We start from the raw sequence: 72,089 nt of genomic DNA, 5'->3' as shown, positions 1-72,089 counted from the left end.
AATTTTATTTGGGTATTAATCATTGGGTGGCAGATGTCTCAGCAACACAACAAAAAAAAAGGATTCCAAGGAAGGAGAGTGAGGCAGAGGAAAGGGTGAATGAGAAATAGACTCTGTAAGTGAAAGAAAAGAGAAGAAGAAGAAAGGAGAGAGGAGCACTGTGTGGAAGACTAAGCCCTAACAATTGGATGTCATTGTGAAATAATATACAAAAATACTACAATTAAAGAAATATACATTAAATGGCTGTGACATGATTTTACATTGCAAGAGTCCTCAAATGGGAGGGCAAGGGAAGAAATTCAGAATTGAGGGGGGATGCTCCCTCGCATCCCTCACGACAGAGGCCATTATCAGATGAGTCTTGAACTGGGGACTTCAGCACTGGGGGTTCGATTAACGTATTTCGCTCAATACGATCATACCATCATTCGAATGGCCCAATCCGAACGCACGTGAATGCGCGGAGATGCCGAACTGAATGCACTGGATCCTCTTTTTGGGCGTGTTGGCCAGTGCGCTGATAAGGGGATTGGCGATATCCTGTTGGGGCTCTGTTCGATCTCAGTGCGAGGGTCTGTGTGTGACTACCCAGTCCTGAATTCCATCGCAAGACCCCCAGATTCCAATTTTTACTTCCGGTGGGTCTTTCCTCTTGCCAGTTCCAGGGGAGCGGGGGGGGGGCGGCCCAAACCGCGGCTTTTTTTTCTTTTGCCGCATGAGGGTGCGCACGCTGCGCAGCTACAGCGCTAAGCAGCGGCGGCTCCCTTCTGCCCAGGGCTTGGGAGCCAGCCTAGGCTGTCCTAGCTGCATCCCAGCAGGGAAGAGGCGCGGGCCGCTGGAATCGCGGTTCCAGCAGCCTCCTCCTCCTCCTCCCGGCTTGGGAGCCAGCCTAGGCTGCATCCCAAGCAGGGAGAGGGCGCGGGGGCCGCTGGAATCGCGGGTTCCAGCAGCCTCCTCCTCCTCCTCCCGGCTTGGGAGCCAGCCTAGGCTGCCTCTCAAGCCGGGGGAGGAAGAGGAGGGCCGTTGGAACGGCAGCGATCGCTGCGGATTCTAGCGGCCCCACACCTGTTCCCTGCCTGGGATGCAGCCCAGGCTGGCTCCCAAGCCCTGGGCAGAAGGGAGCCGCCGCTGCTTAGCGCTGTAGCTGCGCAGCTGCGCACCTCTCATGCGGCAAAAAAAAAAAAGCCGCGGTTTGGCGCCCCCGTGAGGAAGCTGCCCCTCTTTTTATCCCGCCATACTCACACACTCACACCCACACACACACACACACCACACACACACGTAGAACCGGGGCATTGCTAATTTGTTGCAAGGGAAGGTCATGGTAACATTAAAAACCAAGCAGGAATGTAGAGAGGGAAACAGTAATGGGCCGTTGTATCGCGATTGTTAATGTGCATGAGCTGGCTCTCCAGCTGTTTAACGGCTGTCATGACGGGACCTCCCTTTCACCCCGGAAGCGTTTAAGGTCGCAACCCATGCCGGGCACCACTGAGCATGTGCGAGGCGGCCGATACGAATCGGCCAATCCTCATGTTGAGCGCCGGTTGTTGTTGTGGACTATACATTCTGCACTGAATACACTTCGCGCGAATGCATATTGGCCAATTGATCCTGCCAATTCGTAGGGGCTCCCAGGTATGATCGTATTGAGCGAAATAACGTTAATTCGAACCGCCCCAGTGCTGAAGTCCCCCAGTTCAGATCATCTGATAATGGCCACAGTTACCCATCCTGGTATTAAAATGATGCATCTGGTTAAGAGGGTGTTGTCTGGGAAGGCTTACAGCAAAGAAACTTGTTAGTCTAGTATTTTTGTTAAAACAGTCATTACACGATATGTAAGATTACTATCTCACAAACTTATAATACACACATTTTGTTGATTGTCTTTTCTGGTAACTGATGAAGCTGGGTTTGAGCCGTTTTGTTGTTAACTGCCTTTTGAGTAACTTCCGACTCATAGTGACCCAGTGGATGAGACATCTCCAAGACTCCCTGTCTGCCACTTCTCTGCTTAGGTCCTGCAAATTCATACCTGTGACACTCCCTAACGGAAAATTTATTTATTTTTATGCCACCCCCTTTCTTCCAGAAAGAGACCCAAGGCAACTCTCAAATTAAAAAAAAGAAAGTTCTTTTGGGGGTGTCCACGAAATCCGCCAGCACTCTTCTCCAGCATCACATCTGAAATGAATTTATTTACTTCTTACCTGCTTTCTTCAGTGTTCAGCTCTCGCATCCCTCCGTACATGGTAATAGGGAACACCAGTAACTTGGATGAATCTGACTTTATTGCTGAGTTGTATACCGTGGTACCCCGAAGGGATACGAAAATACCCACGTTACTAAATTTCCGGGATACGAAAAAAACTCCCATAGGAAATAAAACTGTTCCGGGTTACGAAGGTTATTTGGGTTACGAAAGAAATTTGGTGTCTTTTTGGCGCTTTTTCGCACGAAACGCGGGCTTTTCCCCATTAGCACCTATGTGCATTTCGGCTCTTGCGAATGCTTTTCGGGTTACGAAAAGCGGCGGCGGAAACGAATTAATTTCGTAACCGAGGCACCACTGTATCTTTACTCTTTAGGATCTTTTGTAGTCTTTAAAACTGACCTTCCTATTCTTACTCTTCTTCTGGTTTCTTGACTGTTGTCTCTGTATGCAGGCCCCTTACAGTCATTATTTTTGTTTTCTTTATGTTCAGTTGGCCCTCCCGACTCTGCTTAAGGACCTCCAAGGAAGGAGACACTCCCCCCCCCCGAGAAACTCCAAGGAATGCATTATGACCCTCCTGGGCTCCATTTGCCAACTACAGCCTCCGGAGGCAGAAATAAATGCCATCAATAAAAATAATTAAAATACTTACATTTATATGTATAAGGATTTCCCCCATAATTTGACGTAAAAATATTTAAAATGTTTAAATAATTTTTTTCTCTTTATTAAGCAGCATTTTTGCAAAAAATGGGGCAGGCGGCTTGAACCAGTACCACCTGCACCGCTTGTAACAGGAATTTCAAGAAACTTAAAAATCTAGGACTGACAGAGCAAAAGATTGGCAGAGGACCTAGTAATTGAAAATCCATAAGTTTATTTCCATTGTCGCAAGGAAACAATGAACTCCGTTGAATTCAGTTCACAAGCTGAGGCCTCGAACAAGACAAATGGCGCTCTTTTTATATTATTGAAGACAAAGAAGCTTCTTCAATATTACCTGATTGGCTAATTACAATTTAAACATACCGAATTCTTACATCAGAACAGAATACATGCATACATTAAACTGCCTCATCACTCCTTACCCCCTCCTTTAGCCTCCTTCTAACCTTGTCTGAATGTCAACTATGTATCCTTATCTCAGTAGTTTATGTTATGTCTTTTTTACTGGTGCCACTTCCATTTAGGTCAGATGCACTCATTATCCTTTGCTCTAGTTTTTCTCAACTCCAAGCCTCTATTTTTAAAGCGATCTCTCTGGCTGACAAAAGGGTTACTCCATCTTTCTATAGCTTTTTTTTTATTTCACAAGGAATTCCACCACAGTATACCAGTGCGCCATCACGCCTGCCTATGAGTCCACCTTCTCCTGGTCTTCTTATCCTCTCTCCCTCTCTGAGGTCACTGAGAAAACCCACTCTTGGCCGCCCTCCTGTGGCTACCTTGGAGTTTCTCACAGCCTCCTGAGGCAGAAGAAATGCAAAAGAAAGAAAAGAAGGAAAGAAAACATAACATAAAAAAACCAAATACATTTAAGTTAACATTAACAATTAAATGAGAGGAAAATAAAAGAAAACAAACATTCTAAAAAATATAAATTAAAAAATAATCTTAAAAATAAAATTAAAAAAATAAAATTAAAATAATTTTTAAAATAATATTAGAATAAATTTAAAAACTTAAAAAAAAATAAATAACCCAAAAATTGAACCTGTAAAAAAAAAACTAAAAAAAAACACAAATTTTTGTTTCTTTATCCTCTTGCTATCCTCTTCTATGTTTAATATTTTCCTCCTTCTTTACTTCTTTTTCCTTCCTTTCATTCCTCCTTTTTCTCCGCTTGCTTTTTAATCTTCTATTTTTCTTTATGTATTTCCCTTTACCTCCACTTTGCCTATTTAAGTCTATATTTCTTACTTCCTCTCCTCCCTCCTTTTATTTCCTGTTTTCCTCTCTTTCTTTTATGTGGGCTTTCTCTTTGATTTATTTCTTCCTTCTTATCCACCTTTTCTTTCTTTTTGCTCTTATCTCTGTTTTTTCATTCCTTTTCCTATCAGTCTTTGGCCCTTCTGATTTCGTTTGTTTGTTACATTCATTCTTCTTTGACTTAGATGGTGTGTGTACACTTCAACATTATTTTATTATTACCATTTTTTGTTGATTCTATGTGTTATTAATTTAATATTTGTATTATTATTATACTTAATATTTTATTTTTCATTACAATTTTCATTTATAGTTTGTTTTCTATTTTATATTTTATTTTACTTTTATTGTCTATCTCATTTTATATTACTTTTTATATTTATTTTTGTACTTTATTTTTATTTTATTTAAACTATTTATTTAGTTTAGTTTATTTTCATATTTTTATTTCTATTTTTATTTAATTTAAATTAATGTTTTATTAAATCAATTTAATTTATATTATATTTTTATTTTATATTTTATATTTATTTTATTTTTTAATTATGTCATTTATACTTTTTATTTATTTATTTTCATTTTAATTTCTATATTTCCTTATTTTATAAAATAAGTTGCAGATATACAGTGATACGGATAGCACACATCCAAATGTGAACCATCGAATGATTTCATATGCAATTGTTATATTTAAGTGATATTTAAATAAATAAAATGAAATGAAATGAATAAATGATGGGGTCATATGGTCATTCGAAGAAGATGAATGAATGCAGGAAAGATGGGAACCCTGGATCCGTTTCACAGATATGATAACTCTCCTTACGCCAAGTGTCCACCATCCTGATCTATGCATTCCCGTTTTACTACCAAAGTACACGTGAAGTTCATTTGGTTAATTTGGCTCAGCTTTCTAATCTTCTTCAGGTCATTTTGAACGGGACTCTATGTATTGCTGCATGGTAGAAGAATGGGCTGGACTGGATGGCCCTTGGCGGTTCCTCCCATCTCTAGGACTCTATGTATTCCTGCCATGGCAGAAGAAGGGGCTGGACCTGGATTGGCCTTTGCTGGATCTTTTCTATCTCTAGAACTGCTATGTATTCCTGCATGGCTGAAGAAGGGGGTGGACTTGGATGGGCCCTTGGGTGGTCCCTCACATCTCTAGGACTCTAGGGTATTCCTGCATGGCAGAAGTGGATGGACTGGATGGCCTTTGGGGGTCCCTTACATCTCTAGGACTCTAGGTCATTCCTGCAGGCGAAGAAGGGGTGGTGACGGATGGCCCTTGGGGGTCCCTCACATCTCTAAGGACTCTAGGTTTCCTGCATGCGCAGAAGAAAAGGATGGACTGGATGGCCTTTGGGGGTCCCTTACATCTCTAGGACTCTAGGTTATCCTGCATGGCAGAAGAAGGGCTGGACTGGATGGCCCTTTGGGATTCTTTTCTATCTCTAGACTCTATGTTATTCCTGCATGGCTGAAGAAGGGGGACTGGATGGCCTTTGGGGGTCCCTTACATCTCTAGGACTCTAGGTATTCCTGCATGGCAGAAGAAGGGGCTGGACTGGATGGCCCTTGTGGATCCCTTCCCTCTCTATGTGTTCCTGCTTGGCAGAGGTAGGGACTGGACTGGATGGTCCTTGGGGATTCCTTCCCTCTCTATGTATTCCTGCATGGCAATAGAAAGGGATGCACTGGATGGCCTTTGGGGGTCCCTTACATCCCTATGTATTCCTGCATGGCAGAAGAAGGGGCTGGATTGGATGGCTCTTGGGGTTACCTTACCTCTCCAGGACCCTATGTATTCTTGCATGGCTGAAGAAGGGGCTGGACTGAATGGCCCTTCAGGGCCTCTTCCCTCTCTATGACTCTATGTATTCCTTCATGGCAGAAGAAGAGGCTGGACTGGATGGCCCTTGGGGGTCCCATGCATCTCTAGGACCCTATGTATTCCTGCATGGCAGAAGAAGGGGCTGGACTGGATATTCAGAAATCAAAACGAAGTCAAGAGACTGACGTCTGCAGAGAGAACTAGCGTTAACACGCCTTCCAAACTTCTAGAATGCAGTATGCAGGTTAATTCACCCTTCTATGACCCTACTGTGAACAGCATTACTGGCATGCCTTCATCGCACATAAGGTAGCAGTAGTTGTTCCCTGGGCCCTGTTTTTCTGGACATCTCTGAGGTGTGAAATGCCCACAATGGGATGATGCCAAGGAGTCAACGACCTTGGCATCTTTGCCTGCTAATCCATCTGACTTTGGAAATATACTACCATCACTCATATTCACACCCCAATGTTACTACCTCTGAAAACAGAGTTCATAGTGATTCACATTCATTTCAATGGAAGCACCCACATTTGGCTCTTTCTATACCCTGAATTTTGCCCCAGGGCTAAAAGTCCCTATATACACAGGTGCGTTTCTTTGTTTCAGTGGCTTAGTCCCGTATCAGGCATCCATACTGCCAGTTAGCTGGACTAACCCCCCTCTCTCTGCCAACCTACGTTTGCTACGGGAGCATGTAAGTTCCTTTGATCTCCAGACCTGTAACAAGTAAAGCAACTATTCCATTCAGATACAGTACTTCCATTATTTGGCCTTCTCTGTTCCAATGTAACACTTTTGAATTTCCTTGTGAATGTACGTAGTTGTATGTTTTGAATGATTGTTGATTTCCCTTTTTACAATAAACTACCTAGAAGCCTGCCTCTGGAATTCCTCATGTCTCTAGACTTAGTATACATATGGACTATATCCCATGGATCAGTAACCCAGCCACTACCATTGAGCTAATTCATAATCAAATATACATTGGTGTGTCCTTTTTGTACAGGTGTACAATTCAGGGTTACACTTCAGTCGGCGTGTCCCAAAATGGGGCCAGAACGAGTTCATGTAGGTAGGAAAAGGGTGGGAGGCACCAACACACAGTGATCAAGAAGGCTATAGAGTGATTTTAAGGGACCCTGAAATAGTGTTTTATGCAAGCCTTATCCCCACCATGGTCCTAAACACCACTGGTTCCCCATGTCTTTCCTACACACCAGTACTTTGCCACCTCCCTTTCCCCCTGGATCTTTCCAACATTCCTAGGGTGGCAGTACAGCCTGCTGGGAATCACTGAACTACATCTTGTGTGGATGCTGCCATGAAAGTGGAAGCTCCAACTAAGTGTTGCTAAGATAATCTTCTTCCCTTTTATTTCTTACAAATAGGATAGAGAAGAAAATTGTAGTATAGTGCAAGTAGGCAGCTATCATTTCCATTCAATGTACAACAAAAATAATGGTTTTGAAAAAGAATAACAGGTTATTACCTTTATTTTTGGGCTTGTATGGCTTTGGGAATATTTATTCTATCAAAGAGCATTTTCTCACACACCAGAAAACTCTAGTTGGAAGACATACAGTTATTAACCTACTGATTATTTGTTTTAATTATTATTTGTATTCATTCATTATTTAACTGCTGGCGAGTCAATGCTTATGTAAATCCTACTAATTAAATGATTCTGTATTAGCTGGGCAAGAGTGCATTTTATTACCCTATTTGTGTAACATGTAATCTGAACGTACCAAATGTAAAGATGCATTACACTTGAAGGAAGTGTGTGACATGAAAAGTGGAAGAAAGAACATCAACAATTTAACATAGCCAGATAATACCATACTTCTAGCAGAAAATAGCAAAGACTTGGAATGATTATTGAAGAAAGTAAAAGAAGAAAGCACAAAGGCAGGGTTACAGTTGAACATTAAGAAAACACAAATAATGACCATAGATGATTTACATAATTTTAAAGTAGACAATGAAGACATTGAAACATTTAAAAGATTTTCCAAACCTTGGCTCGGTCATTGATCAGACTGGAAACTGCAGTCAAGAAATCAGCAAAAGACTAGCAATTGGAAGGGCAGCTATGAAGGAACTGGACAAGATCCTGAAGTGCAAAGATATATCACTGAAAACCAAAGTCAGGATTCTCCATGAAATCATATTTCTGATTTCTACACATGGTTGTGAAAACTGGACCATGAATAAAGTAAACAATCTCATTTGAAATGTGGTGCTGCAGATATCATAGAATCATAGAGTTGGAAGAGACCACAAGGGCCATCCAGTCCAACCCATTCTGCCATGCAGGAACTCTCAATCAAAGCATCCCTGACAGAAGGCCACCCAGCCTCTGCTTAAAGACCTCCAAAGAAGGAGACCCCACCACTCTCTGAGGGAGTGTGTTCCACTGTCGAACAGCCCTTACTGTCAGGAAGTTCTTCCTAATGTTGAAGTGGAATCTCTTTTCCTGTCGCTTGCATCCATTGTTCCAGGTCCTGTTCTCTGGAGCAGCAGAAAACAAGCTTGCTCCCTCCTCAATATGACATCCCTTCAAATACTTAAACAGGGCTATCATATCACCTCTTAACCTTCTCTTCTCCAAGCTAAACATCTCCAACTCACTATGTCGTTCCTCATAGCGCATGGTCTCCAGACCCTTCACCATTTTAGTCCTCCTCCTTTTGACACACTGGAATCTCAACATCCTTTTTGAATTGTGGTGCACACAACTGGATACAGTATTCCAGGTGGGGCCTGACCAGAGCAGAACAGAGTGGGATTATTACTTCCCTTGATCTAGACACTTTACCTAAGACAAATAAATGGGTCTCAGAGCAAAGAAAACCTGAACTCTCCCTAAAAACCAAGACTGAGCCTGTTGTATTTTGGCCATATCATGAGAACACATGATTCATTAGAAAAACAATAATGCTTGGCAAGCAAGTAGGAAATCAGGAAGACCACACTGCAGGTGAAGATTCAAGAAAAGAAACCACAGCTCCAAGTCTGCAAGACCGGAGCAGGACTGTTTATGACAGGGTGACTTGGAGGTCTTTTATTCATCAGGTTGCCATAAATCAACACAGATTTGAACAACCATGATTCTAGCTGGAAGTAGCAACTGGATTTAAGTATATACTAGAAAAAGGAGAGAGATGTATAAGAACAGTAAAAAAATTGAGAAAAATCAGAGGAAACTGGCCAAATAATTGTTTGGTATAACAGAGGAGTTGAAATTAGTGGGCAAAGGAAAGAGATTTAAAAATGCTATACTTTTTATTTGAACATCTCTGAATCGCAATCCAGGAGAGATATGGATCACCACATTTTGTAGGCAAAGTGAACATCTTAAGTAAAACCCTATCAAATCATAATCCTATTACAGTGCTGTTAAAAAGAAAGATGGGAGATCTTAGTCAGAGATTAAACAAACTATAATTTCAAAAAAAGGTTTGGACTAGAGGTTTGAAATTCACTTGCTATAATGACTTGAAAGATAATTATTTCAAAAGAATGTCTCTCTTGTTGGGCAAATTGGCAAAATATATAAAAACATAAACAGCAATTGCTATAAATGTAATAAAGTTTTTGGATCTTTATGCCAGGGGTGTAATAAGGCTAAAAAGCACTGGCATAAAATTTGGAAAAGGATAAATAAGATTTTAAAATCTGAAATAGAGCTTTGACCAGAACTGTTTCTTTTAAATATGGTGGACTTTAGTAAGAAATCAGAAAGAGAACACTTTACATTCATTTGCTATACAGTTACCGCAGCATGTCTCTTCCAACTCTGATTCTATGATTCTATATGCTAAGTACTAGAAACAGAAAAACCGAGTGTTGAGAATTTAAAATACGGCAAGGATTTGGCTGTCTCAGACAAGGTGATTAATTTATTAAATGGACATTCAAAGCAAAATTAAGGGATCTGACTGTCTCAGACAAGTTGACAAATTAATTAAATGGACATTCAATATAAAACTATTTGTTAACTTGGCAACCTTTTATAAATTATGTAAAAAACAAACTATGATCCAGAGTCAGGAGATAATGTGATTATAGGTTTTGATGTTTAGATCAATACCTTTCTGTGTTTAAGAAATACTGTACTGAAGAAAATTATACAAATGATGGTTTTTCTTTTTCTTTCTTTCTTTCATATTTTTAATTATAGAAAATTGTAGGAAAGTTGGTTTATTATATGTTGAGTTAGTTATAGAGGTTTAATTCAATTCTATACTTAACAGTCACAGACAGAGCTGAGTGAGAAGTCTATCTAGAAAGGTTCGGGGATTGGGAGGGGTATGAGTTACTATCTGTTGATATGTTTGCTTTTGCATTGAGTCAACATTTTGCTTTGTTTTCTGTAGCTTTGTGTATTTGTTTTCTGTTGTGTATTTGTTGTTTTTCTTTTGTAAAATGGATTTGTTAATAAAGGGTTTTTTTACATTTTTTAAAATTAAAAATAAATTTATCAAACATTTAAAAATGACAATTTTGTAAATTTACAATCAAATCAATATACATCCATCACATCTGTCAAACATTAAGTTTCATACATCTAAACATTCCAGCCTCGGTATCTTGTCACAGCTTGAAACACTTCATCAATGAAAAGGAAAAGTGTTCCTTAAATATTGCTATGATAATAGTAGCTTTCTTTCTTTCTCACTCTAATCTCCATCTTTGTTCTTTCACCTCCTTCCTTAAGTCTCCTTCCTTAGTCTTTCTAAACCTTCTTCCTCCTATATTCTTCCTATGATCTTCTCATTAGTTTTGTGAGTTAAACCCTCAAGTTCTCTCCTTTGCATCTTCTCCCTTCTTTCTCTTCTCATTCAAAACAAACATATTACATACACACACACCCTCTTCAACTTCAATAAAGTTATTTTAAATATTTTAAAATAGACTCTTTATTTATGTCTTCACACTTTTCTCCTTAAGATGCAGTCAACTGAGAAGAAGGGATTAAGGAAATATTATTCCGGAATCTCCAATGTGATATGTGTACCATACAACTATAGAGTTTAGGTTGGATTCAGCATAAGCCTCTTATGGACAGAAGGCTTCCTTCTGTGCACTTGAGACTCCTCTGTTCAGTTGGAGAGTCCTGCTTAGTGGAAGGGAGAGTTCCCCTGTATTCCACCATCTGCACAGCCTGAAGTGGGGATAGGGGTAAGGGGATTGTAGAGATAGGGAGTCAGTGAGAACAGTTGGCACAGCTGCTTTCAGGGGAAGCTTCTTCTGCTGTTGTGGGGGGGGGGGGGAACCTAGACACAAATTCATTGGTATTGATTCAATGATATACTGAGATATTTCTATCACATACTAAATTACCAGTATCACTGTGATTTTCCCCATAAAATCATGCCTTTTCTTTTATTTTGGCCCATGCTGATCAGTAATTTTGTTCATGTAACATATAGTCTACAGAACATTCCTACATTAACTGAATAATGTCTGCCGGGGGTGGGTGGGTTACATTTTAAATTACAGCTGGCATATATTTGGGTGTGTATACGTAAAATAAGATAGCAAATCTATTTGGTAGCTTAAATAAATAACTTTATAAAATAAATTGAATAGAAACCGCATTGTTTAAAAAGCAATTTTTCAACATTCTAGTTCAAGAAAAGGTGTCTGTCTCTTTATGGAAGTAGGTGAATGGTAATCCATTCCACAGCCAAAAGGATGAGGCTACACTGTATGTTGATGGTACTTGTTTTATCTTGTATAAATGAATCTATCCAACTTTTGTAGTTGACTACACGGACATAGATTCCAGGATGTTTTGGAATGCCACAGGAAGAAGAGCTAGTGACTCCTAAAAGATAATATTGGGTGACATTTGGGAAAATACACATCAGCGGTCCACCGTCATCTCCCTGAAATACAAAAAAATATAGTTCAGCATTACTTATGGCACTCTGAAGTTTAGGAGTAAAATGTGAACAAACGAGTCACATGTATGCTTCTCATATTAAAAGAATAAGCCTTTCATAGAAATGTGGGCCTCAAACAGGTGGGCCCAATAAAGTGGACCACGGCAGCTCCAGCATCATTTGTGCCAGGGCCATGGTGACTGCACACATCCAGCCCCAATATGGGCCGCCACAATGGTTTTCAATCCGGCTGGCAAGAAGAGCATTTCCCCCCATTCCTTTTATGGCAGTGTTTGGGACACCTTAGGTGTCCACAGTGCAGCTTCCACGTGGTTTGGGGGCGTGTGTCATCTAAATGTGTCAGTTTTGGGCCCTGGATAACCCTAGAAAGTTTGAACAGGGTAATCTTGCTTTATTGTACTCTAGCCCCTATAAATCAGTTGCTTACTAAATTTTACTATGAATGTGGTGAGAATGCTAGCTACATGTTCCTGGAACGTAACCCCACCTCCACAATCAAATTAGATATTCAAGACTACATGATGATTTGGTAAACATTATAAATAATTACAAGGTGTTATTTACTTTGGTTGCTACATTCACATACTGCTTGGAAATAAGCTTTGACCAAACACGCTTATAATAGGAATACAGGGTTATTTCTGCTTTACCTCACAGCTATCTACATGTCCACTTTCAGAGCCAGCACAAATCATGTTTCTTGATATTATCCCTTTAAACCAGTCATGCTTATTACAAGTATACAGTGGAATAATGTCTACTTGAGCTTCCCGTAATGTAAGTTCAAATTTACCTGGGGGGAAAAGCACAAAATGTTGCTGAGAATGTACTTTGCAATAAGGTGAGCCATATATAGTCATCCAATTAAATTTTCAATTTCTACAAAAATGTTTCATTGAATTTGCTACTATTAATACCAACACAATGTTTGGCAAGCTTGGTAGTTTCAAAACTGCCATTAATATTTCTCAAATGAGTACTCTTAGGCAGTATATGTAAGAGCCAGCAGCAAGAGCCAGTGAGGTGTCGCAGTTTGAGTGCTAGACTAAGGGGCAGTCTGCACTGGTCAAATAAAGCGGCTTTTAAAGACTTTGAAGGTGGGGTGTTTAGATGATGCACAAGGCAAAACCGGGTACAAAGTGAAATGAAGCCACACTCCAGGGCTAAAAACTGGAGCAAAAAGAAACTGGGATGCTCCAACTCAAGGCAGAAAAAATGTGCATCACTGCACTGGCATATAAACAGCCTGGTTACAGTATCAGACTGCAGCAAAGCAAAAATGTGATCACCAATAATGCAAACAATGTAATTATAATATACATAAACCAGACAGTCCATCAGGGGGGCATGGTGTGCTGGGGGATGAAGGGCCCCCCATAATTGTGCTTTGCTAATGTATCAGTGGCCACACCGATGCACTGTACAAGCACTGAATTGCACCTGCAATTTGAACAGCTGATCATAAGGGAAGGGAATGGAATCCAATGGATTTGGGCAGGAATAAGGAGGTAAGTGGAGGTTGTTGACAGTGTGTTTGTGTGATGGTGGGGAGGCGACAAAAAATAACCTGAAGTTTGATGCCACATGGTGCAGACAACCCGGGTGTTTTGGAAGCTGGCCGTGTGGACAGCAGGGTTTTGATCCACTTTCAGAAATCCCAGGGTCGAGATGCTTTTTCCTGCACATCTGTTCTTGTCCCAGGACTCCAAGAGACCTGGGTTCAAATCCCCACTCAAACATTAGTCATGGCTACCTCTATGTCAGTGAGGTAGGGAATCTACTACAGGTTTAAGCTTGAACTTCAAAGGAGCTGTCCAAGGTATTCAACCTATTTTGGGAAAGCAATCAACACCTTGGCCCGTTACAAATGGTTCATAAGCCTATACTGTGAGCATCCCAAATATGAGTGAGAAACACAGACTATAAAACTTTTTATTGATGGAATGCAAGGCAGATAGAACACAGAAGCTTTTATCTAATTAGCCCCACCTACTGCTGGAACAAGGATGTGGCAAATCCTCCTTCCCACCTACTCCTGGGCAGGCAGGGAAGATTAAGTGTGAGGGAACAACCTTTATAATTAAAAAGAAACCTCAAAGTATTGGGAGTATGCATGCTCATCTCTGGCAGGCAATCCAATCTTTTGATGTACAGTGTTAATGTGTCATCCATTTCTCACTCTTTCAAATTCTGATTTAACCAATAGATGGATGCAAATGTGCCCTACTGGATCTTCTTCTAAAAAACACAAACCTAGAAATGCAAGTTCTAGCGGCCAGACTTGAAAAAGTACAGCTATAAATAAATAACAGTCCTTTACCACAGAAGTCTACTCCCGTTTAGTCTAATTTTTTGTCATGTTAGTATCTTCATTTAGGTCTCAAAAGAGATAGCAACAACAACATAACAAACCATTGAAAGTCAAAAATCCTTGCCAATCTACTGCAAATCACCAAACTACTTTTTGATAATCTCAGTGTATGGTATTTAACTATTCTATGAACCTGTAGCATGCTGCTCCTGGCTAACTGACTGTTCATTTGCTTGGGAGAAAGATTTTTTCAAAATTTTGTTTAATTATTGTTGGCAGTATACGCATAGTACTGGATAAAAACCAAATGTCTGGGTTTTACCTTTACATTTTTATGGCTAACAAGAGCCTAAATGCAATCACTAGTCCTAACCATGAGCAGACTACTAAATCAATTGACTCAACACTTAGGCAAATCCCAGTGAATTAATGGCTCTACTCTAGTTGGAACCAGCAAATGAATTTAAGCCAGGATAATTCTGCAAGCTTTCAAATGTACATTCTTTAAAAGATCTATTGACAGAACAAATTAAAACCGTAAATCCTGCAGAAATAGGAAATCCTCACAGATGGTTCATCCCTAATCTACTGTATATTAAATCCAGACACAAAGCTGAATTTTACACTGTTATTGCAAAACAAAAAAATGGACTTGTCTAACAGTAAAGTTGCTACTGTTGAGTGTTAGTAACAAGTGCCTGAAAAATAACAACTGTATTTTGAATTCAGTGACAATAAAATGTAATGAGTAAAAACCATTTCATAACTTACATGGTTTCTATGTTGTTCTAAAAATTTACTGAGTGTTAAACTAAAAATGTTGGCTGGAATCCTATATAGTCTTTACATATGTGTAATATGTAAAGACCATTACTTGTGTGATGGAGTGAGCTCCCATCGCTAATCCCAGCTTCTACCAACCTAGCAGTCCGAAAGCATATAAAATGCAAGTAAATAGGTACCACTTTGGTGGGAAGGCAGCTGTCTGAGAATGCTGGCTCTCGGCTTAGTGACAGAAATGAGCACCGCCTCCTACAGTTGGACACAACTAGAAAATCATGTCAAACGGGAAACCCTTACTTTTACCTTTAAGCATTGTAATTGTGGTGCTATGAACTCTGGTTTGACCTCAAACCCATTTCCACTCACTTGGCAGCAGCAATCAACAAGGTCTGTTCATTGTCAGTGGGCAATTTCCGATGGACCAGGAAGAAGAAAGACCCGCGTCACAATTCCCCCTTTTGCTGGAAATCACTCACACAAGGGGTGGGGGTGGGGAATGGCAGTCAACTGTCTCCTAAATGATATCCTAAGAAACAGGGGAACAGATTTCTGTTGATCATAGTGGCTGTTTCCCAATAATTGCAGATTGGGGAACTTTGGTAGTCCACATGTAGTCCCTAAACTATACAAAACAGGTGGGTGTAACTCCAGGTTACACATTCATAACTTCCATACATGATTCTGGCCATAAAGTGTGAATTTCTATATACAGTCGGCCCTCTGTTCATCTAGAGATTCAACTATCCATGGGTCAACCTATCCACGAGTCAATTTAACTATCGTATTTTGCGGCATATAAGACTGGGCATATAAGACGACCCCCAAATTTTTCAGTTAAAATATAGAGTTTGGGATATACTCACTGTATAAGACTACCCCTCTTCTAACGCACACCAAATAATTTTTTTTAAAAAAATCAGATTTGATTTCAATATGATAATTTTAGTTCAAATGCTAATGACATGAAGGTACTTAGCAGGAAAACTTGTTGTATGCAAAGTCTGCTTGAATTGTTCAGCTCTCCCTGCCTGCCCAGCCCTCCCTGTCTCCAAGATTTTCTTCTACCGTACTTGTACAGCGCCGCCCTTGCTGCTTTCATACGGTCGCTGATATGGTGGGGGTGCAGCCGTTTTTGAGCTCCCCCCACCATATGTGGCGACCGCAGATTCTCCAGTCCGGCTCGGAAGTTTCAGCACCGGCCCTATAAGATGACACCCGGCGTATAAGACGACCCCCAACTTTTGAGAAGATTTTCCTGGGTTAAAAAGTAGTCTTATACGCTAGAAAATACAGTATTGTATTTTAACTCTTAACAAAAAAAGGAAGCATTCTCTTCTCTAAGAGTGGCGAAAGGCGAGAGCTTAGCTGGTTCCAGTAGAACTCAAAAGAAGCACTGAAGGCCTCTACGCTTAGCCCTGGTGGCACACTAGCCAAAACATTGTGATTTTAATCCTGCAGGGCTCCAGGTTGACTCAGCCTTCCCTCCTTCCATATGTCAGTAAAATTACTACCCAGCTTGTTGGGGGCAATTGGCTAACACATTGTAAACCATTTAAAGGGTGCTTAGCAGTATAGAAATGTAAGTGCTATTGCTACTCTCCTCACCTTGGCATCACTTATGGCCTTTTTGAATGTCTGGGTGGGAAAATGATGGTAGTGGCAGTTCTTTGGTGCTTCCCCTCAAAGGACCAACTAGAAAGTAGAGGGAATCAGTACTTCGTTTAGGTTCTCCAGGGACAAAGCTCTTGCCTTTTGCCAGAGCCGGAGCAGATGGGCAGGAAAAAGCAGCTCAATTCTGGGGTTTTGTTAAGCCACGCTCTGCAAGTTATTTTTTTGTCACCCACCTACCACACATGTGCACCATTGCACAAACACACTATCTGTGACAGGGGTCGGCAACCCCGGCCCATGGGCCGGATCCGGCCCTGCGAGGCCTTGGGACCGGCCCGAGCCCAGTCCTGCCGCCGGTTGCCGCCAGCGCGGGGCCAAAGGCCACTCGCGCAAGAGGCCAAAGGTCCTGCGCCGGCAGCAATTGGTGGCAGGACCGGGCCTCTCGCGCGGGGCCTTTGGCGTCTCGCGTGAGTGGCCCTCAGCCGGCGGACAGGCAGGGCAGGAAGGGGGCGGGGGTCGTCCTTCTCCTTCCCATCCTTCCCTTCCCGCGGCTGCCAGGCAGCTGCGGGCAGGGAAGGGAGGGAGGGGTCGTCCTCCTCCTTCCCATCCTTCCCTTCCCGCGGCTGCCAGACAGCCGCGAGGAGGGAAGGAAGGGGGCGGGGGAAGAGGAGGAGGAGGAAGGAAAGAAGGAGGAGGGAGGAAGGAAGGAAGGAGGAGGAGGGAGGAGGAAGGAAGGAGCAGGAGGAGGAGGAAGAAGAAGAAGAGTAGCAGGAGGAGGAGGATTTCCATTCCATTTGTACAGGTCTGCTCTGTTTTAACAATGATAATGGTAATGATGATATATCAGCCAGTGTCTGAGACATGCACTCACTCTTTCTGAAGGTGAGACAGTGTGCCTTTCCAAAGTGCATTTCTGTGTATTTTTGGTGTTTTTAATGCTAAAAGGTCTCCTTTAACAATGATAGTGATGATGATGTTGATGATGATGGTGATATTGATATCAGCCAGCTTCTGAGGCCCAAATGTCCTCCATTTTGATCATGCCTAAGAAACATGCATTTATATTAACATTTTTTAAAAATAATCAATTTTTTCACATGTCCTCCATTTTTATAAAATGTGTCCTACATTTGAAAATATTGCCCTATATTATTTATTTATTTATTTATTTATTGGCTTCAGCCCCCCAGTTGTCTGAGGGACAGCAACCCGGCTCCCAGCTCAAAAAGGTTGCCTACCCCTGGTCTGTGACATCCGATTACCTCCCTCTTCCCATCCAGATGCTATTTAACCTGCCCATATGACCGGCCAACAGTTGCACATGAGATGCACAGCCTGTACAGTGCATCACTGGGCCCTGTGATACACTGGCAAAGCACAATCATGGAGGCCCCTATAAATGCCCCCTTCATCTCCCTTTACCCAATGCCCCCTGTTGAACTGCCTGGTTTATGTATGTTGCAGTTACATCCATTGCATTATTGGCAATCACGTTTTGTCTTTGCCACAGTCTCACTGGCACTGGACTATATATATGTTGGTGCGATGATGTGCATTTTCTGCCTTGAGTCAGAGCATCCCAGATTTTTGCCCCGGCCTTTGCCCTGGGGCGTGGCTTTGTTTAGTCTTCCACCAGTTTTCACCTCATAGAATCATAGAGTTGGGAGAGACCACAAGGGCCATCCAGTCCAACCCCCTGCCATGCAGGAACGCTCAATCAAAGCATAACTCGACAGATGGCCATTCAGTTTCTGTTTAAAGACCTCCAAAGAAGGAGATTCCACTACACTCCAAGGGAGTATATTCCACTGCAAAACTGCTTTTACTGTCAGGAAGTTTCCCCTAATGTTTAGGTGGAATCTCCTTTCCTGTAGCTTGCATCTATTGTTCCAGGCCCTGTTCTCTGGAGCAGCAGAAAACAAGTTTGCTTCCCTCCTCAATATGACATCCCTTCAAATATTTAAACAAGGCTATCATATCACTTCTTAACCATCTCTTCTCTAGGCTAAACATACCCAGTTCTCTAAGTCATTCCTTTTACAGGGCATGGTTTCCAGACCCTTCACTATTTTAGTCATCCACCTTTGGACATGCTCCATGTCCTCAACATCTTTTTTGAATTGTGGTGACTGGAACTGGACACAGTAGTCATCATTTTTTACATGTGTTTTCTTAGACCTGCCTCTACATGATTGTGTCACCCATACATTGAATAAATACCATTTACTTTAGTTCCCTTCTCATCCATCCAGCCTGTAGGGTGAGCACAAACAGTTATGCTTGCCAGAATTTTGTAAGTCCTTTGACAGTGGTTTCCTTTGCTTCATCCTTTACATCCCCTTACATCCCCCTAAATTTTACCTTCAACTTATCTATATCAGAATCTTTAATTGTGGTGCCAAAACCTGCACTCAACATATACATGAGGTTGATATATAGTTGAGTATATGGTATATTAAAAAAAAAATTCAAGTAGCAAACCTTGATTTTGCCATTTTATGCAACTGATGCCATTTTACTGTGTCTTTGTAAATAACAAGTCTTGAGCATTCACAGATTTTGCTATCCATGGGGTCCTGGAACCAAATCGCAGGGATACCAAGGGCCCAGTATATCACTATGGCTTGGCAAATACAGGTGTTTCTCTGTAATGTATGAAATAAACTAGAATACCAACAACACAACTAGCTTTATTGGATTATTTTAATGGGGAATTGAAACATTTACCTTTTTTTTCTTTCTTCCCCCATCCACTTATGTAACATAGGTTCTTATCAGGCACTAGATGGGAAACTTCAGGTAAGCAGACAGGCCGAATATATTCATTATACTTGACAGACTTCAGTAGTTTAAACAAGGCAATATCACTTTCATAGCTGCCCTTTCTGAAATCAGGATGGATTATGATATTGCTCACTCGTTGTTTTATAGCATGAGCCTGCTCTTTATAAAGATGATGCAAGCCAATAGCAGCTCTCCAATACTCTGGATTCCTATGACAATACAACATCTTGTAGAATAAGTTTTTACCACTTCAAAGTATTTTAGACTTTAAAGCTACATCAAAAGAAACTAAAAATGTGCAACTTTTAAAATTCTCTGCAGAATCAGAAATATATTGTAATATATACAGTATTGTAAACTGGAATACAAACATCAACACACAAGATACAACTCATCAATGAATCTTAGGCTCAAAGCAGATGGGCGGGCTGCAATTGGCCTCGGACCACAGCGACTGCACAGCCTGCTCTCAATTGATCCCAAAAAAGTTATGATCGTGAAACATTTTCAGTTTTTTATCTCTGATGTTAATATATCTAGAACAGTCACTTCCAAAGTGGGCAGTATCCCCCAACTGGAGCAGTGGAAAGTGAGAAAAAGGGGCTAGCCAGGTAGTGCTGAGGGAAAAGTAGTAAAAAGGACAGCCTGTGATCTGTCTAAACTTTAATTTCTTTTTAAAATACTACTGATTTCAACAAGAAAATTCAAAGTACTTGTTTGCATCTATTTTATTTTATTTTTATTTTGTATTTCAATTTTACTTTTTATTTTATTTTACTAGCTGCACCTGGCCACATGTTGCGGTGGCTCAGTCTCGTTAAATGGAAAAGGAGAAAGCACACATTTCTGAAATATTTAATTTCACAATGCTTGTGGGTATACAATATTTTTTGTTGTATCATTGTCTGTGTAGATATAGAGATTGTCTGGTTTGCCAACTCTACAACACGCAACATATAATTGTCCATGTGAGAAGCAATCCATGTCTAGATCTAAACCACACAATTCTAAAGATTGGCCCTGAGCTTTCTTGATGGTGATTTCCAATGCCAATTGAATATTTAATATAGCATGTGTTGCTGTTACATCCAATAGATAGTGCTGGTTTTTTTTAAAAAAACTTATTTTTACCTGTCACGGGTGTGACATTTATATAATAGAAGGTATAGTTGGCCCTTCCCTTACGTGGGGGATCTGTTCCGGATCCCGCCGCATTAGGGAAAAACCACATAAACTCAAGCCTCATTAGAAACAATGGGGCTAGTTCTCGCAGCACGCACCTGGCTTCTTTGTTTTTTATTGTATTCCATTTCCTTCCATTTTTAATTTTATTTTGATTTAAGTATATTTAATTACATTTATTTTTACTGTTGATATCATTTTTAATTATAATTTTTTATTTCCTAGAATCATAGAATAGATCTGGAAGAGACTTCAAGAGTCATCCAGTTCAACCCCCTTCCATGTTTTATTTTATTATTATTTATCTGTATCCAGCTCTTTTTCCAGAAATGGGACTCAGAGCAGCTTCACACAATTAAAAAAACAGTGCAATTAAAATAGAAAAAAGTACAGCCCCAATCTGGTAATCAAAGGGGCAATGTCAAGCTTTACTTTACCTTTTATTTTATTTTACTTATTAATTTATATATTATTTTATTTATAATGTTTTTTATACTGCTACACCTTAACAATTCTGTACATCACTGAATGTAAAAGCAATAGTTGTGACATAAACATTTCGTAATCAACTTCGTTCTCCTAATTCCCGAAGCTGTTTTACTCAGCTGAAGGCTGATTTACAATAACCTGAAATAGGTGCAGATAGGAGAAAGAGATTGCCCTACTTCATTCTAGGCAAAACCCCACACACAAACTGCTTACTTATATAGCTCATCTGTGATTTTTCCCATAGCCATTTGAATGGGCCAGCCATTCTGGGTTGCCAGTTTTCATTATATTGGGGGTGGACAGACAACAATTAAGAATTAAAAGATACATACACCCATTTTTTAATGCAGTGTGCTGCTGTCAGCACTGAGTTGCTATTAATTAAACAGCCACCACATTCATGGCGAAATCCACCTAATGCAACACGGTAAAGCTGAAGGCTAACTTGCCACGGCCATGCCCCGACCCGGGCATCACGTCCACCGACAATCCGAGCGTCTGGTGTCACTTCATTCACAGCAGGCCTTGTTCCGCATGCTAGAAAACAAGACACAGTTATACATACTGTACATAGAATCTTAGAATTGTAGAGTTGGAAGAGACCGCAAGGGCCATCCAGTCCAACCTCATTCTGCCATGCAGGAACTGTCCATCAAAGCATCCCCGACAGATGGCCATCCAGCCTCTGCTTAAAGACCTCCAAGGAGGGAGACTTCACTACACTCCTAGGAAGTGTGTTCCACTGTCAAACAGCTCTTACTGTCAGGAAGTTCCTCCTAATGTTGAGGTGGAATCTCTTTTCCTGTAGCTTGCATCCAATGTTGTAAATGTTGTAAAAAGCAAAAGCAGTGTTCAACACACATTTAAAGGAGATTGTGCCTCTGCTAGTGGCGTCATAGGCAGAGAGTTTGTAGAAGGGAGGTAACAATCCCACTGAGATGAGTGAACAGACTTTTACTGTACTTACAGTACTTAAAAGCACTGCTTGATGTAACAAAATCTCTAGGCATCTTAGACTAAAAGGTGCCACAAAGACAGCTAAAATACATATAGTGAAATTACAGAAATATAAAAAATAAAAGTCAGCAGTGTTTTATCATCTTTACAGACGATGGCAGTGGTTTTCTGCATCTCCTCTCAAATAGCAAGCGGGAGAGTGTTTCAGTTGTCAGGTGCCACTATTGAGAAGGGCAGCTTAATAGTTTTGCTTTTTGCAAGTCTTCCAATTGAACCTGTGTCCCCCAAAATGAACAAAAGCACTCCTCCCGTAATAATAATAATACAGGAAAAGGTTCAATGAAATAAGGCAGGCAACAAACTAAAAACACAAAGCAACTGCCCAGAGAACTTAGGTTATGGGGTGGTCTGAAAGTGTAACCAATTACAGCAGTAAATGAATATGTGACAGATGCCCACAGCATGATCATGTTCACACAGTAATACTGCTCCTATGAGACATTCTGCTTGAAAGGTAACATAAGACTAGATGTTTTAAAACCCACCACCCTCAATATCAGAATTTGCTCTCATGAACTTAGCAGTTTGTTTGATTCAAACATGGCATAATGATACATGCTTTACAAATGCTGGGCAAAATCACACTAGGGCTGCATCCACACCACAGAAGTCACCTGGCGGCAACCAAGTACGACTCCCAGAATCCTACAGCATTGAGCCACAGCAGTTAAAAGTGGTGCCGTAATGGATTATTTCTACGGCGAGGATGCAGCCTAGATCAACTTGCATAAAGCTATGGTCCACAACACACTGCAGAAATAATCCAGTTTGAGACTGCTTTAACTGCCCTGGCTCAATGCTAGGGAATTCTGGGAACTGTAGTTTTGTGAGACATTTAACCTTCTCTGTCAGAAAGAACTCTGGGGCCACAGCGAACTACAGTTCCCAGGATTCCCTAGCACTGAGACTGGGTTATTTCTCCAGTGTGTTTTATGAGAGAGAGAGAGAGAATGACCTTTCCTGAGCCCCTTCAGGAAGATCCCATTTATTCCTTCCTGGAGGATTAAATCTCACAATAAGAGGCCATTATGAGGGAGGAGAAAAGAAAAGACCCAGTAATAAGTCTGCTGGCTTAGTGAAGATTCAAATGCTAAGCTAAGCACTTACTGTTCGCACTATTTGGAGCCAGTGTAATATAATCATATGTACTGTGTAATATCCAGCCACCATTTCAACACAGAAGTGCTTGAAGGGGTAAATAAACACGTAACAGGTGCCAAGAGTGCGATCAATTGCATACCATAATGCACTGTTGTGGTGAGATATAATCCCATCCGAGGGAGGGAGGGAGAGAGAAAGTCGCCCCTGGCCTTGGACCCTCTCTCAGCCCGCCCCTTGGAGGCTCCTCTTCTTGGCTTCCTCTCCCGCGCATGCGCACTCCCTCCTCCCCTTGTCCTGGAAAAGGAGGAGGCGCCCTTGTGGCCTCAAGGCCCTCCTTAGAAATGCAAACCCCTGCTACCCCCGCGCATGCGCGCTCTCTTCCTCGGCGGCCTTTGAGGCGCGCTGGCGCTCTTAAGGGGCGAGGCCGGGCTCCTTCGCCTCCCACTGGGCTCACCGTCAGAGGGGCTCGCGGCGGCGGCGGCGGCGGCAAGGGCCTGGCTCAGCAACACCAGGAGCGCCACAAGGGAAGCCAGGACGGAGGAGGAGGAGGAGGGAGAGGCGCCCTGCATCGTCTGCCTGCGAAACAAAATGGCGGGCGAGTGCCCTGCCCTGCCCTCGGCGCCGGGCAGGGGGCGCGTGCATACCACCACGTGACCGCGCCAGGCCAGCACCAGCTCCTCTGCGCAGAGGTCAGGCAGTGGGAGGAGGGCCTGGGGTCTGGGCTGCCTCAACACAGGGTCCCACGCTGGGATGCAGGTACAGTGAAAGAAAGGCAGCGCCGCAACCCAGCTGCCTCCACACTGCAGAAATCATCCCTGTTTAAGCATTTGAAAGGGCATCAAATAAACATTTGAAAGACAGCTTGCTTTCTGCTGCTCCAGAGACTAGGACCCAGAGCAATGGATGCAAGCTCCAGGAACAGGGATTCCACCCCAACATTAGGAGGAACTTCCTGACAGTAAGGGCTGTCTGACAGTGGAACACACTCCTTCCTCGGAGTGTAGCGGTGGCCTCCCTCCTTGGAGGCCTTTAAGCAGAGGCTGGATGGCCACCTGTCATTGGGGATGCTTTGACTGAGAGTTCCTGCATGGCAGAAGAAGGGGGTTGGACTGGATGCCCTTGTGGTCTCTTCCAACTCTATGATTCTATCACTTTAATCCACTCTGACACTATGTCACTTGGCATGGCTCAATGCTATGGACTTCAGCTCCCAGAATTCTTGACACTTGGTCAAGCTGGCTGGGGCTTCTGGGAGTTGAAGGCACAAAAAAGATCTGGAAGACCAAAGTTTGGGCACCATTGTGCTAAATGGTAGAGAAATCCAAGAGAGAGCAAAGCCAGTATCTTGTCAGTGGCTCCCAATGTTTGATCTTTCTGGACTTCAACTCCCAGAATCCCCTGACAGCTTGGCCAGTAGTGGTCAGGAATTCTGGGAGTTGAGGTCCAAAACATCTGAAGAACCAAAGTTTGGGAATCACTGATCTTAGTGGCCAGACTGCAGCAAAATGGAAAGAGGATCAGTGAAGAGCAGTTGCTCATGATGTTGCAGCAGGAAGCCCCTTGTGAGAGTCGCTGCAGGTGGGCAGGGCTACCGCCAAAACACTGCTAGGTTCTAGAAGGCCCAAAGAGCGCTCTGCCTAGGGGCAGTGTCACCCATTTGTGTGAGTGCAGAGACCGCGGAGAAGAACCTAGGCTTTTTAAACTGATTTTGAGGAACTGGGGATTTATTAGAAAGTTTCCTCTGAGATTTCCATATGTAAATACATATTTTGATGCCTTAGAAATGAACTTGGGGGGGGGGGATACAGACAGGACTTTAGGCTGGATTGGGGCCAAGGCAAGCAGATGCCTGGCCCCAATCCAGCCAGCTTCTACCCCAAAGATCCACTCCTTTTTGGGGTGGAAAGAAGCCACCCTTTCTCCCAAAGGAGGAGGCTCCAAGGGAAAAGCCGGCTCTGGGGAAAGTGGCGTCTAAGCACCATACCTTGGGCTGTCTGCTTTGGCCCTTAGAGATGTTTCTTTGCCGTCAGTTGAATGTGACTTAAAGCCCTGATTCTTCAAACATTCTTCTATCTTAAAATTACCAGGCAAAATGCGGTCAGTTCAAATCCATGCATGTGCAGTTGGAAATAAGCTTATGTTTGGAAGATTTATTCCTAGGACGTTTGCTTATAATTTTATGATGTGTCCAAATTTTAAAAAATATATGTTAATAAATCTGTATCAAGGCACAGAAGGAAATACCACAAAAAAATTAACTCTTATTCAAAGATCTTCATATTTTTTTTCTTCTAAGGCTATGGCCTGTTACAGACTGCCCAAATAAAGCTGCTTCGGGTCTCTTTGGAGGTATGCTGTTTAAATGATGCATGTGTCCTAAGAATCCGGAAGCTGCACCAAAGCTGCACTCCAGTGCTTAGGAATGGAGTGTGGTTTTGGCGCGACCTCCGGACTCTTAGGACCCATGCGTCATTTAAATAGCATACCTCCAAAGAGACCCGAAGCAGCTTTATTTGGGCAGTCTGTAACAGGCCTATATCTCCATTGCAGAATTAATGCAGTTTGACACCACTGTTAAATTAAGGGTTTGAAACATAGTATATGTATAAAATTGCAATCATTTTATTTGAAAAATGCTATGTTAAATACAATGTCATTTGTATCATTTATATTGTTTATTATATCCTGCAATATCAAAATATGTATTTCAAATTGTATGGTTTGAATTGTATAAATCAACAGTAATATACTGGGTGAACAGCCATTTCCACTATATGCTACTTATTATTTTCAGTGTTGCTTTTTAAAAATCATATTCATTTACATGTTTTAGTCAATTTAGAAAAATATTATTCATTTTAATTACAGTCCTTAAGGTTTACACATGTAAACCCATAAGTCTTTATTGGGCTTAGTCTTTAAAACTACACTGGAAATATATTTCTGAATGTAACTCAGACATTGGAGAGAAAATAGTATGTTGATTGTTAAACAATGAATGTTTTGAATGACACTTTACCAAGAGGAAGCAATAAGTGTAAAGAGAAATCCAATATCATTCTACTGCAACAGATGAGAAGTTTGTATCCTCATAAACCAGCATAGAAGAGTACCCACCCCATAGTCACAAAACACTGGAAGCTCACAGTAGTGGCTTTACTACGTAGACGAGTATCTATCCAACGTCTGAAACTGAGTAAACGAACATAGACTCCTGGATGTTTGGGTCGACCACAACCGTATCCAAAGCTGGTGATTCCTACCAGATAAAACTTGGCAGCATGTGGGACATAGCACATCAGAGGCCCACCACTGTCTCCCTGGAAGATGCAAAACACAGTACAGCAATGTGAGTCTTAGTAATGAATTATGGTTTTAGGTATCAGGAGGACTGTAATCAATAAATCATGACTTCTCAAAAGAAAATACTGTTTTCAAGGAAATTTGGATAAATCTGGAAAGGCTGAATAGCGTGATCTTGTGCTAGTTGAATTATAATGCCTACTTTATAATATGGCTTAGAAAATTTGATCACAGGCATTCTGCAAATATCAGTCAAAAGCTTAAACCAAAAATGAAACAAGAGGCCCAAGAGTGCATGATAACCCATTCTATTCAGCTAATTTAGGCGCAGTACAGACTGTGCAAATGCACCGTGCTGGTGACGATTTTAGGGTTAGGGACTGTGCAGCAACTGCACGATCCCTAACCCTAGCATGGCGCAGTGGTGCTATAATGGCGGTGTCCCATCCATACGGGCACCACCATTATGACGTAAGTGACAATGCGGTGTCCACATGTCACCGGACATCGCTTATGTAATGAGTGCACCATTGGCGCACTCGTTATGTCTGCCGAGCAGCACAAAAATAACCAGGTTTTTCCAGGTTCTTTTTCCTCCGGATGGACGCTACACGGTCTGGCAGCTGCGGTGTCCCTCCAGAGGGAAAAAGGCTGCCCTTTTGGGACGGCCTGTCCCGCGCCTTAACAAGACATTATGTACAAGAACTGAAAAATGTTTTGGATGGAACAAAAGTGTGGTCCATACATTCTAAAAGAAAGGCAACTCTAAAATTCCTCTGCCTTTACTCATTACACCAGTCCCCAGATGCTATAAAAGTCTTAAAGAAGGCACAGACGGGAACTTTAAAATATGGTAACACATTTTCACACTCAAAATACCAACAGTGCGTTATTAGCCCACCATTTCACATCAGTATTCAAAATATAGCTCTCATCTCAACTGCTAGTCCTAGCTACAATATACACATTGAATCAATGGGAATTTGGTTAGCCAGCACTTATTTAAGTTACAATCCTGTTACAGACTACCAAAATAAAGCTGCTTCGGGTCTCTTTGGAGGTATGCTGTTTAAATGATCCATGCATCCTAAGAATCCGGAAGCTGCACCAAAGCTGCACTCCAGTGCTTAGGAATGGAGTGTGGCTTTGGCGCGACTTAGGACCCATGCATCATTTAAATAGCATACCTCCAAAGAGACCCGAAGCAGCTTTATTTTGGCAGTCTGTAACAGGCCTTAAGATTTCAGTGAGTTTATAATAGTTGTAGCTAACAATTGGATTTAGGCAATCCTGCCTTCCTCCTTGATCTTATTTTAATTGTGAGTCCCTAAGCAGGAACTTGAGCTTTCAACCTTTTTCATTGCCTAGAGTGTTTAAGATACAAAATAAAAAAACTGAATTGGGGCACTCCTTCCATTTTATTCTGGCATTTCTGATATTAACATTATCACACAAGTAACAGATAATTTGTATTTTCCCAATTTGCTAACTAATTTCGTGCTGCTATGACATACTACTAGGTAACATAGCATGAATTGTGTCATCAGCAGTTGCATGACAGATTTTAGCAACATGTTTTCAATTGGAATTTTTGCCATTTTACCTGGCAGCTATCAACACGCCCACTTTCAGAGCCAGCACAAATCATCTTTGATGTTAGTCTTCCTCCATACCCGTTATATCGATTACATTTATTCAGTGGAATAATATCTACTTGAGCTTCTTGTAATATAAGTTTCCCACGACCTGTTAAGAAAAAACAAAATGCTGTTTGAAGTATGCCTGTAATATTATAAAATAAAATGAATAAATAAATAAAATAATGTGGCTATTATGGAAAATTGCTGGCTATTGCCAGCTCATATAACTCTCCCTAATGCACCACACCAGCAATCCATTAATTAGAGATAATTTACATTATACAGTGGAGCCTCCGCATACGCGGTCTTTTTATAGGCGGCATTGAGCATAGGCGCTCAAAGCCGCCGGCGTGCGCAGGGCGGAAGGGGCGGTGCATCCCATTCAATTGAATGGGCGTGCGCACCTGTTGCGCCTTGCGCACCGCCGTGCACGAGCCCCATTGTTTACAATGGGGCTCGAGCATAGGCGGAAATCGCCATACGCGGCGGGATCCGGAACGGATCCCCCGCGTATGGCAAGGTTCCACTGTAGATGCCAGAAGAAGTCTCTGCAATTCTTGCAGTGTGTTCTGCAGCTGCTTGGTAAATTCACAGCGAAATCTGTTTGGCAGACAGCATAAATATCAGGGTTATGTATGGAGCTGTGGATACAATCCCATTTCTTGGAATATTCCATTTCCTAGAATATTTAGTGTTTAAAGGTTAATAATAATAATAATAATAATAATAATAATAATAATAATACTGTAATTACCTATTGTATTTTTAGGTGAGTTTTCTAGTATTGTTTGCTGCCCTATGAGAGCTAGTGGTCTAAAGTATGGAATACATATGTATTAAATAAACACATTAATATGTCTCCATGTACTGTATACCTGATAAGCTTTTCATTTTTAAAACTAGTGTAAAATTTAAATATGTAATCAGCATAGTTGGATATAAACAAAGTGTAATGAATTTAGACATCATCACAGTCTAGGTTACATTGTGCCAGCAATGCATTAAACTACTGGTACAAAAACCTTTGTGAAGCTTGCCAAACACATTTAAATGATGTCAGATCAATTATTTATTGTGTTTATCTGCTTTGAATATTTGCCATAATAAAATCTTTGTTATATATAATAGTCCAAATAATGTAAAAATTAAAATATAATTTGCTAAGATGTACAGTCTAAAACAAGTTGAACAAAATTCACACAACTTTTGCAAAAGCCAGAGAAACTACTCTGAATAAAGTCTATAATTCTTTTTTGGAACAAAGAAATGTGTTTTTTGTGGATCTGATGGATATGCAACATTTTTATTTAGAGCATCCTTTATAGACTGAGATAAAGAACAATGAAGTGAACTGTCATCAAATACAGGAACAATGGAAAACCCCATTTTTAACCACCCTGAGTCCCAGTTTTGAGAGAATTGGGTAGAACAGAGTTTATTAATATTACTATGAGTATAGCCTCAATTTGAACAGAGCTTAAACAAAATTTTACTAGAGATATGTAAATTAAATTGCAGATCAAATTTTCCTCTGCATTGTATCAGATAAAATTCTGACAGATGAGGCAAATACTACATCTGTAATGTTTTAAAGTGTTGTCATTTTCATTGTTTTCCATGAAAAATACAGAAGATAGGATAAATATTCTGGTATGAACATCTGATGCAAATGCTGGAAGGAAGCCCAAACTCTGTGTTCAGGGGCACTTGGTTCTGTTTGAATAGTCAGCCTTCCATGTCCATGGATTCTTTCTCCACAGATTTCAACTACAGTGGCCCCTTGTTATATGCTGGGGTTTGGTTCCAAGATCCCCCGTGGATAACAAAATATGTGGATGCTGAAGTCCCATTAAATATAATGACATAGCAAAATGGAGTCCCTTATAAAAAATGGAAAATCAAGGTTTGATATTTGAAATTTATACTTTTTTGAAAAACATTTTCAAACCATAGATGCTTGAATCCGTGTATAAAAAATCCATGTATAAGAAGGGCCGACTATTTAGAGCTTGAAAATATTAATATATATATATATATATTTCAAAAACTAAACCTTGATTTTGCCATTGTATATAAGGTATACCGTTTTACTGACACTGTATTTAATAGAACTTCAGTATCCACAGCTTTTGATTTCCACAGGGGTCCTGGAACCAAACACCACTAAATACCAAGGGGGCACTGTATGCTGAATTGACTGCTCCATCTATCTGCTTACTTCTCTGTCAAAACAAAAGTATTACATTTCAGGAGTAGGGCTATGTGTATTTTATGATTCCTGAACACTCAAACCTAGCCTGTATGTCTGAATATATCAAAGTATAAATGCCACTTACATTGGGAGCACCAAAGATGGCTGAATAAAATTTTCATTGATTGGGGGAACAAACCCCAACAAACTATTTTAAAAGTATGCAAAACAGGAAAGGCCTGAAGGATGAATGAGGCATACTAATCAGAATTACTACCGCAATCTCAATTATTAGAGTGCCACTCTTCATGTAATTAGAATCAGGTTAGCAACTTCTATGTTGTAAGTGACTTGTAACATGTTACTTTGGGAGTAATCTTATTAATATGTTTTATTTTGAAAAAGTAATGTAAGAACAGGGTTTTTTTACCTGTAACTGGTTCTTCAAGTGATCATAATGTGCCCTCACATAAATGGTTTTGTGCTTTCACAGAGAATCTTAATAGAACATTCTGCTCTTGTCCTGACCCGCCAAGCTACCATCTCAGTTTTAAAGTCTGCCAAATTTCACAGGGACCTGAAAGAGAGGAGGTAGGGCAGGTTTGTATGGGCACAGATGTCCACTTGAAGAACTAGTTACAGGTTACAGTTACAGGTAAGCAACCTGTTCTTCTTCTTTGTGGTCTCAGTGCCTCACACAAAAGGGTGACTGCAAAGCTTACCAGAAGTTGGAGAGACAGTCACTGAAGAAGAAAGGAAAGAACAGCACATCCAAAACTGGCATCTTTTCTAGACCTACTCCAAGTGGTAATGTTGAATAAATGTGGGTGGTTGTGACCACGTAGCAACCTTATACAGGTCAGCTAAGGAGATGCCATGGAGAAGAGCCGCCGAAGAAGCCATTGTCATAGAATGAGCTTACAGATGCTCTGGAACCAGTTGATCTGCCATTTCATAGCACCTGAGGGCCAATTGGTCCGACAAGTCTATAGGGTTGAAACCGAAAAGGATCAAGGTAGGGTAGAGAACAGGAAGCTGATGATCCACCCAAAGTAGATCATTTCACAACTACCTGAAAGCCTTAGATCGGCTGGGATCATACAGCAGAGCTGCTTATCTCGCCTCAGTAATATGATGGGCCTTTGCCAAGCAGAAACAGCAAGCCGAGTGGCCATTTAAGTCTGTTATTTCATCAGAAATCACAATGCTCCTTTTAAAATATGAACAAAGAATGGAGAAATCACCACCAAAACACAGATTGATCCTGTTATTGGGTGAATTTAAAGTCTGACAGGAAAATGACACTCTGAAGTGTCAGATGCTGCTACTGCGGCGGACAAAAAGGAACTAAGGATTCACACAGGAAGAGAGACAGTAAGGCAGTTGGAGAGTGGACAGGGCTACCGCCAAAACACTTCCAATAGCTCTAATAGTACCAAATACGCTCTGTGCAGGTGCAGGAAAACCCATTTGTGTGATTCACCATGACAACGAAGTCGTGTTTCGTTTCCCCCTTTAGATCCTTCGTTACATACCCCTAAGTTTGACCCTCAACTTATCCACAGGTCTTATCAAAATCCATGATTTTGGCCTCCATACCTGCCCTCAACTTATACATGAGACTGACTTATACATGAGTATATGCGGCAAACATTAGAAGAAGCCATGGGTTTGAAGGGCCATTGAGTCAGTCGCACAAGAATGAAAGACAAAGACCACGGTAGAGTGGGGTGTGTTAATGGCAGATGAAAGTGACCCTGGCCTTTGAGAAACTTCTTAACCACTGGATTGGTAGAATAAAGGTCCTCAGATCCTCAGGAGGGTTGGAGATAACGGTCATTTTATCCCAACAAGCCTGCATGTTGCCTACCTTAACTGTCAGGGAAGCCAATAAGCAGAACCGTTGTCCAAAGGCATCAAGACGTCAACCTTCTTTATCCACTAGAGTAGAATGAGTCTTCCCAGAAGATTTGCCCTGAGAGTCTTCCACCACAATAGAGTTAGAAATAGGATGGTTCAACAAGCAAGTGGCATCTTCTGGTTGTATCCTGTACAAGTTTGCCATTCTCTTTGAGGCTGGGGTCAGTGAGTAAGGTTTCAGCCAGGACTGCTTCATGTCTTCCTGCAGTTGGTAAGAGAGGAACCAAAGCAGGAGCTATGGTATGAGTCAACCATCTGAAAGACAGGATCATGCACTGGTGGAGAAGGGGCTTTCACCTTGATCCCAAGGGTTTTGGCCATCCTCAGGACCACATCTGAGAGGAGCTTCATATCCTCAGAGGGCAATGCCAGTCCAGCGGTTTCCACTCTGCCTGATGGTGAAGAATAAAGGGGAGAAGGAGATTTGGAGGGGTGTGTGTGTCAGTGTCTTAATCATCAGTGTCCCCCATGACAGCTGATTTCTGGGAGACAGCAGATGAAGGACAGGTTGCTTACCTGTGACTGGTTCTTCAAGTGGTCATCTGTGCCCTCCCACATTAGGGTTTTGTGCTTACGCAGACTCCCTTTGGAAGTTCAAAGCTGAGCAGATTGGTGGCTAGCCCTGCCATGCACTGAGCATGCCTAAGCCTGCTAATCTAGCTCCACCCTCAGTTCGAGTCCGTCATAAAGGAAAAAACGGACTTGAAAGAGGGGAGGTAGGGCAGGTATGCATGAGGACACAAACGACCACTCGAAGAACTACAATTACAGGTAAGCAACCTGTCCTCCTTCGTGGTCTCTCTGCCTTACACATTAGGGTGACTAAAAAGCTTACCTGTGGAAGGTGGGCACGTCACTGTAGAATCTAAGAAAGAACAGCACCGCTGAAATTGCCATCCCAATGTGATCTGGAATCAAGCCTGTAGTGCCGGATAAACATGGAAGGCTGTGACCACATAGCAGCCTTACAGAAATCAGGCAGGGAAACACCTCAGAGAAATGCAGCAGATGATGAGACAGCCCTAGTTGAGTGTGGGCATACACCAACAGAAGCAGGATGTTTAGCCAATTCATAGGCCAGGAGAAGAGTCTGAGAAATCAGATTTACAAACTGCAGTGAAGAAACAGGGTGGCCTTTTCCAGGCTCACCATAACAAACAAACAATGTATTGGTTGACCGCAACTCAGTAGTGCATTGACTATAAAAGGCCAAAGCACGCAGAACATCAAGAGAATGCATAGTCTTTTTCAACGGTGTGGATGGATCTAGATAGAATGTAGGCAAAATAACAACTTGAGAGAGGTGAAAAGAAGAAACCACTTTGGGCAAGAATGAAACATCTGGTCCGATGACGTTATGCTTATGGAAGGCTCATCTGAGCGAAAGGGCCGTATGCTCTGATGACAGTCTGGCTGAAATAATACCAACCAGGAATACCATCTTGAGGGAAAACAATCTGAAAAAAGCCGAACCCAGAAGTCTGAAAGGAGGCCGTATGAGCTGAATAAGTACCAGGGACACAGACCTGGGATGTGCTAACAGAGGCAATGGAGGACAATAAGTGATGAAGTTTTTTAAAGAATCTCTTCACTGTTTCTGAGAAGAGCTCAGCAGAGGGCAAGCCCGCAGATTGGTTTGCTACAATGGCAGAAAGGTACATCTTGAGAGATGAGAAGGCCAGACTTTGGTCACGGAGATGAAGAAGGAAGCGCAAGGCCATAGAAAGCTGCACTGGGAAGGAAGACACAGAGTGGGCGTTAGCAAAGGCCTGGAAACGTCTCCATTTGTAAAAGTAGGAGCATTTGGTAGAATCTTTACAAGAGTCTGACAAGACCTGTAGAACAGTGATGGTGAACCTTTTAGAGGCTGAGTGCCCAAACTGCAATCCAAGACCACTTATTTATTGCAAAGTGCCGTGTCCCTCTGGCTTTCTAGTAACAAACTCTGGCAAACTCTGTGCTGGGGCAATGGCACATGTGCCCACAGAGAGGGCTCTGAGTGTCACCTCTGGCACGTGTGCCATAGGTTCGCCATCACTGCTGTAGAAGTTCAGGGGAGGTCAGAGCTGAATCCACCATGCTGTCAGATGTAGGCTTTGGACATTCGGGTAGTGGACTCTTCTGTTGGAGTGGGAGAGTAGATCTGACTTGTGGGGAAGTTGGAGGTATCTTCTTTTCAATAGGTGTAGGAGCGGAGCAAACCAGGGCTGCCTCAGCCAGTACGGAGCTATGAGGATGGCATTTGAGTGGGGAGTAAGATCGATATGAGGAAGGTCTCTCTATCCAATAATTCTCCATCTGATAACATTGGATGTAAGAAGCAGAGGTGTAAGGAAAATGCTCCCCATAGTGATGTGCCCTCAAAGAGGAACCAGATCCAACTGCATGATCCCTGTATGGCAATGGTGACCTGTCCACTCAAAGAGGCAATGTGAGCCATGATACAGGATGAGGGGGGGGGGCTCTAGACAAATGATATGCCTTTGAGGGAGACGCAAATACCTGCGACAGTACCAAAGACAGTACTGGTGGGATCGGAGACATCACAGTGGAAGAGTAATCGGAGTTTCCCATGCAATTGTTGATGGAATCACAGACAGCATAGAATCTGTGGTGGGGGCCAAAGCGGGTGTCAGTACTGAAGGTGGTAAAGGAGCCAAGGCCATCGACATCAAGATCTGTATCAAAGCTGTATTGACGCCTATGTCGGTGGCTTAGGCTGCTTGTGCTTCTTCTCCTTATCCTTAGGTTTCTCAGAATCCCCTTGCGGGTTGGAGCTGTCCATAGAAGCAGAGGCATGCTCCTGTGCCTTAGAGGAATTAGGGGTCTTAGAAAATTGAGAAACCTACAGGATCTCTGAGCTGAAAAAGATGAAGTGGGTGGAATAGCCAAGGATGATATGGACTCCCTACTGGGCACTTGACCACTTTCCAATGTCGGGACAGAGAGCTCAGAGACAAATACAGTCAGTGTTGCTGCCATCAGTACTGATAGTGAGGATGGGGTCATGGTCAAAGTGGGCTTTGAGAAGTTTGGTATTCTCAGGAGCGAACAGGCCGAAATCGATGCCAAAGGATCCTTAGCGACCAGGCAGTCAGCAACTGACAGAGATTTCTCCCAGCAATGAACCTTAAGCCTCTGGGCCCAATTTTCAAGATGTGAAAGACTTGCAGACTGAGCAACGCTCAATGATGTGACCTTCCCCCAAGCAAAAAAGGCACTGGGAGTGACCATTCGATAAAGAAACGTTTCTATGGCAGGTAGAACAAAGATTAAAAAGGGATGTAGAGGCCATGGGGGTGGGGAGCGACAAACATATTTTTAAATGTTTTTATATAAAAGTAAATAAAATAAGCAAATAAAATATGTAATAAAACAAGTGGAGTGAAATAAACCTATGAGAATAAATTGAAGCGTACTCAGCCAAGAACCACCAAAGTGAAGTTTCTCTAACGGCGGACGAAATAGAACTGAAGGTGGTGCTAGACTGGAAGACTTAGGCATGCTCAATGCACGGGAGTGTGTGGGGCTACCCACCAATCTGCTCAGCTTTGAACCTCTGAATGGAGTCTCTGTGCAGGCACATATGGGAGGCACAGAGACCATGAAGAAGAAGTAGTAACTACTACCACTACTAGAGCTGTAGAAGGAGGGGGTTATGTAGCCTGTGAAATGGATGTACCAGAGAATACACTCGGTATGGGCAGTGTAACATTTGTCAACACTGATGGAGGAGGAGCCAGTATGGAACAGGCAATGGTCAATACCAATGGCAGATAAGATGATGAGGAGAAGCCTGAGGTCTCAATAAAGTGGCAGTAGTGCAGGGAGATGGTGATGGAGGTTGTTGAGATGGCAAAGCAGGTCGCAGAAAGTGTGAGGGTGATTGACCGGTCCTGAAACGGAGGCAAAGAGGATGAATGGTCTCTCAATTGTCTGTCATCCAGATATCTTGACTGACTTCGGTACCAATGTGAAGAGCAGTGGTATGGAAAAGTCCCTGCAATGGTACCAGCCATGACAGGATGGTGAGTATAAGCAGTATGACACAGACTGCTCCCTCCAAATGTCCTCATGGTGTTATCGATCAAGATAAGATACTGAGGTATACAGAGTCACCTCTGTATGAGTAGCATCGGATTGAGAAAGAGTAAGAACGTTTCCTCACAAATGGAGACCATTTCCATTGAGGCGAATGCAGTGGCCACCTAGGTCTTGGAGACCATCTACCAAGGGAAGTATTAGTAGGGACATGATGCTCTAAACTGGTGTCCAAAAGAAAGTCTGGTGGAGTAGACGGAACGTTCAGTCTATTGGGCATATCTGAAGAGGACAGCACTGCTATGTGAGAGTTAGAAGCTGGTGATGCCGAAAACACAGGGGTCCCTTGGGTCATTGAAACCTGTGAACCAGAAGAATTAGATTTCTTCCTTTTCTACTCCTTCACCACAGGTGCAGCTAAGCCATCTCAAGGCTCAGAATGTCTATCTGGACAAAGTGGTCTCTTGTGACCAGACCCAGAATGCTTCTTGCCTGAGTCATCAATCATTAACAGTGTTTGTACAGAGGTTGGCGAAGGTTCAGCCAGAGATATTCAGCACCAGTGTCAGTTCCATAGCTGGAGCTAGACTAGCTGGAGCTGAAGAGGACATCAATACTGTACTAAGTCAGACTTTTTCAGTTCTGAAGCAGGTATGATAACCAAGGAAATAGATTTGCTTGAAGCCATCTTTTTTGCAACTTGTAAGGACTGCTTCCAGCACTGAACTTAAAGATGTTGAACCCTGTTCTTAAGGGCTTGAGAGGTGAATCCTCTGCAAATGGAACAGCATTCCTCAATATTTCCTTCACTCAAACAAATTGAACACTCAGAACGTGCATCAGAAAAAGTAACTTTCCAACCACAAGAAGAACAGCATTCAAAGAGAATGGTAGAGGCCACAGAAACAAACAGATACATCACTGAGCCAACAAGAGAAGGGAGGGAAGGGGAAAGAAAGAATGAACCAAGAGGAAGGCTTCTTCTTCTTCTTTTTAAAGGGTAGATGGCAGGCTTGATGCCAAACATAAAGAAAAAAAATAATGACTATGGTGTACCTACATAAATTAAAACTAGACAATGAAGAAATTGAAATAGTTAAAGATTTCTCATACCTTGGAACAAACATTGAACATAACAGAGACTGAAGTCAAGAGATAAGGAAAAAAACTAGGAAGAAGAAAGGCAGCCACAACAGAGCTAGGAAAGATCCTAAAGAGTAAACATATACAACTAACCACTAAAGTTAGAATCGTCCATGCCATGGTGTTCCCCATAACTATGTATGGATGTGAGAGCTGGACAGTGAAAAGAGAAGATAAAAGAAAATCAACACATTTGGGATGTAGTGCTGAGGACACCATGGACAGCCAAAAAGACAAACAAAAGGGTCTTTCAACAGATTAAGCTTGAAATACCCCTAAAAGCCAAGATGATCAAATTCAAGATGTCATACTTTGGTCACATTATCAGAAGGCACAACTTATTGGAAAATACAATAATGCTGTGAAAAGGAGAGGGTAGCAGAAAGTAAGGAAGACCACATGCCATATGGCTAGACTCAATTAGGAAGGTCACAGGCATGAGTGTGCAAAACATAACCAGAGCAGTGGAAGACAGGGAATCTTGGAGACATCTCATCCACAGGATCACCATGCGTGATCCTTGATTGGAGGACAGTTAACAACAAAGACAGCAGCAAGATAAAATGTAAAAACAAAAAGATGAATGGAATAACTACGCAGCAATAGAAAGCTCAGTGAGGACTTGTTCTGTCAAGCAGACCAAAAAACAAATAAACAAACTGAAGAGATGGTAGCTTGTGACCTATGTGGTAGGCAGATAGGGGCAGGATGTTCTTGCCAAGCTCTGGAATGTTCTATGAGGATTCTCTGCACAGGGGCAAACCTATTTGTGTGAGGCACAGAGGCCACAAAAAAAGGGGAAAAAAGAAATGGTAATGCTACTTTACGAATGCAGTGTGTAACATTCACTAATTACTCATTAACATTGCTTTTTTTGGGAATCGTTTTAGTTTTTTAAAAAAATCATTTTTGTATTTAAGACTCTTTTAAAATACTTAAAAAATAACGTAAAAAGCAATGCATTACCAGCATATTACAACTAATACACTGTTGTTGTTGTTGTTGTTTTAAATAACATTATAGGCTCTAGCTAAAATGGCACTCTCCATGCAAAAGTGGAATGTGTTGATATGCCTGGAAGAACTCCAAGGTTAAAAAAAAAAACTTTGGGAGGAACTTTAAAGGAAGAAATCTCACAACAGCCCAATGAAGATAGAATGCTTAGTGGGCACAATGTACTTAAATGTTTTTTGGGGAGGAATGGATAAACACCAGGATGTGTGTGGTAATGGTAGGGTGAAGTATACCAGAGTGTCTGGGATCTAATATGAAAGCATCTTACAATTTTTTTTCAGACTCTTAAGAGAAACTGTTCACTGTGCATCTATACTGTAAATGAAATTGATTTACACTCATCCCTCCATATTTGTGGCTTCAAGATTTACAGATTTGATTATTCACGGATTTTATTAATATATTCTCTCCAGGAATATCTAGGTCCTCCAGTGCAACTCTATGGTCAACTTTAACTAAAAGTTGCACTGAAAGACCTAGAGATTCCTAGAGAGAATACTCTACTAGGCACTTGTAGCTCCTCCAGTGCAGTTCTATGGTCAATGTCTGTTGGACGTTGGCTACAGAGTTGCACTGGAGGAGCTAGAGATTTCTAGAGAGGCCTCCTCTTAGGTAAAAACATGGTGTTTTTGTTATTTGCGTTTTTTCCATATTCACAAGGGTCCTGTGCCCCTAACCCTAGCAAATATGGAGGGACAAGTGTATATTCAAATCCACATGCTTGATCAGAAGCAGCAAATTACTGTGTTATCTAAGAAACATCCACAGTACTGCAGTAAGCTTTTGGATCTGATCTGTCAGCTACTTTAGGCACTTCCAAATTATAATGTGAGAGGTATTTTCCCTCCAGATTTTACATTTATGAACTGATTTTCAACACTCTTGATATGTAGGCATACAGTAGGTTGACATCTCAAACATTTTTGTGCAGGATGAAGACAGATCAGTGAACTTCATTTTTTTCTAGAAATTTTCTGATTTTGGTACAGTTTGCATGGAACTTGATGTGAAACAAACTTGAAAGACTGTTAGTGCTACTAGCTACAGTTTTGTTTCATTTAAATCAAATTATCAGTATTCACTTTGAGAAAGACTGGATAAATTCCTTAATGATTTAAGAAAGGTCACAAAATGCAGTTTCTTCACTCAGATTGTTTGAGCGTAGGATTTTTGCATTTGAGCACATAATGCTTATTACAGTTCATTCACTTTTTTTCTTTCATAAATGTTCAGAAAGTTGTAAGGTTACAAATGTACAGGTCCCATCTATTTCTTTTTCTGTGGGAATGAAAGCACAAATGCTCTCACAATAGGAAATTTGCCGACATCATTTTTATCTAGCCAATAATGAGTAAAAGATTAACTGTATACATTTTTTTTCTGCCAACCTAGCAGTTTGAAAGCATACAAATTGAAGTAGATAAATAGGTACCACTTTGGTGGGAAGGTAACAGTGTTTGGTGCAGTCATGCTAGCCACATGACCACCAAACAGTCCTCGGACAATGCTTAGTAACAGAGATGAGCATTGCCCTCTACAGTGGGTTACGACTAGACATTCATGTCAAGGGACTATCTTTACCTTTACCTAATTTTTTCAAAGATCTGACAGTAAATTTGTTTGGCAATTAATTTGCTACAATTGATTACTTCGAAGATGTGGCTAGGAAGGGCTATCACTTCAGTGCCAAAAAAGGGAATGAATGAGAAATATTTCATACACTGAATGCATTATTAAAGGGTTTTTTAAGTATATGTCTAATTGTGAGTGTATATTCTCATTCTTAACAGTAGTTTAATTTAGAGAAAAAAAATAAAACTTACCTTTCTCTGTTGTGTGTCCCCATCCAGTAATGAAACATGGATACGAAGGTTCAATCGAATTTTGTTCAGGTAAGCAGATGGGTTGAACATATTCACTGAATTTGATAGGTTTTACAAACTTAAACAAGGCAACATCATTCTCATAGTTATCCGTATTATACTTAGAATGGATTGTGATAGTGTTCACTCGGCGGTTTACAGTATAAGAGCTGTATTTATGAAGATGATGCAAGCCAATCACAACCCTCCAAAAGTCTGGGTTCCTAGGACAGAATAAAATCCCCTATAGAATCAATTATTGTTTTTAGAACTGCTACATTACAACTTTGAAACTTGAGAGTTGTCCCCTGGACCACACACACTCTAGCGCCCCCCCAAATATTTAACACACACATAAAGCATGATCTGCAGATTCAATCCACTGCAAGTGGTGAGTTTCCTTTACAAGGCAGAAGCAGGCAGCTGGTGGGGCTTGTCACCCCCTCCACTGGTGTCCTATGCTACTTTTATTGACTTACAAACCTCATTCACAGGCACAGTCTCAGATGCCTTAGTCTCTATTAAAATGGCATAGGGCAGTGGCAGAGGCAGCAGCAAATAATATGTGAATAATGAAATCCACAAAAGTGAAATCCACAAATGTGGAGCAAATTAGTACGGCAAAACTGTACTAATAGGAGCACTGGGTTTATATATCATAAGCAGTAACCACTCCATGGTGTACGTCATACCTTCTCTGTCACTTAATGAAATTACTTAGGTAATTTATGACTTCAGCATTAGGGGCCTTCTGTTCAAATTAAAACAAAACAAACTTGGGGCATACCATAATTTGTTGTCCTATTCTGTACTTTTGACAAGAAAGTCAAAAGCCCAAACAGTGAATAGATAAGACAGTCCAAAGCACCTCCCCTTTCTTTCATGAGCTAGGCTGAAGGGAAGGAGCCTTGGCAATAGGAATAATAATAATAATAATAATAATAATAATAATTGTTTGTTTATATTTTCCCGCTTCTCCTAGATGGATTGAGGCGGAATTACAGTTCACTAAAATACACATAAAACACATTGATAAAATAGAATAATAATTAATATTAAAACTAACTCATAATCAAGTGACAATACAATAGAGTTATACAACAATCAGAGGATGGAGGATATGTCTTGTACAAGTTCAGGTGGGTAAGCTTACCAGAAGAGATCATCTTTAGTGCTCTCTTAAATGCCTTGAAGGAGGTAATAAGACGGATCTCTTCCGGAAGACCATTCCACAATTTCGGAGCAGCTGCTGTAAAGGCTCTCTGGGAGGTTGATATAAGCCTGGTTGATAGATGTTCTAACACATTCTTTCCAGTTATTCTGAGTGAGGGGCAGATTATGTAGGGAGAGGCGTTCCCGCAAGTAACTCGGGCCCAAGCCATGTAGGGCCTTAAAGGTAATAACCAACACCTTGTATTGCACCCCAAAGCTTATCGGCAGCCAATGAAGAGACTTTAAAATAGGTGTTATATGGTCAAACCTGGATGAACTGGTGACCAATCTGGTTGCTACATCTTGAACCAATTGAAGCTTCCGAACTTGGTACAAGGGTAGCCCCATGTAGAGCGCATTACAGAAATCAAGATGAGAGATTACCAGTGCGTCTACCACTGCTTCCACCTCCATTTGGTCCAGGTAGGGACGCAGTTGGCATATCAACCGAAGTTGGTACCAAGCACTCCTGGCTGCCACATCCACTTGAGATGTCAGCTGTAGCAACGAATCCAGCAGTACTCCCAAACTGCAAACTTTATCGTTTAGGGGAAGTGTGACCCCATCCAGGACTGGTTGACAAATCTCCTTCCCCAGACTTGGGGTACCTATCGCAAGTACCTCTATTTTCTCTGGATTCAGTTTGAGTTTGTTTTCCCTCATCCAGCCCATTTACTGACCCAAGGCAGGCATCCAGAGGAGAGATGCCATCCTTGGTCACTGCAACAGTCGGAGACATAGAGAAACATATTTGAGTGTCATCAGCATACTGATAACACCACACCCCATGTCTCCGGATGATCTCATCCAGTGGCTTCATGTAAATGTTGAACAGAATGGCGCTCTGAATGGTGCAATGAGAGGATTAGAATTTTCTATAACTGGATAGATCACATTATTGAGACGAAGATCAGCCAGTGGTAGCAATTTGTCAATAATTACTTGCAGGGAAATCACAGTAAAGAAAGTAGAGGGGAAATAATGTAGCCTCTGGCATGTTGTATGCCTAAAAAAATCAAGAATCCTTCACAAAATTAGAACTCATACAATGCCTTAACACACTGATCTATAGTGAAAATACTGATTGAAATTAGTTCAGATTCACAGCAGCTTGTTTTTATTATAATGCATCATACTCCCTAACCAGGTCCTGAACAGTAGATTCTTTAGAGCAGACTAGACATGGGAGGCCTGGGAAAAAAAACTTGGAAAAATTCAGGGGGGGATGGTTTTTTTGCGCCGCCCCCCCCCCAAAAAACCTTGGTTTTCTTTGTTTGTTGTTTGTTTGTTTTTTAATGGAAAAACTCAGAAAAGGAAGAAGATTGATTATGGAATATTTTATCCAAATAATTTCTAAAAACTGTGCACAGTATCAGATTATTCTAATTTCTGTGCACTGAATGAGGACAAGCAAGTCCTAGGTTACAAACTGAACTCTCCAATGCAAGAGCAAGGTGTATTTCTTTCTTTAGGGGGCACTGAAAGAATCTGGTCTATGTTTGGAAACACACTAAATCAAAAAATAAACTGACTTGTGAAAGGGTAGAGAAGCTTCTTTTAATCCAGCTACACTTTCAATTTTTAGAAGTCCATGATAACTGTGATGATGATGGACATAACAAAGCACAAGCAGAGACGGAAACTGATATAGATACCCAGGACTGCATGCACACTGCAGGTGGTGCAGTGGTTAAATGCCTGTAGTGCAGCAACTCCCTCACAAACCACATAGTTCTGAGTTCAATCCCAGCCAGCGGCCCGTGGTCAATTCAGGCTTGCATCCTTCCGTAGGTCGCTAAAATGAGTACCCAGCTTGTTGGAAGCAATTAGCTTACAGTTGTAAACCGCTTAGCGACTGCTTAGGTGGTATGAAGTGGTATATAAATGAAGCTGCTATTGCTATTACCACTTTAACTGCCATGGCTGTGTTATGGAATTCTGAGATTTGTAGTTTTATGAGACACTGTATTGTATGGATGCAAGAACTGGACAGTGAAGAAAGCTGATAGGAGGAAAATCAACTCATTTGACATGTGGTGCTGGAGAAAAGTACTGACAATACTGTGGACAGCCAACAAGACAAATGGGTTCTAGAACATGTCAAGCCTGAACTCTCCCTGGAAGCTAAGTTTAGTAATGTGAAGTCAAAGGCTTTCATGGCCGGCATCCATAGTTTTGTGAGCTATGTAGCCATGTTCTAGAAGAGTTTATGCCTGATGTTTCGCTAGGAATAAACTCTTCTAGAACATGGCCACATAGCCTGAAAAACCCACAAAAAACTAAGTTAAGTAAATTGAGGCTGTTGTACTTTGGCATGTCGTGAGAAGAAATTAATCATTAAAAACCAGTGATGCTAGGAAAGGTGGAAGAGAGGAAGACCATATGCCAGATGGTTAAGATCAACCAGGGAGGATACTGGCCTGGGCTTGCAGGACCTGAGTAGAGTAACTGGAGACAGGGTGTCTTGGAGATGTCTCATCCACAGAGTCGCCATCAGAAGAAGTCAACTCAAGGGCAGCAACAATTCACATAACAACAACAACAATTCTATATGACACAGATGCATGATTTCCCACATTCTTTTGTGGGAAGCTTGACAGGGCAGTGGTGTCATGGGGGGTGCAGACCTCACCAGGTGACATCATATGAGGGGGTGACATCACTGCTAAATGCTGAAATAAAAGCTGAATGTGTTTGCTGATCACTATGTCCTTCCCCATCAGGCTGTCCGTATACCACAGACAAAGGTAACAGCAAGTAAGCCAACACTGCCTCCTAACCCCCTGCTGTGTTCCCAGCCAACTTCCCTATCCATCTATCCTGGAGTTGTGCTAAATTGGATCACTGTTTTTGTAACTGAAGTTAAAGCCACCGACTGTTCTGGAATCCCATTATTGGTTCCAGAAGATCATCAGGTCTTTGTTATATTGCAAGATATCACCTAGACCTTTCACATACACAAAGAGATTCTTCAACTCCCTGTGCCTCCCTTAGACTGTCTGAGCCACATCCTCCTTCCGTGGTCTCCTCTACAGGACAGGTAAATCAGGCCCATAGCTAGGCCTTTAGGGGCACTGAGGCAGAAAGTACACTTGGGGCCCCTATATTTTTAATGTCCCGAGTCCTACTGTGAGCCATGTTGGCGCACCATTTACAGGGTGCATGTCCTACCTTTTTTTCTACATTTTGTCCTGGTTTGATGGTAGAGAATGACAACCCTACCCCAAAGGAGCCACGAAACACAGCTCCTTTGTCCACTGCAACAGAGGCGCCATAAGCACCCTGGAGCAGCGCTGTGACGTCCCTGGTGCACTGCACCGTTTGGACACGCATCCTTCCTGTGGACATGCCTCTAAAGTTTGTCTACTTCCTGCCTGACCTAGAGCAAGCCACATGGTCTAACACACATTAAGGATGCTTTCTCTCCATCACTGGAAAAAGCTTATTTCCATAGTTGACATACTTGAAAATGAGAATTTTCATGACCATAGGCCAGAGGGCTCATGTGGGTACTGAAACATAAATGAATAAAAGCCCAGAAAATGATGAGGAACACACTGTCAAAAATGAAGATACAGTGAGTCCTTCGTTTCAGCAGGCTGACAATCTGCAGATTTGACCACCTGGGATTGCCATGGCCCATAATATTCAATGATGGTATGTGCATGTCGATGTTCTGATGGATCCATGCACATGTCCCCGTCATTAGATAATTTGAGCTGAGGCTGTTCATGTCTTCTGCCATTGGAGGTTGGAACCAAACCCTTGTGGATGGGAAGAGTCCACTGTAATTAAAACTATAAGGGGAAAAATGTCCACTCAACTAACTTCTTCTTTCCAAGTGAGAATCAACAGAAAATGTTTCATGCTGCTACTGGAGTGGCAGCTAAAATATAAATCACTGGAAAGGTACATATCTGTGCACAGTAGAGACGGGGGCAGGATTTCTACTAAAAAAACTCAGCTTACAATATTCCAAGAGACATTCTACACAGGTCCAAACAAATGTATGTAATGTATAGAGACCACAATGAAGAACTATGCATGTGCACACAGAGACCCTGACTTGCCAGTCATTTGCCACATGTGGATCTCAAAGCCAAAAAAAAAAAAAAAAAGTTTCTCTAGTCCTGGGCTAAAAGGACAGGTTGCTTACCTGTAACTGTAGTTCTTTGAGTGGTCATCTGCGAATCCACACAAATGGGTTATTCTGTGCCTGCGCAGCATTTCCGGAACCTACTGCAATCACTAGGGAAGACTTTTTCGCGGTAACTCCTCCCACCCTCTATATAGGCAGGAGGTCTTCCCGCCCTGTCAGTTCCAAAAATGGTCCGCTGTAAGAGCAGACAAGGAAAAAAGGGCAGAACAGAGGGGAGGATGGGCAGGATTTGTGTGGATTTGCAGATGACCACTTGAAGAACTAAAGTTACAGGTAAGCAACCTGTCCTTCTTCGTGGTCTCTGCAAAGCACACAAATGGGTTAGAATGGCAAGCTTTTCCCATTATGAAGGAGTGTCCTGGCAATAAACAATTATTAAACCAGAAACAGTGTGAGTGTCAAGTTTCTGACAAGTGCCAACTAACCTTTAGTGGAAAGGACGCATACGGAGACAAGCCCACAGCGTGACATACATGGTGGATGCCATATGGCTGAGGGCCACCTGAGCTGTTCGGGCAGTGATGCGCTGGGAGGCAAGGCAACGATGGATTGGAGACCTGAGATTGAGGAACCTGTCATGAGGGAGGTATGCTCTGTAGGTCTTGGAGTCCAAGGTGGTTTGGACGGGGCCACGAACAACCAGTCATCCAAGTAAGGAAAGAGGATGATGTTTTGTTGGCAGAGGTATGCAGCTACGACCGCCATGCACTTCATGAAAACCCTCGGTGGGGAGGAAAGTCCGAAGGGCAGCACTCTGTACCGAAAACAGTCAGGGCCAACAGAGAAGGCAAGAAAGTCCTGTTGGTCTTCTCAGATGCTGATGTGGAAATAGGCATCCCAAAGGTCCAAGGTGGCGAACCAGTCTGACTCCTGTAGAAGAGGCAAGATGGAAGCCAAGGTTACCATACAGAAATGCTTGTAGGCCATGAAAGAGTTTAAAAAACGCAAGTCCAAGATGGGATGGAGGCCACCTGTAGCTTTGGAGACAATGAAGTATCTGGAAAATAGACCGTGTCAGGTCCGGGATGGAGAGACAGGCTCAATGGCCCCTTTTTGCAACAAGGAGCGCATCTCATCGAGAAGGGTGTCTGAGGGGAGAGTGGTGAGGATGATACCCCTTGGGGGAGGGGATTGCAACTCCAGGCCATAACCCCTACAGACAATGGAGAGCAGTCAGAAGTCAGATGTTATAGAGGTGCAAGAATGGAGGAAGTGGGCCAGGCAATCCCTGAAGGGGGTTGACAGAATGGAGTGCACTGGGGAATTTCAGAAGCAGCGTTTGCCTTGTTCTGAATTTTCCTTTTTGTGGAAGGGCTGTTTGTATTTCTGTTTTTGCTGGCGCTTTCCTTGTAGTTGGGAGAGGAAGCGCTGTTGTTGGTAGTCCGAGGAATGGTTTGAGCTATCCTGGCTGGGAGGGGTAGGGGGGTCTTTGCCATCCTGAACAACGTTGAGAGAAAGGAGGGCGAGAAGTGGAGGAAGAAGACATATTGTATTTATGGGCCATATTCTTCATTTTGTTTTTGAAATCAAGTTTTTCATCAGTCTCCTTATGGAAGAGTCCCATAGCGTCGAAGTGAAGCTCTTCAATAGCCTGTTTGGTCTGAGGCGTGAGATCCAAAGATCTTAGCCAGGCATGGCGTCGGAGGGCTAAGGAGCCCAAAAGCTGTCAGGAGGCACAGTCAGCAGAGTGTCGGGCCACTGAAATTTGGTGTTAGGCCAATGCGTGGGCCTCTGCGTGGATGGCCATGGCCGTCCGTCTCTTGTCCTCAGGGAGGTCTTCATAGAGGGGAAGAGGTTTTTACCAAAGTTGCTGTTGGTAGACAGCCATGGAAGCTAAATAGTTTTGGATTTTAAGATTCAAGACTGCAGAGGCGTAGAACTTCCATGCCATGGTGTCAAGCTTATGACCCTTTTTGTCATTGGGGGACAGAGCCATCATTGGAGGCGAGGCTTCCATGACTGCCGAGTTAGGGTGAGGGTGTTCAAAAAGCCAGATCTCTTCTGAGGGTGAGATATGGTAGAGATTGCCCAATTTCCTGGTGGGAGGCTGGGCCATGGCCAGAATGGGCCAAAAACTCTTTGCAATTCTGGACATGGATGGCAGGAATGCAATAGAGGTCGGAGTTGGAAACTTGTCACGAACCCTTTCATCAATAGGGTTGAGAGCTTGAGAGTCTGCATGGAGGACCTCGATGTTCAAAGCTTTGCCCATCCGAATCATCTGCTCCAAGAAGGAGATGTCATCCGAGAAGGAGGGAGTCTCAAGGACAGCAAAAGAACGTGCCTGGAGAGGCCGGGCACAATCCAAGACGGAGCGGTCTACGGATTCAGTGGAGAGTGATCTGGTCCTGGTCCGAGCTGAGAGGGCCTGAGAGGCTATCGGTACCGGCAACGAAGGGCAGCCTTGCAAGGCAACAGCAGAGGTCAAGTGCATGGGATGGGCCGGTTCCACTCGGGAAGCGGAGAGATGAGACCGAGATAGAATGGATGGAACAGATGACCTTGGTGGAGGAAAGATGGGATCAAGAGGCAGGAAGTACGAGCCTGTGGCTTGATCAAAGATGACTGGGGGGGTTCAGCAATGACAGAGGATGTGTTGTAGTCTTGTTCATCCTGGAAGCCAACGACCTCCAAAGTCTGGGAGAGTTGGTCTGGGATCACCACATGGGTGAGAGGGGAAGCTTCCTCTTCGTCCTCCGAGAGTTGGTTGGGATCGGTGAGGGAATGCAAAAATGTGGACCTTTCGAGCTGAGCCCGAGAGTCGGGATCGGAAGATATCTGGGTTAGAGGTGCTGGTTGGGAACACAATACCCAAACCAGGTCAGTGTCAGCTGGCTGGGGTGGCACGTTGGTGTGGGACCGGCCATTAGTGTTGGAGTCTGCAGAAAGATGAGGCTTTTTTGCGGGGTGATGGGATGAGTCCTTGGACTTGTCCCGGGACTTGTGCTTCTTTTTCTCCGGCTTTGAGGAATCAGAAGACTTACTCCTCTTTGATGAGGATGGGTGGCCAGCCACATCCTGGTCTGTGGACCTCAGTTTGTCTGGGGTTTGAGACCCAGAAACATTGGTATGGGGTTTGCCCTCAGCTGCAGTAGCTTTGCCAGGGACTCTCAGAGGAGACAAGGGGGTAGTGCCCTCGGCAGCAGTAGCCTTGGCAGGGACCCCCTATAGCCAGAGATGAGGAGTGGCAGCCTTGGCAGAGGCTCTAGAGGAGGAGGGAGGCCTCAAAATTTGCATGTAGAGCATGTATCTCAAGCGCATCTCCCTGTTCTTCCTGGCTTGTGGAGTGAAGGCCATGCAATGAGGGCAAGAAGCAGGGACGTGGCCCTCGTCCAGGCAGAGGAGGCACAAAGAGTGTCCGTCGAGTGCCAGGATGTTGGTCCCACAATCAGAGCACTTCTTGAAAGAGTGCGTAGACATTTTCAACGAAGCCAAGGGACAAAGAGAGAGAATAGTCAAGGAGCCTGAATTGTTACCGTTAGTGAAAGTCCAAATCCAAGTTCAAATCACAATCCAAAGAGTCGTCAAGACAAAACTAAGTCAGAGCAAACACAGTAAACGAAAGCTAAAGCTAAGGAAGGAGTGATTCCTGAGCGAGGCTCGTAAGCTGCTCACGCGGTGGACAAAAGGAACTGAGAGGGCGGGAAGACCTCTTGCCTATATAGAGGGTGAGCGGAGCTACCGCCAAGTCTTCCCTAGCGATTCCAGTAAGATCCGGAAATGCTGCCCAGGCGCAGAATAACCTATTTGTGTGCTTCACAGAGACCATGAAGAAGAAGAGCAAAGTTAGGTAAACTTTGTGGCTCAAGGAATCAGGCTCATGGGTGAGAACAGCTGAAACTGAAATGATAGAATGCTGACAGAACCAGCCACAGAATTTGCAGGATTTAACCCTTATCACAACACAGTATGCTACAGGTAGGCACTAAAATAAGGGAGGGGCACATCACAAGGTTAGAGGACAGATGGGCAACTTTCATTACATCTGGGGCCAATAACCTGTGCCAGCATTCCCTGGGGACAAAAAAAAAAAAAAAAAAAAAAATGAAAACCAAAAACTTGGAAGTGGCCACAAGTCTTTTCTATGCCTTGAAAAATGGGTTCTTTAATCTTAAACAATGCAAACGTCCATGTGACCTATTTAAAGGTGACTTCCTGCCCCTAGTGTTTCTTCAGGAAGAGGCCACAGGGAGCCTGGGCTGTGGGGTCTAGGGATGTCTTGGGCAAAAAGTACATCCTTGGGCCTGTATATGTCTTGGGGATGCAGTCTGCACATCCCTGGGTTCAAAGAACTCTCTTCTTTGCCACAGAGGTATGCCTCAGTTAACAAAGTCAAAGTGTTCCTGGGCATGGCTTCTTTAACAGAAAATTTGTTACCATAAGTAGAAACAACACGAAAAATAGGGATAGTCTCCTATACCACAAAAAAGAAGCGCATTTCAACTTGTTTCATGCTGAACATGCTGAAGGTAGATGGAGTGGCAGGCCTATCTGCTTTCCCTTTTTTCTCTTTTTTGCTGTTCACACATGTTCAGTAATGGATTTTAGAGGCAGCTGCTGTTTACTAAGGCTATTGTAGGCAGGTGCACACTGTTACAATAGGATCAACCAGTGTAGAATCCCCATTCTTTCCCAACTCATGCTTTATTGTAATGCTTAGTCACGCTGCTGAAAACCCAGCACCGAAAATCTGTATTTCTCCAGCCTTTCTTCATCATCTTCTTCATGCCATTGCTGCTTTCAGCTAGACAGATGAGGAGGAAAGGGGGGTTGGACTTTTACAGAGAAGACTATAAAAAAGAGTTTTGTTAACAAAGCCTTTTTTATCTGGCATAAAACATTGCGGTTCTTAGATCCATTGTTCACAGCCAAACTCCTAACTCTATGGAGTTTGGCTGTGAGCTCTGGATCTAGGCACTGCAGTGTTTTATAGCCAGATGGAGTACACAGGCATATCTCAGTTAACAAAGCCCTTGTTACAGAGTCTTCTCTGTAAAAGCCCAGCCTCCCTTTTCTCCTCATTGAGGGCCCCACTCCTCTTTTTCCTACAGATAATGGAAGAAAGATTACAAAGAAGAAAACATACAGGTATCTACTGCAAACCTTCAAGAGACATTCTCCAATTCTTGCAAACTTATTTCTTTATCTAAGCTTTGGCTAGCATTACAGGTTTCTGCTTCATGCTGGTTCAAAGTTCTGAAAAATACTCCTGGGACATAATTAGAGATGCGCCCTCACAATTTGTTCCAAGCCCTCACTTTTACATATATATTAATATCAGCAGGTAAATTTTTGTTTTATTGGCCTAGATAATTTTATCTGCTACACTTATGCCTCTGTAACACTTTTTTAACCAAAGGCCTTTCTAATATTTAAAACTGAAGAGGATTTAGAACAACTACAACAACAAATACATACGTTGATGCTTTTGTGCAGTGTGCTGCTGTCACCACTGAGATGTTGGTAATTAATGATCCACCACATAGATGGATATATCCTAGGCCAATTTCATAAAACTGAAGACTAACTTGCCACGGCCATGCTCCAGGGTGAGCATCATGTCCACCTACAATCCGAGGCCCGGTTCCAGGACCCATAGCAGGTCTCAATCCACATTCTAGAAATAAAACATAATTATACTGGTAAGCGTAGTATAGTGGTTTAAGTGTTGGACTATGACTCTAGGGACTAGGGTTCGAATCTCCATGGAACTCACTGGGTGGCCTTGGGCAAGTCACATGCTTTCAGCCTCAGGGGAAGGCAATGGCATGCCTCTTTTGAAGGGATCTTGCCAAGAAAAACCCATGAGAGTTCGCCTTAGAGTAGCCATAAGTCAGAAATGGTTTGAAGGCACATACAAAGATATGATGTTTATTAAATTTCTTAAAAATACAGCATGCATTTAACAGCAACACAGATGAAGCAGTTGCTAAGCAGATATTCACTGTTTAAATTTGACTAGCCTGACATACAAGATGTAGTGGACCATCTTCTGTTGGAAAAAGGAAGCAAACCAGAATGCTTCAGTGAACAACTAAAGTACTAGCTTAATTTAGTTCAAAACTTATTAAGCAAATACTGTAGAGCTGATGATCTGTCAGTAACTTAAAATGTACCAAATAATCAGTGGGACTTTCATGTATTTCATTCCAGTAACATTATTTACACTATTTGGAATTTCAAAAGAATACCTGGTAACAGCAGAAATTATTTTTCCCCATATATCTGCTTTGGATAACATCCTGTTGCATAAAGAATGCAACATGCCTATCTTGACAACACATTTAAAAGATTACAGTAGGCCCTTGGTATTCATTGCAGTTGGTTCCAGGACTCCCCATGGATGCCAAAATCTGTGGATGCTCAGGTACCATTAAATACAATGGATAAAAATGGTGTCCCTTACCTAAAATGGAACAATCCAAGATTCGCATTTTGGAATTTATATACTGTATTTTGTAATATTTTAAATCTGTGGATGCTTGAATCTGTGGATTATTATTATTAACCTGTATTTATAAAGCGATGTAAATTTACACAGCGCTGTACATACAATCTTTTTAATTGGACAGTTCCCTGCCCTCAGGCTTACAATCTAAAAAGACATGACACAAAGGGCGTGGTGGTGGGGAAGGGGCCTCTCTAGTAGGATAATACATATAAAATACATAGCAATACAGGGAATGATTCAGTAAAACAGACAACAAAAGAACATCAAATAGCAAGTGACAATTATGCAATGCCTGGGAACGCTGCCCTGAACAGGATGGTCTTCAACTCCATTTTGAAGCTGGTTAAAGAAGTGATGTCTCTTGCTCGCAGGGGAAGAAGGTTCCAGGAGTGCGGGGCAGCGAGTGAAAAGGGGCGAATCCAAGCTGGGGCAGAGGAAATCCTGGGCTGGGACAGCAGACCTTGACTACCAGAACGGAGGGCCCTAGTGGGAATGTGAGGAGAGAGAAGGTCTGATAAGTAAGGAAGGGCCAGCCCATGGAGGGCTTTAAACGTTGACAGCAGGAGCTTATACTGAATGCAGAAAGGGAGGGGGAGCCAGTGAAGGGATGCCAAGACAGGAGAGATATGGTCAAAGCGGTGGGCGGATGTGATAATGCGTGCAGCTGAATGCTGGACAGAAATTAAAGGACGGAGGTAAGAAAGAGGAAGCCCAGCCAGGAGGATGTTATAGTAATCAAGTCGTGAGATCACTAGGGCATGGACCAGGATCTTGGCAGTAGAGGCGGAGAGATATGGTCGGATTTTGGCAATGACTCCGTGGATATGGAGGGCCAACTGTAATATATTTAAATGATAAAATGGAGCAATTAAATATTGGAACATTGGTACTTACTATGAGGGTTCCTTTTCCAAAGTAGTGAGGAGGGAATCCTTAAGGTGGGTATTGCTTCTCCCATGTGCTTCCAAGGTAGGGCTTCTTTGAAATGTCTATCAGCCTAACCACCCTAAGTGGGAGAGGTAGCCTCTTCCACCAGCAATGGAATAGCAAGCTCCAATGAGATATCAAAGTAGCAACAGTGGCTCCCAACAACAAACACCCCACCAAGCAGGGTGGGAAGGATTCCCTCCCAACTGTAAAAAAAACAACCTCCACAGTAAGTACCAATGTCCCATTTTCCTGTGGTGTGGGGAGATAATCCTCATGCTAGGACCTATACAAGTGCTCACCACAACCAATGGGCAGCCAGCTGACAAACCAGAACTACAGAGACACAACCTGCCTGCCAAAAGAGGCATCTGCTAAAGCAAATTAGTCAATCTTGCAATGCCTGAAGGAAGATAGGGAAGCCCAAGTGGTCACCCTACAAATCTCTACTAAAGTTGCTGCCACATCCAAAGTCACAGAAGTGGCCACAATATGAGTGGAATGTGCCTGAACGTCTTCTCAAATCTGTATAGAATTATGAAGCTAATTCAATGTAAAGCCTTAACCAATGAGACAAAATGGAAGTCACCTAATGACCTTTAGTCTTCTCTTGAAAGGAGACAAATAATCTGATTTATGAAAATCCTCTTTTCTAAATAAAATTTAAGAGCCCTACATACATCTAATTTTTGCCACTTTCTCCTGCAATGCTCTAGAACCTGAGCAAAAAGAAGGCAGAACACTCCTGAGATCTATGGTCTAAGTGAAGAATAACCCTTATGAAAAACATACAACTCCTTCTTACTGACAGAGGTCTCAACTCAGAAACTATGGGGTGAAACAGACTGTCCAAAAAGTATGGATTGGGGCCACACACACTGTTCGTGTTGGTGCTGTAACAATTGCATGCACGTAGCCCCGATCCGGCCTGCCCCCACATTTTTGAACAGCCTCTGAAGAGGAGTGTTTTTTGGGCCAGTTCTTTTCGCTTGGAGCGGCTTCTGGCTGCGTTCGGGCCATGCTTCACCTAAATGTCACAACCCCAGCACAGCCCAGCAGCATCCCTTCTGACCCACCTGTTTCTGGCCTATGTGAGCAGATGTAATAACAATCAAAAACAAAAACTTTCAACGTAAGGAATTCCAAACCCACCAATCTCAAAGGAGATTATCAGACAAGGGAAAAAAGATGGGAGTAAAAGACATACTCCTGGCATAATAACGCGATAGCACTGAAGATTTTCAGACACATCAAGGTCATCAAGGATTTATCCCATGAAGATCCAGGAATGTTTCTGCAACTAAACCAGACCTGCACAACTTGGTAGGTATGGGTCAAAATTAAAATAGGCTAAACTAATTTTGGGCGGCAGATAGGTTAATAAGTAAATATTAATTAATTTATAATGACATTATTTATTAATAATTAATATTATTAATATTAATTTTGTCCTCCTCCTCTGCCCAGCGCTCTGCCCAGGAAAAAGCCAAACGGCAGAGGAGCCTTACATGGTGAATGTTCACTCATCCTTGTCTCCTTTGCCTGGTCTTCTCCTTGGGAGAAGGCCAAGCGGCAGAGGAGCCCTGCAGGGCATGCATTTTACCCCTCTTCCTCCTCCTCCACCTCCAAGCCTTCTAGGCTGGGCACTGGAGGAGCCTTGAGGGGCAAGCATTTGCCACGCCTCCTCCTCCTCCTCTGCCTGGCCTCTCCTTGGGAGGAGGCCGAGTGGTGGAAGAACCTTGAAATCATTCCACATCCTTGTGGTCTGCCCAAAATCCTTTGGTAGGCCATATGCACCCCCTGGGCTATATGTTGTGCAGACCTGAACTCAACCATTCCCAGGACTTCTCCGGGAATGGTTTGTTGCTGGAGCATTCCTGGATCTTCATGGGATTAGTCCTGGATGAGTACAACATTGACTGAAAATCTTCAGTGCGATTGCACAATTATGCTGGAAGTATGCCTTTTACTCCCAGCATTTTCCTCATCTGATAATCTCCAAAGAGCCTTCAACAAAGCTTGCAAAACCACATGTAGATCCCATGAAGGAAAGCAATGGACCAGGGGTAGGCAACCTTTTTGAGCCGGGGGCCGGGTTGCTGTCCCTCAGACAACTGGGGGGCCGAAGCCAAAAAAATAAATAATTAAATTTTTTTTAAAAAAAAAATGAAATTAATAAATAAACCGGGACAAATGTAGGACAAAATTTTTAAATGGAGGGCACTTTTTTAAAAAATGGAGGACACGCAAAAATTTTTGCTGATTTTTAAAAAAATGTTAATATAAATACATATTTCTGAGGCTTCTATAGACAATTGCCCCCCTTGCCCGCCGCTTGCCCACCCTTGCCCGCCTCTTCTTGATAGGCCAAAGGCCCCACGCCCTCACACAAGAGGCCAAAGGCTCCGGCGGCAATCGGCGGCAGCACCAGGCAGAGGCCGGTCCCAAGGCCTTGCCGGGCCGCATCCGGCCCACGGGCCGCAGGTTGCCTACCCCTGCAATGGACATTTACTAGAAGAAACAAGGAAAGACCCTTTAAAAACCCTCTGTATATAAAGATGGGATGCAAGCAGTTTGGCCCATTTCCCTTTCAGGATTAGCGCAAAGCTGACATGTATGCTGAGGGTGTTGACACTGAGACCTTTATTAAAACTTCCAAAAGACTAAGGCTGAACCATAAAATCACAGAATCATCGAGTTGGAAGCAACTACAAGGGCTGTCTAGTCCAAAGCTCTGCTATTCAGGAAGACATCATGAAAGCACTCCCAACAGATGGCCATCCAGCCTCCAAAGGAGACTCCTCTGAGTGTATTCCACTGTTAAGCAGCTCATATCATCAGGAAGTTGTTCCTCACGTTTAGGTAGAATCTCTTTTCCTGTAGCTCCATTCCCTAGTTTCTGGAGCAGCAGAAAACAAGCTTGCTTCATCCTCAGTATGACATTCCTTTAAATATTTAAACATGGCTATCATGTCAGCCTTTAATCTTCTCCTCCCCAGGCTGAATATACCCACCGCCTAATTTGTTTCTCATAGGGCATGGTTTCCAGACTTTTCGCCATTTTAGTCACCCTCCTCTGGATATGCTCCAGCCTGTCCACATCCTTCTTGAATTATGGTGCCCAGAACTGGATGCAGTATTCTAGGTGAGGTCTGACTAAAGCAGAATAGACGTACTATCACTTTCCTCGACCTACACACTATACTCCTATTGATGCAGCCTAGAATTGTATTGGCTTTTTAAGCTACCACATCACATTGTTGACTCAAGTTCAGCCTGTGGTCCACTAAGACTTCTAGATCCTTCTTGAATGTACTGCTGTCAAGCTAGGTGTCACCTGTCCTATATTTGTGCGTTCCATTCTTACTGCCCAAGTGTAGTATTCTACATTTCTCCGTGTTGACATTCATTCTGTTAGTTTTCACTCAGCTATCTAATATGTTAAGGTCTGATAAGGTTATTTTGAATTCTGATACTGTCCTCTGGGGTGTTACCTACACCTCCTAATTTAGTGTCAACTGCAAATTGGAAAAGCATGCCCTCTATTCCATCATCCAAGTAACTGATGCTGAATAGCACTGGGCCTGGTATAGAATCGTGTGTTATCCCACTAGTCATTTTTCACTGGATGAGGAGGAGCCATTGCTGAGTACCATTTGGGTTTGGTTAGTCAACCAATTACAAATCCACCCATCACATTGTCCAGCCCTTTGTTACATGCACCTAAATTTACCCTCGACTTATCCATGTGTAATATCAAAATGCATAATTTTAGCCCCAAAACCTACCCTCGACTTATACATGAGGTCGACTTATATTCGACTATATATGGTATTCCAAATGAACTGCTACAATACACACAGACAGAAGCAATTCTAGTGCTAAGTAACATATGCCAACAAATATAGAAAACAAAACACAGCCAACAGATTGGAAGTGATCAATATATATCCTATACCACAGAAAATGAGACATTAAAGACTGTAGAAATTATAGTACCATGGCATTATCTCCCACACAAGCAAAATTATGCTCAAAATTCTGCAGCACAGAACCATACATGGAGAGAAAAATCTCAGAGGTTCAAGTGGGATTCAGGAAAGGAAGAAGCAGTAGGGACCACATTGTAAACATGCGATGGCTAATGGAGCGTACAAAGGAATTCCAGGGGGAAAAAAATCACCATGTGCTTTATAGATGACAGCAAATCATGTGACTGCACAGAATAAATCACGAAAAGCTACAGAATGCTGTTAAATGACCCAGGAGTCCCACTACATCTGAGAGACCTGATATGAAATCTGTACTTAGGACAAGAGGCTACCATCAGAACACAATTTGGAGAAACAAATTGGTTCTCAACTGGCAAAGGGATCAGGCGATTTGCACAACTGGCAAAAGGGTATATCACCATACTCGTTCACCTTGTATGCAGAAAACATCATAGGAACAGCAGGCTTAGGCTCAGAAGAAAGAGGAGTGAAAACAGGAGGACCTTCCCTATCCTCCTATCTTAGATATGCACATGATACCTGGAACAATTACTAAAGAAAGTCAAAGAAGAAAGTGCAAAGGCAGGCTTAATGCTGAACATAATCAAAGGTACTGCACTTAGGGCGGGAAAATGAAATGCAGATATAGGATGGGGGACACCTGGCTGAATGAGACTACATGTGAAAGGGATCTAGGAGTCCAAGTAGACTGCAAGTTGAACATGAGTCAACAGTGTAATGCGGCAGCTAAAAAGGCCAATGCAATTTTAAGCTGCATCAATAAAGGTATAGTGTCTAGATCAAGGGAAGTAATAGTGCCACTCTATTCTGCTTTGGTCAGGCCCCACCTGGAATATTGTGTCCAGTTCTGGGCACCACAATTCAAAAAGGATGTTGAGAAACTAGAGCGTGTCCAAAGGAGGGGGACTAAAATGGTGAAGGATCTGGAAACCATGCCCTTTGAGGATTGACTAAGGGAACTGGGGGTGTTTAGCCTACAGAAGAGAAGGTTAAGAGGAGATATGATAGCCCTTTTTAAATATTTGAAGAGATATACTGAGGAGGGAACAAGCTTGCTTTGTGCTGCTCCAGAAACTACAACATGCAACAATGAATGCAAGCTCCAGGAAAAGATTCCACCTCAACATTAGGAGGAATTTCCTGACAGTAAGGGCGGTTTGGCAGTGGAACACACTCTCTCGGAGGGTAGTGGAGTCTCCCTACTTGGAGGTCTTTAAACAGAGGCTGGATAGCCATCTGTTGGGGATGCTTTGATTGTGATTTCCTGCATGGCTCTTGTGGTCTCTTCCAACTCTACGATTCTATGATTCTATAATGAAAACAAAAATAATGACTACAATTTAAATACATAAATTCAACCTAGGCAATGAAGAAATTCAAATAGTTAAATAATTCTTATACCTAGGATCAAACATCGATCATAATAGTGACAACAGCCAAGAAATAAGAAGATGACTAGGGATGGGTAGGGCAGCTATGAAAGAACTAGATAAAATTCTAAAGAGTAAAGACATACAACTGAGTGCTAAAGTCAGAATCATCCAAGTCATAATATTCCCCATCACCATCTAAGGATCTGACAGCTGGACAGGGGAAAAAAACCAACAGGGAAAAAACCAACCCATTAAGATAAAGTGCTGAACAAGAGTACTGAGGATACTGTGGTCAGCAGAAAAGATAAACAAATTGGTCCTTGAAGAGTTCAAACCAGAACTCCTCTTGGAACCCAAAATGACAAAACTGAGTTTATTGGCTACATCATGAGAAAGTAAGACTCACCAAAAAGGCATTAATGCTTGTAAAGGTGCAGGGCAGTAGAACAGGAAGACCACACACCAGATGGCTAGACTCAATTAGGGAAGTCACAGGCCTGAATCTACAGGACTTAGAAAATCAGTGGAGGATATGTGGGCTTGGAGATGTCTCATCCACAGGGTCACCATGAATCAGAGCTGACTCAAGGGCAGTATATATATAGAGGGAGCCAGCATGGAATAGTGGTTTAAGTGTTGTGTATAACTTTGGAGACCAGGATTCAATACCCAGTTTGTCCATGAAATCCACTGGGTGATCTTGGGCAAGTCACATGCTCTCAGGTGAAGGCAATGGCAAACCTCCTCTTGCCAAGAAAACCCCACGATAGGTTAGCCTTAGGATCGCTGTAGGTCAGAAATGACTTGAAGAGACAGAACTCTCCTCTCTCTCTCTATATATATATATATATATTCACCATAAGTCAGAAGAAAATGTCTTACCCACTAATGAGTAGGATCACACTACAATCACACTACACAGTTAGAAGTTTATTTTCTTTGTTATAGAAAGATATTCCTGAAAACATAATACAGAGAAGACTGAGCTTTGCTTCCATCTTCTCCTAAAGGGAAAACATTGTTCTAGCTGGTGAAAAGAGAATAAGTCATGCAGTAAGAGGACAACATCCCAGGCTGGGTAAAAAGGTAGTACACCTAACTACTCTCAATGAGTGTAAGGGGTGAAATAGACTGCCCCAAAGAAGCTGTGTCACGCTACCCCTGAAAGCGCTGGGTTGGCAACCACATGCCACACCCCAGCTTGGTATTTTGCCACCGCAAAAAGAAGAACAGTAAGTCTGGGTTACTTAGATAGGAATGCTGCAATTACTAAGAGCCAGCATGGATTTCTCAAAAACAAACTGAGGCTGGATGGCCATCTGTCAAAGGTGCTTTGACTGTATATATTCCTGCATGGCAGGGGGTTGGCTTGATGTCCCTTGAAGTCTCTTCCTACACTATTATTTGAGGATTCTAATTTGTGTCAAATTAAACCCCCCTCTCTTTAAATAGAATTACAAGCTTGGTAGACAAAGGGAGTACTGTGGATGTAGTATAATTGATTTTGAAGAAATAGTTGTGTTAGTATCTTTCAGCATAAAAAGGAGGAAGAGGGGGGAGAAAAAGATAAAAATAAATGTGACAGCACCTTTAAAACTAATTGGATTTTCTTTTCAGATTAGCTTTCATGGATATAAATCCACTTCTTTGGATGCAGTACTGGGTTACATTATGGCTTCAAGTAAGGCATATACAGTTGAAGTTGGATAGAATGCAATAGAATCCATAAAGATGCAAACAATGATCCTTGCCTCACATTTTCAAAGGGCTGCATGAGGTGATACAGCTCTTTCAGCTCTTTACAGTAGTCAATATTGATATGTGAAAGCAATACATCTACTCACCAAAAGTCAGTTTCCCAGGGTTCAAAATTATCTGAGAAGACTTTTTATTATGAGCACTCTTGTATTAACATGTGTAGTGTGCCATAAAAACATTGTCTTTGTTCATAGCTCTGCTAATATATTAGTATTTGTGAATATAATTCAATTCAGCAGTTTCTTTTGTAGTCTTCCCTTATTATTTCCTTTTTCAAGGACCGTAACCTGTAAATCATTTACTGTGTGTCCAGCAAGGCTGAAATGTTTTGTGACTAGTTTTGGAGTACTGCCATTTATAGTATCAGAGTTGTGTCACTAATCCAGTGGTACTCAAACATTTTACCCTTTGGACTCTCCTTTACATCTACATGCATATGTCCCCCACCCCAACCCATTCAACATAGTGTATGATTTATCATTTAGTGTACATATTTTCATTCGCACATTCATGTATATTCATGTTTTAACATTTTATAAGATAACAACATTGTTCAAATTAGAACAGTTTTATTTTTAAGTAAATTCAATATTTAACTCAATGCATATGTAAATTTTACACATATAAAAGTTTGGGAGGAGGAAGAGGAATCAAGGACTCCAAGTCTCATGTCCCCTCCTCGAGCAACTCTTGCACACACCCCAGGGGTCCTGGCCCACCATTTGAGAACCACTGCATTAATCCTCCTGCATAGAGACTGTCTTGTTTGTCCAATGCAGAGTGTAGGGGTCACTGCTGGCATAGGATGGCATATATCACTTTAAAGGAAGAAAAAGTAAATGTACCTTTGAGGTTGTGAGTGATATTACTGGCCCCTATAATATTGCTCCCAGAACATATGTGGGGACAGACTTGGCAGGGTCCTGTCCCTGTATTGCCAACCATTTTATGTATTCTGTTGTGAGTAGTTGTTTAAGATACGAAGATTGTCTGTGGGCCAATAAAGGCCTGCTTTCCAGAGCATGTAATAGGGCTGTGTTATTTTGCAGAAATGGTTGTAGCCCATTTAAGTGGTCTCAGCTGGGGACTGTAGAGGTGTTCTGTTATATGAGTTTGGTCTCTGTAGTATTAAATGCTTCCGGTGTATTAATTACCAATTACATTACCAATTTATTTCTTCAGTTCCTTTGGTTGGCATTTTAGTTTGAGAAAGACCTGTTGCAAATCCAAGAGTTTTGAATCTCTGTCTTGTGGGTCTGAGCAGACATGATTGTATTGAAAGGATTGGCTGGAAGCAATAGACTTGGTAGCATGTTCTTGGTGCTTAGAGGTCCATTATGCATGGTGCTATAAAGAAAGTGAACTTGTGTGGAGTGTTCCAGGCTCAGGATGATGGTAGGATGGAAGTTACTGAAATCCTGGTGGAACTTCTCAAGTGATTGCTTTCCAAGTGGCTGTCCTATTTTACCCTTGGGAAGCAAACCAGACTTTCAACATGAAAGCGCAGTGTTTCACAGTTATAGGGAGTCAGAGCTCATTAAGATGTCAGCTAAGAAACAGAGGTAGTTCAGTCCAGTCCAAGTAATTCACGGTTCAGCAGTCTAGGCAGGCAGTCCAAAGGGTAGTCCAGAATAGTAGTCAGAAGTCCAGGCAGAATTCAAGGCAGTCAGAGAACATGGCACCAGTTTAGATTAGATTAATGGTTGGCTGACAGTCATACTTGTCCATGGGAGGTACTGGGTTATTTACATCCCAATGACTGCCTACCCTGCTCTAGCCTAACTCAGGATAGTATTCTTGATAGCTTGTAGTGCATCCTGCAGAGGGATTTTGGTGTACAGTACAGGGATTCCACTTCCATAGTGACTAGGCTGGAGTTTTCTGGGCAGCTTTGGATTAACTATATTTTCCTCAGGAAATCAGTTATATCTTGCACATAACTTGGAGTACTGATGGCATATGCCTGAGAACTGAGCCCATATACAGTTTGCCCTCCCCATGTGCAGGGGATCCATTCCGGACCCCCCCCCCCCCATGTATGGGGAAAAGAGTGTATGCTCAAGCCCCATAGAAAATAATGGGGCGCGCCTCATTACTTCTGCTGGAGCTTGCCTCCCACGTAAACTCAAAGCCGCGGAAGGCAAGTCCACCTATGGGGAAGGCTGACTGTATCTAAATATCCCAACAGTCAGGGTTCTAATACTTGAGACAATAGGTTTTCTTGGACTGCCTCATGTGTGTTCTTTTGGTTACTATTATAGAAGGTGCCCAGTTTGGGCTCCTGGGGTGTGTTCATTTGAGTTTGATTCTGTACAGTAGTGGGGTAATTTTTGTAATTCCTTCCGATATTCATTAATGGGATCTTTGGAGAAGATTCTGTAAAATGTAGTGTTGGATAGTTGTCTTTCAGCTTCCAGTATAGAGTCTGACTTGTTCATGATGACCATAGCTCCTGCTTTGTCAACCTGTTATATCAAAATGTTTGGATAGTTTCTAAGAATGTGGGTGGCGTCTCATTCCAAATGGCTGAGATTGTGTCATAATATAAATTGTATCTCTTATTATCTGTTAGGACACAAGAATGAAAGCATTTTATTTGGAGATCCAATTCCACGTTCTGGCCAGGCCCATGTAGAGCTCATCTTCTTGTAGCACTTGGAAAACATATTCTTGTGTGTTGGTGCAATGATCATTTTCATGTGGTGTAGACTGACATAAAATTTGTGATTTGTTGTCCTAGCCAGTGTTACTATTCTTGAGGTATTCCTTGAGTTGTGGATGACAGAAAAAAGCCACCAAGTCACCAGAGAACTGTGTTGTGTGAAGGTTTTGAGGGGCAGAAGGGTAGGCCTTGTGAGAGGACAAATTCCTCTGTCTAGCTTACTATGTGGTGGAAAGGTTTACAATATTACTGTCCACGTTGGTCACGTTTCTGTGGTTGTAGTAAGAGTTTCTTTTCTTTTTCTTTAGTAAAGCAAACTGCATCTCACAGCTGCTTTTTTTCCTTTTTTCTAGAGAAATTTTGTCAAGTATTCAAATGTGTAGACGGCTGGTGGTTCTGTATGTATAGTTCCAGATCTGAGATTTCCTTTTTGCTTTGCTCTTATTTTCTATATAGGACGCTAAGCAGTTTCCTGGAGAGGAAGTGGCATAACTTGTCACTGTAGTTTCTGTGATGTGTTTTCTGTAGTGGATTTTTCACCTTTAGTCCCTTTGATATGATCTCTTGCTATCTGCATTTATTCAGAACAATAACATCCACCTGTACCTGGACTCCTAGCCCATCTGGCTAAATCTGGTGCTTTCCACTGTAGTGTTTTTTCAAAGAAGTAGCCATGTTACACTCTTGCAGCATAAAAAGGAGGAAGGAAGGGGGAGAAACAACAACAACAACAAAAAACACATGTTGTAACACCTTGATTTCAGTAAGGCTTGATTTCAGACAGGCTTTTGACAAGGTCTCCCATGATATTCTTGCAGGCAGGTTGGCAAGGACAGGATCATAACTGAAAATGACTGTGACAGATTGAAGAGCTGCACCAAAACCAATTTCAACAGAAATAAATGCAAGGTACTACATTTAGGCAGCAACAATAAAATGCACAAATATACTACAGGTGACATTTGGCTGAAAGCAGTACATGTGAAAAGGATCTAGGAATGACAAGAAGCTGAACACGAGTCAACAATATGATGCAGCATCCAAAAAAGCCAAAGCAATTCAGGACAGCATCAACAGGAATATAGTATCTGCTGATCAAGAGATGTATTAATGCCACTCTCTTTTGCTTCGGCCAGACCTCACCTGGAATAGTCTGGGCTTCACAGTTCAAGGATATCAACAAGCTGGAAATGTGTCCAAAGAAGGGTGACCAAGACGATAAAAGGTCTGGAGACGAAGCCTTATGAGGAACAACTGAGGGAGCTAGTTATTTTTATCCTGCAGAAGAGAAGACTATGGAGTGACATTTTTAAATATCTGAACAAGTATAATGTAGAAGCTGAACCAACAAATTCAAATTACAAGAGAACAGATTTATTGGACCATCAGAAAGAACTTTGCCGTAAAAGCTGTTCGGCAATGGAATGGACTGCCCCAGAGGGTGATGGATTCTCTATCTTTGGAGGTGTTTAAACAGAGGTTGGGTGGGTATTTTTCAAGAGTGCCTGAGTTATGTATTCATGCATAGGAGCGAGTTGGACTATATGTTCTTTTGATTCCTTCCAATTTTAAGTTTCCAAAAATCTAAAAGCAGTACAACTGAAAGCACCACAACATGTGATAGTAATGTGTATGCATTGCTCTGATTAGCATCGTCACCTTTCAAAAACAGGTGAATGTGCCCAACTAATACATAATATGATCCCGCACAAGAACACCTCAGAGGTGATTGCCTCAGCATTTCTCTATGCAGTACAATGTGGTAGCACCATCCGCATCTGACTGAGCAAACTGCAGTCCACAGATGCTTACAATCTAATAAATTTGTTGTTTGCAAAGGTACCGTAGTACTTTCTTTCCATATCAATGTTTTAAATTTTAGAGTACACTAAGTACTAAGTCAATTTGACTGTGTATTCAGTTTAGCCATTCCAGATTTTCTGTTTTTGGGTAAACACTGTGCTGCCAAGTTATTTATTTATTACCGTTTCTAGCTTTATTAAAAATTATTTAGAACTCTGTTTTTCTTACAATGCTTGTGATTGACTCAAGAAAATCTCACACTTTTACATGTCCATACAAATCTGAACATGCAATATAAATACGGTATATGGATATTTATTTATATAAACAATCATGATCTATGGTGAAAATGTATTTTCCCTACAGTAGTGGCCTTGAGGTCTTTGGGTCCTAGATTCAGCACTGGACTCCCATGAGCTCCAGCTAGCATAGCTATTGCTTGCTAAGCCAGGGATAATGGTAGTTATGGCCCAACCTATCTGGAAGGCACACCATTTGAGGAAGCCTACAATAACATCTCTTACCCCATTCTCATGCATCCAAGGGTCTGAACTGTTCAGTAGTGCCCAAATGAAAAAATCTATTTCTGAGAAAGGTACTTCTATGGGGAGAAACACACAGGCAAAATAAAGTGGCTTCCAGCTGCTTTGAAGGCAGGGGGTTTAGACAACGCATGAGGCAAAAGCAGTTGGGAAGTGAAATTAAGCCGAGCTCTGGAGCTAAAAACTAGAGCAAAAAGAAAGTGAGATATTCTGACTCAAGGCAGAAAACACACATCATCACACTGGTATATAAATGTGTTACCCATGCTGCATATATAAAACAGATAGTCCAATGGGGCGGGGGTGGGTGGGGTGAAGGTATGGGGGAGCCTCCATGACTATACTTTGCTACTGGGCACACTAATGCGCTGTACAAAGGACGCCTCGCATGTGCAAATGTGTGGCCGATCATATGGGCTGGCATCCAATGGAATGGTATTTGGGCAAGAAGAGGACGATAATTGAAGATCACTGGTTGTGTGTTTGCTTTATGGCGCACATGCATAGTGGGGAGGTGGCAAAAAAATAATCACACAGCGCAGCTTGACACCACACAGTGCTGACAACCTGTGAGGTTTGGGCCGCCTTTGGTCTGGATGGTACTGACTGTGGGGTTTCAACCTGCTTTCATATAATGGAGAACGGAGCTGCTTTTTTCCTGCTCATCTGTTCAAAATTATGTCCTTAGCTGACCTCTTTGTACAAAGACCAATAGCCAGCTGAAGAGTCACTGAGAAAGCACCTTGTGTGGTAGTGGTTTCATGTGCCACTGCGAGCGGCTTCCCTACAGATACATCTCTGAAATGAAAAAGCAGCATAGGCACAAGGATATCCATGCGTCGTTTTCCTGTATCAAAAACATAGAATTAAAGGGTTGGTGGGAGGGCAGGAGAGTTGTAAAAAACCCTAAGGCTGCAGAGTCAGCCTTCTGGTCCCGAAGGTGAGGGTAGTAGGTCTAACCCTGCCTTGAGTTGCTGGGACCCAAATTGAGGAGGCTCACAGGAGGAGCCTCAGAGGGGGCAGTGGAGAGGGAGTTTCTGCCTGTCCAGTCCGACACCGCTTTAACTGCCATGGCTCAGTGCTGTGGAAGGAGGGGGTTGTAGTTCTGTCTGACGGGAACCTACTAAAATAAATGACAGTACAGTACTTACTTGCCCATAGGGAAGCCTTACCTGCCCAGAGAGAATCATTTCTGGGTCCCTTTTTTGGTGTTGCAGGCTCTATATTCTTTATCAGCAAGTCTTTTCCAATGATTCCCTATGGGCAAATATTCCCAATGATTCTCTATGGACAAGTGTCCTCCGCTGATTCCCCTTGGCCCAGGCTGCATCCACACTGGAGAAATAACCCGGTTTGGCAGCGCTTTAACTCTTTTCTGGCTCAAGGTTGCTATGGAATTCTGGGAGTTGAAGTTTGTTATGGGGCTCTGGGCCCACAACAAACTCCAGCTCCCAGAATTCCATAGCAAAGAGTTAAAGCGCTGCCAAACCGGGTTATTTCTCCAGTGTGGATGCAGCCTGGCCAGTTCCCCACATGGAGGGACCCCCGAGGAAATGGCAGCGCCAGAGACGTCCCCCAGAGCAGCCTCCTTCGACGCCTGGCTCCCCGGAGGAACCGGGCTCACCCTGTGTTACGTTCCTCTGGGCCCAGGCTTCTCTGAGCAGCAGCCACAGCAGCGCCGAGGAGAAGGCGAAGGAGAAGGCGAAGGCAGCGGGGAGGGAGCGCCCCCGCATGGTCCGTCGGAGGGACAAGATGGCGGCCGGCTGCGACTCAGTCCCGCCGCGTCCCGCCGCGCTGCCTCCCTTCATGGGACGTTGGGCGTCACGCGACCAGGGGCCTCTCCTGAGGGGCTTCTTGGTGTCGTTCTGGGCAGAACTTGCTTCTTTATCGCCTCCCTCTGAGGCTGGGAGAGAGGGAGTGGCTCGTGTAGGGAGGGCCCTAACGCCACACAAAAGCATCACACCGCTCTGGCTCTCGGGTTTCTTAGTGACAGAACCTGAAATGGAGTCCACTGCCACAGTGGTGGTCTCTAAACTGGGCTCTTTAAGGGACTTTGGACTCCAGCTCCCAGAATCCCACACTATTGGCCAACGTGGCTGAGGCTTCTGGGAAATGAAGGCCAAACAGGTTGGGGACCACCGTTCTAGGAGATAGGCAGAACTAGACTAAGCGCTGCCCCTTTGGGAGTCCTACTTGAGGGGCATAATTAACATCTCTAGAATTCAAAGATTTAGCTGTGGAATCAGGATATCAGAAAGATCTTGTTGTAGTACCTTTGGGACTCACTGAAAGAAAGAAATTGGCAGCAGGAGCTTTCCTAGACTCAGATGCATTTGGTCACTACAAAGTACTACAAGAAGACCTCTCTACATACTTGTTCAGAGGGCCTTTGCCTTTGCCTTCCCCTGAGGCTGAGATTTCAAAGATATAGCCTTGTTAGTCTGTACAGAGATCTTGTAGCCCCTTTGAGACTCACTGAAAGAAAGAAGTTGGCAGCATGAGCTTTCACAGACTTAAGTCTACTTTCTTTGATGCATGTTTAGATGTATGATGAACTCCAGTCTACAAAAGCTCCTGCGTCTTCTTATTCCTCAAATGCATCTGAGGAAGTAGACTTTAGTCTCCAAAAGCTCCCACTACCAACTTCTTATTCCTCAAATGTATCTGAAGCTGTAGACTGAAGTCTACGAAAGCTCATGCTGCCAACTTCTTTCTTTCAGTGAGTCTCAAAGGTGCTACAAGATCTCTACATGAAATCTCTTAAGAAGCCGCTTGACCAAGTAATGAGAGTGTGACAACTTTTTAGTCTTGCCTATATTTCCTGTCCCAATACTGTTGAGTAGAGGACATATTGACCTAGAGAAGTAAACCTTTTGGATTTTACTGGCTCTGAGTATTGCTGCTTTTTACCTTGTCCATTGTAATTATTTATGTATAGGTCTGGCCAATGAGAATATTTATTTATATTTCAAGGGTTTATATCCTGCCTTTCTCCCACAATGAGATTCAAGACGGGTTACAATAATCTAAAAAGGCAGAATAATTTTAAAAGACAGAAATAAAAACTTCCATTACAAAAGTTAAAAAATCATTAAAGTTAGCTTCTCTTCCAATATTTGGCATATAGAATCCTGGCTATAGTTATGATATACAAGATTATCCGTCTGTTAATTTTCTCTTTTCCTGCTTCTATCTCTAGTACCATATTAAAAAAAACAACAGGAGAGGATCGAACAGAAGGCTTATCTTTGTGGTGTCTGTTATTGAAGTGTGTATTGTTTTCCAGCAATTCTCTGCTTTGCTGCATTTCCACCGCACATGAAAAAACATTAATATTTCCAACAGTCTGAGTTTCCTGTTTTATAAATCACTTTTAGCTTATGCTGTGTTAAATGCCAGCTGTGGGACATTTTAAAAAGTTTTCTTTGTAGTTTTGACAATAATCTGTTGGATTCCTTTAGTGTCTTTTCCTATTTTGTCAATTCAATCAAATTTCCAACATCTTGAGCCCATCTAATGATAGTATATTTAACTAGTTCCTGTTCCAGATCTCTATCTTTCAGCACCTTGTAATATTTTTAATATAGCCTTTATCTTGACCAAAGAGATCCCGGTTCCTTTTTGTCTTGTTTCAATCTCTCTGTCAATTGTAAATAGCTGAACCAGTCGTTGATCAAGCCTTCTTCTTTCAGTTGTTGCATTGATTTTGGGATAAAGTCCTCCTTCTTTTTATGATTTATTAGACCCTTGTACATTGCCCATGGTATGTCATTGTTTTTTCTAGTTCTGCCAAAAAGGGCTTCCTGTGGCAAGACCCATATTGGTACTGACCTAGAAGTAAACCTTTTTGATTTTACTGGCTCTGGGTATTGCCACTTTTTACCTTGTCCATCGTAATGATTTACATATAGGTCTGGCCAACAAGAATATTTATTTATATTTATTTTTATTTCAAGGATCATTCCTTCAAGGAGGAAAGATTGGTTCTCTTTGTCCATGTGCTTGGGTGAGATCTTGAAACTCCTAAACTTTGAGCTACTGCTGTGGGTCACTGGGGGGTGGAGCCAGAAGTCTAATTCTATGTAAGTGCTGGCGGAGGTGCGTGAAATAATAATAATAATAATAATAATAATAATAATAATAATAATAATTTGTTTTATTTATATACCGCTATTCCAAAGATCATAGCGGTGAACAGCAAGTAAGCTAATTCTTAAATTTTGTTATATAGTCAAGGAGGTTTTGGAGTACAGAGGGAGAAGCTGACCTGGGAACAGTGTTGGAGGGGTTCTCCTTTAATTTTTCATTTTTTTCTTTTCCCTTTTTTCTTTAAGGGGCTTGTGGGGACTTTTGCTCAGAGAAAGTGAGTCAGAGACTTGCCTCTGGAAGGAGCTAGTAGCCAGGAGCTCTCTACATAACTACAGTCTCAGTTGATTGAGCTCCCTAACAGAGCTTGAGGACAAAGACCAAGCCAGCAGGGGTTCTTTACACTGGTGTTTAGCAGGGGAAGCTCACAGTCTTGTTTCAGTGCCTCCTTAAGACTTCTCAGTATGGACACTGAGGGACCTGCTGTAGTCACTTGTGGGATGTTTGTCTTCTTGCCTAGGGATGTAGGGAACTTCATCTGCACCAAGTGCAAGTTGGTAACCCCCTTGGAGGAGAAAGTCCAGCAGCTGGAGGCCCAGGTATCTGCACTTCAGCATCTTATGGAGCAAGAGGTTTTTTTGATGGAATGGACCGAAGGGTCTTCGACGGGAAACACACAGAGAAAGTTGCTGGGGAGGAGGAGGTTACTTCACATACAACAGTAGATGGTTGGAGGAATGTCACACAAAGAAGTAGGGAAACTAGGGTTTGTTCTGTGAGCTTGCAGCTACAGAATCAATTTGAATCTCTCTCTATTATCAGGGATGATGAGGAACAACAGCAAACAGACTTCAAAGACAGAGCAGGGGACCCTGAGAGTACCACCAGAGGGAACAACCACTGCTAATAATAATAATAATAATAATAATAATAATAATATTTATTTTTATACTGCTTTTCCAGAAGATCAAGGCGGTGTACACAAAATTTAAAACCAGTTACAAATACATCATAAAATAGATAAAACCAGTAACACAATATACAATATACAAATCTAAAACAATCATTCGAAAGGGTGAGGCAGAAGGTTGATGGAATCAAAATACACAAGTGTAGTGGAGTCACCTTCCCTGGAGGTCTTCAGACAGAGGCTGGATAGCCATCTGTTGGGGATGCTTTGATCTGGATTTCCTGCATGGCAAGGGGTTGGACTGGATGGCCCTTGTGGTCTCTTCCATGATTCTATGATTCTAACTTCATTTTCCAGAAGGGAAGGCTTGACAGAAGAGGAAAGTTTTTAGCCTCTTTTTGAATGTTTCTAGAGGGGTGATCAGGTGGAGTTCCCCGGGAAGACTGTTCCAGATTTGTGGGGCCGCCACTGAGAAGGCCCTCTGGGATGTAGTAGCATATTTAGATGATGGAATTTCTAGCAAGTTCTTCCCGGTTGTTCTGAGTGTGCGGGGCGGATTATATGGGGAGATGTGGTCCCTCAAGTAACTCGGGCCCAAGCCATGTAGGGCTAAGCCTCGGAGGAGGCATGTGGTGGTTGTGGGTGACTCCTTGCTGAGGGGTACTGAAACAGTGATTTGTGGGTCTCAGGAGGTGTATTGTCTCCCTGGGACAAGGATCCGTGATGTGACAGAGAGGCTGACAAGACTTGTCAAGCCTACTGACTGTTATCCTTTTCTTTTGGTTCATGTGGGAACCAATGATACTGCAAGGCACAGCTTTCAGAATATCATAAAGGATTATGAGGCTGTGGGTAGGAAGCTGAAAGAGATGGATGCACAGGTTGTCATCTCATCTCTTCTCCCAGTTGGAGGGCATGGTCCAGGAAGGGAGAAGAAAATAGCGGATGTAAACAACTAGCTCTGCAGAGGGTGTCGCCAAGAATGGTTTGGAATCTTGGATCATGGTTTGAGGTTCCATGAGGAGGGACTTCTGGCAAGGGATGGGTTACATCTCATGCCAGTTGGCAGAAAGGTTTTTGCCAATAGTCTCAAAAATTTGATCAGGAGAGCTTTAAACTGAGTTATGTGGGGGAGGGAGACAGTATTCTGGAAGGCAAAAGGGCAAAACAGTCAAACTGTCCTAGAGGGAACAAGACAAACAGTGCAAGGACCCAACAGTTTGAGGCAAAAAAACTTGCACAGGCAGCAAGGAGGGGGGACCCATAGTCTTAGATGTCTCTACGCTAATGCACAGAACATGGGAAATAAGCATGATGAACTTGAACTCCTAGCACACCAAAGCAAATATGATATAATAGGCATCACTGAAACCTGGTGGAATGAGTATCATGATTGGAATGTAGGAATACAGGAGTATAACCTTTTAAGAGAAACAGGCCAAGAAGGAAAGGAGGAGGAATAGCACTATATGTCAGAGATATTTACACCAGTGAAGAGATCCAGGACATCAATTCTGGAAGCCAGGTGGAGAGCATCTGGATAAAAATTAAAGGGGAGGGAAACGACAAGGATGTTATTGTGGGAGTCTCCTACAGACTCCCAAGTCAGATGGAGGAACTGGATGATGCCTTTATAGAACAGATGACTACACACACAGAAAGTAGAGATGTAGTAGTGATGGGGGACTTCAACTATACTGTTATTTGCTGAAGTCAAACTCAACCAAATCCTCAAGGTCTAGCAAATTCCTCATTTGCCTAGAAGACAATTTCATTGTCCAAAAGGTGGAAGAGGCAACAAGGGGGTCAGCTATTTTAGATAGAATCTTAACCAAAAGGGATGACTTGGTTAATGGAGTACAAGTGGTGGGATCATTAGGTGGGAGTGACCATGTTCTCCTA

The 72,089-nt window shown here is 42.4% G+C and overlaps 2 protein-coding genes across 5 annotated transcripts; both read right to left on the bottom strand.

Annotated features, from left to right (window-relative positions):
• Window positions 1-11,544: 11,544 nt before the first annotated feature.
• LOC121922894 (transmembrane protease serine 12-like) lies at window positions 11,545-23,794 on the bottom strand. Of its 3 annotated transcripts, none has more exons than XM_042452826.1 (5): window positions 23,632-23,794; window positions 21,392-21,596; window positions 19,332-19,597; window positions 12,550-12,692; window positions 11,545-11,881 (listed from the first exon to the last, which is right to left on the bottom strand). In XM_042452826.1, the coding sequence occupies exons 1-5, from the start codon at window positions 23,744-23,746 to the stop codon at window positions 11,645-11,647; spliced, it is 966 nt and encodes a 321-aa protein (XP_042308760.1). In that variant the 5' UTR covers window positions 23,747-23,794; the 3' UTR covers window positions 11,545-11,644. The 3 variants fall into 3 exon arrangements, with proteins under 3 accessions (XP_042308760.1, XP_042308761.1, XP_042308762.1); XM_042452827.1 differs by having other exon boundaries at window positions 21,509-21,596; XM_042452828.1 differs by lacking the exon at window positions 23,632-23,794 and adding an exon at window positions 23,317-23,419.
• A 1,994-nt stretch (window positions 23,795-25,788) lies between these two features.
• LOC121921320 (transmembrane protease serine 12-like) lies at window positions 25,789-67,312 on the bottom strand. 2 transcript variants are annotated; one of them, XM_042449227.1, is made up of 6 exons: window positions 66,816-67,312; window positions 65,934-66,038; window positions 51,081-51,279; window positions 40,253-40,515; window positions 28,084-28,226; window positions 25,789-26,497 (listed from the first exon to the last, which is right to left on the bottom strand). In XM_042449227.1, exons 1-6 carry the CDS (start codon window positions 67,147-67,149, stop codon window positions 26,267-26,269), a joined length of 1,275 nt encoding a protein of 424 aa, XP_042305161.1. In that variant the 5' UTR covers window positions 67,150-67,312; the 3' UTR covers window positions 25,789-26,266. The 2 variants fall into 2 exon arrangements, with proteins under 2 accessions (XP_042305161.1, XP_042305162.1); XM_042449228.1 differs by lacking the exon at window positions 65,934-66,038.
• Between the last annotated feature and the right edge of the window lie 4,777 nt (window positions 67,313-72,089).

This window comes from Sceloporus undulatus, chromosome 2 (genome assembly GCF_019175285.1).
Source record: "Sceloporus undulatus isolate JIND9_A2432 ecotype Alabama chromosome 2, SceUnd_v1.1, whole genome shotgun sequence".
NCBI lineage: Eukaryota > Metazoa > Chordata > Lepidosauria > Squamata > Phrynosomatidae > Sceloporus > Sceloporus undulatus.
Note: the sequence above shows the minus strand (reverse complement) of the source record. Positions and strands in the feature narration are given on the sequence as shown.

Bases quoted from the DNA above. Each gene is read 5' to 3' on its own strand.
- LOC121922894 (XM_042452826.1), bottom strand. From the start codon at position 23,746: ATGCAGGGCGCCTCTCCCTCCTCCTCCTCCTCCGTCCTGGCTTCCCTT. The intron at 19,598-21,391 runs GTATGTATCTTT...GTATTGTCATAG, and splicing joins CACTGCATTAAAAAATGGGT to GAATCCAGAGTATTGGAGAG. The intron at 11,882-12,549 runs GTAAAGCAGAAA...TTTGTATTTCAG, and splicing joins GACATGTAGATAGCTGTGAG to GGAGATGACGGTGGACCGCT.
- LOC121921320 (XM_042449227.1), bottom strand. From the start codon at position 67,149: ATGCTTTTGTGTGGCGTTAGGGCCCTCCCTACACGAGCCACTCCCTCT. The intron at 28,227-40,252 runs GTAAGTTTTATT...TTTTCTTAACAG, and splicing joins GGGACACACAACAGAGAAAG to GTCGTGGGAAACTTATATTA. The intron at 26,498-28,083 runs GTAAAATGGCAA...TGCATCTTCCAG, and splicing joins GGCGTGTTGATAGCTGCCAG to GGAGACAGTGGTGGGCCTCT.